General features: G+C 50.4%; 3 protein-coding genes across 5 annotated transcripts; 2 read left to right on the top strand and 1 right to left on the bottom strand.

The window, feature by feature from the left end:
- Positions 1–4499: 4499 nt before the first annotated feature.
- On the bottom strand, positions 4500–11405 carry RPL3 (ribosomal protein L3). The gene is made up of 10 exons (XM_082280851.1): positions 11381–11405; positions 10213–10405; positions 9561–9729; positions 8548–8683; positions 7172–7358; positions 6627–6787; positions 6247–6348; positions 5689–5784; positions 5252–5371; positions 4500–4610 (listed from the first exon to the last, which is right to left on the bottom strand). The coding sequence occupies exons 1-10, from the start codon at positions 11381–11383 to the stop codon at positions 4566–4568; spliced, it is 1212 nt and encodes a 403-aa protein (XP_082136977.1). The 5' UTR covers positions 11384–11405; the 3' UTR covers positions 4500–4565.
- Positions 11406–14223: 2818 nt separating this feature from the next.
- On the top strand, positions 14224–33229 carry SYNGR1 (synaptogyrin 1). 3 transcript variants are annotated; one of them, XM_082280717.1, is made up of 4 exons: positions 14224–14442; positions 25080–25317; positions 26164–26309; positions 28948–33229. In XM_082280717.1, exons 1-4 carry the CDS (start codon positions 14344–14346, stop codon positions 29098–29100), a joined length of 636 nt encoding a protein of 211 aa, XP_082136843.1. In that variant the 5' UTR covers positions 14224–14343; the 3' UTR covers positions 29101–33229. The 3 variants fall into 3 exon arrangements, with proteins under 3 accessions (XP_082136843.1, XP_082136844.1, XP_082136842.1); XM_082280718.1 differs by having other exon boundaries at positions 27643–29025; XM_082280716.1 differs by having other exon boundaries at positions 14225–14442; positions 28882–33229.
- Positions 33230–38539: 5310 nt separating this feature from the next.
- Positions 38540–47370, top strand: TAB1 (TGF-beta activated kinase 1 (MAP3K7) binding protein 1). Its single transcript, XM_082279570.1, has 11 exons — positions 38540–38602; positions 39383–39519; positions 39712–39865; positions 40482–40568; positions 41125–41263; positions 41743–41856; positions 44278–44389; positions 44496–44640; positions 45019–45241; positions 45529–45685; positions 46701–47370. The coding sequence occupies exons 1-11, from the start codon at positions 38570–38572 to the stop codon at positions 46906–46908; spliced, it is 1509 nt and encodes a 502-aa protein (XP_082135696.1). The 5' UTR covers positions 38540–38569; the 3' UTR covers positions 46909–47370.
- Positions 47371–69023: the final 21653 nt, after the last annotated feature.

The raw sequence follows: 69023 nt of genomic DNA on the forward strand, positions 1-69023 counted from the left end.
CAAGGATGTACATCCTGCCTCCACATCACCCGTGATGCAGACAACCTGCCCAGCACAGGTGTACTGCCTTCTTAGGACCTCACCCTCTCCTTATCCCTGCTTGGCACCAGGGCCAGCCACCGAAGAAGAGCATGGATGTGTGGGACAGATGTGTACTCCTGCCAGGCACCTTGCCCTTGCCATGGGCAAGCATACTCCTGCTTTCTTGCCTCAGGTGCAGTGATATCCATGGGCAAAGCCCACACGTGACCCATCAAACACAGCTGAGGTCCTTCAGAAGTGGGAGAGGGAATGAAGCTGAGGTGGGGAAGGTGCTACAGTCCTAGTCCTGTACCCCTTGCCCATAAGCTCTGAAAATGGAGGGGAGTGAGGCAGGAAAAATGAGCAAGTCCCCAGTTTTGGGGCAGAAGAAACAGCAGCAGCAGCCCTCCAGGTCTTCGAGCGAAGGAAGAGGCTACAGCCCCAGGCAGGGCGGAGCAGGTCGGCAGATGCAAGAATTTCATCTGCAAGGAGCAAGGAAATGTCCCAGAGCTGTTTGATCTTATTGTATGGAGGGAAGCGGGAGTGGGCGTCCAGCCTTGCTGGAACCAAACAAAGATTATAAATACCTCCATCATCAACAGCTCCTCGCCGACCCGGCCTCCCAGAGCCCCGGTTGCTGGCTGATTCCCAAGGGGAATAATAAGCTTTGGTTTCCATCCCCCTCGAATACAGCGGCAGATAGGAGGAGAGCACACAACAGACAGCTCCAGCCACAAAGCTGAGGGGGAATTATCCCTGTGGAATGATACATGTGGGGGTAGCTTCTCTCACTGACTGCCTGCATGGCTGTGCCCAGCGGGAATGGCCCTTCTTGGTTTAATTCAGTCTCTACTGCCACTGGTGTCAATAAAGAAGTTTAAAAATACATATTTTAAAAGCCTTGTGATGTGGCAGTTGGGTGTGAAGTGATACCTGAGCCCAGTGGACAGCCTCAGAGAGCTGTCCCTGTGTCCCTTAGGTCTCCAAGCCAGATCTGGGTGTACGTCTTTCCCTGATTCAGTCCTTGGGTTTGAATTTGATGCCACACATGCTACCGAGCGTGCTGCCTGACATCGGAGTGCTTTGGGGCTTGTGGGGAGCTGGGTGGCACCTGGGCATCCAGGGGACCCTGGCACAGGGGCTGTCCCTACCAGGAAGGGAGGACAGCCCCAGTGTGTTGGGGAAGTTGGGAGACTGTAGAAGATAAATTTAGTCTTCCCCAGTCTGCCCATTGGTCGCCACAGAAACACATGATTCTCCCGCACCATGCTGGGGGAAGGAACGAAAAGACTTCCCCAAACTCACGTGGGCTCCTGTAAGTCCCATGCCCAGCCAGGGAGCAGTGCTGCACCACATCTCCAAGGCAAGAAGGCCCTGGGAATGGGAGATCTTCAGCTTTGGCTTTGCCTTGGTACCAGGAGCTGCAGTCCTGGAGCAGGGCTGCCTGCCACCCCTTTGCCCCATGCTGGGAGTTCCTCTGTGGGGAACCACTCCCCATCACATCCATGCCCCCAGGTCCCACAGGCACTTCTAAGAGTTGGTGAGAAGCCAGCACGCTGTCAGGTACAAAAGAAGTCCTCAGGCTGGGGGGGCTGCAAATCAAACACACGCCGCCCTCGGAACAGCCCGGCGGAGCTGCTCTGGCAGAAAAGCTGCGGCAGTGCGTGAACCCGGCCACGGCTCCCCCGGGGCATCTTCGTCAGCCCTTCTCCCCCATCGAGCATACTTGAAGCTGCCTGCTTGTCACTGGGATCAAAGGCAGGGGCCGGGGTGGGAAGGCAGGGTGTCAGCTGGGCCACTTGTGAAGCTGACTGCGGGAGCCAAGACCTCCAACTTGAACTCAATTTTTTTCCCCCCCAGGCATCCTTACACACTTCTAAGGTCTCTGCTCCAGCATCACAGCTGCATCTCGTTTCATCTTCGGCAAGGAAAAGAGGCGGCAGCGCTGGGGCCAGATGCTCCTGGAAAAGTGGCCCCCACCCGGGAGCGCCGGGTCCCAGCCCCTGCACCGCCAGCAGCTGGGGAGCACCGGGTGCTGGGGGTGAAACCCAGTCCCGCTTCCCAGCCGCAGCCCTCCCACCACCAGCTGGGACAGGGCACATTCCCACGGCATCTGATGTTTTTTCAGCAGGGTCAGGGCTGTCCCTGTCCTCCTGTGGCTCTCGGGTTGGTCTGAGCATCACTGGAGTGTGGGATCTTTTCTGCCTGGACTGGGATGTTGTTGGACATTTTGGAGCAGAGAAGATGCACTCAAGCAGCACCACCACAGCATTCATGGAGCTGCAGGATATGAGATGACAGTGCCAAAAAGAAAAAGCTCAAAGTCATTTGAAAAAAAGCCTAAGTCACCCTTAAACATTTCTTGGCTCTCAGGAGCTGCTGGACCAATGTGTAACCTGCAACAATTGCTGCCTTTTGCACTGGGGATTGTCCCCAAAACAGAGGACACATACTTTGCAGGAGCAGGAAGGCTGGGAGATGAGGGTTGCAGGGTGGACCCAGGTTTCAGGAGCAGGAGGCATTGCCAAAGCCAGCTTGGTATCCCATGGCTCCACTCCCCACCCACATGGCTTGGCAGGGACCTCCCAAAACAGGTTCCCAGGAGCTCCCCAGCAAAGCAGCCGGGTGGTGCCGTGGGGCTCCCCAGGAAGCCCTCAGAGGGGTCGAGAGGATTCACACAGCCCGGATGTCCCGGCTAAGCAGGGCTTTTCTCCAGGCCAGTCCCACCAGCCAGCCCTCGGCGACAAGTGTCTACAGAGGAAGGAGCGCCATCTCCTGACATTGGATGTTCCCGGGATTCCAGGAAACTGCTTTTGTGGGTTTTTTTTCCCCCACCATCCGCTGTTTTATCAGTCAGCCACCATTGCTCCAAAAATAAACAAACCCAAGTCTGGCACTGGGTTCCAAGACAAAGTAACTCCTTCTGCCAGACACAGGCCGAGCATCTTCAACAATGATATTCCTTAACGACTGCTTCCATCTACTTAGGTGCCAATGTGACTAAAAATTCCCTCTGCTGCCAATGTCACTTCAAAATAAAATCAGCAGCATTCCAGAGCTCCCATAAGGGATGGTAAAATCAGGTGCTTTTAGAGATTTTCATCAAGGTAGTCCATAGTTTGTCATGGATGCTCACCCCCAACACATCCATTTATCCTGATAATCCCAAATCCCTTGGATGCGTCTTACTGGTGAGATGGAAGCAGCAGCAGGCAGGGCTGGCTCAGAGCCACACCCTTCCTAGCCAGCTTTAAAAAGTGAAAAGCCCACCCAAGGCTAACAGGTGGGGGAAAAAACCTCACTCCTCAGAGCTGCCCATAAACCTGCAGGCTCGGGACGGACGAAGGTTGGGAATTCCACTTTTCTGCATCAGAGGAATACTAATTTAAGGTTCTTCTCCACCTACCTGCCAATTTGAGACTTGTAAGGAAGGGGGGAAAAAAATTAGCAGGTGAGACCTCTCTTATTTCACTTGGCTGAAATCAGCCAGCAGGTTCCTGTGTTAAATGAAGCTGACAGGGAGCCAGGCAGCTCTTTCAGTCATCCAGTCTGGTTTCTAGGGAAACAAGGTAAATGTTTTTCCTCCTTCTTGCCACCTTTTAACTCTTAGAAGGCTCTCATGTACCACCACAAGAAAAAAATCTCTACATCCCACCTTTCCCCTCTTCGGGTAAGAGCAAATAGGGCCAGCCCAGGTCCATTTCAGGGCAGCGCTACACTTTGGTGTCAAAAGTCTGGAATTACTGCCTCAATCGCTGCCATGTCTCCAATTATGGTCAGTGAAGGACACACCAAGCCATCTCCCCTGGAGCCAGCAGGGTATTTTCAGTCAGGCAGTAACACAACACCAGCGGCACTCACAGCTCTCCCTCCTCCTCCGAGGGTGGGATGCAGATCGTCCTCCCCCCACCCAGGCAGGCTTGCTTCCTGTAGCCTTTCAGCAGGGAAACTATGTGCATTCAGGAATAGCCAGCTCTTGTGAGGCTGGGATTTTTCAGACTACCTGCTGCCTTCTGCTGCTCTCAGGGACAGCAACAAACTGCATTTACAAAGTGTGCAGGTTGTACAGCCCCTGCCACAGAGAAATTGGAAGGTTTCCATGGCAACAACCAGCATCTGCCAGCTACCGAAAATTTAGTGGTTTGAACTGTGTGGGTTATTTCTAAACCCATTTGACTCAAAGCTCTCTGTCCACCCAAGTGAGGATTGACATGTGGACTAATACCTCAGCAACTGCAAACACATTTAGGACTCCTGCTGATTTTCTATTTCACACAACCAGACAAGCCTTGCTCTGACCCACAATCTTTGCTCTCCAAAACCAGCAACAGCAGCTTCGTTCTCTTTAGAGGAACCCCACTATAAGGTGGATGCTCAATGAGCTAGAGCTTTACTTGCTTCTTTGGTTTGATGCACATGTAGAACCTGCAGTCAGAGTACCAGGCTTGACACAGTAATGTATATACCAAGAGGCAAAGTTAATTTCTTTAAAATATTTATTTTTTGGTCTGAGAGCACACAGGGCCACAGGACCATTCCACCCATTAGGCTGTCTCCTCTTTTGCAATGCGATCCTTCTTGAGTGGTCCCTGAAAAAAAACCACAAAAACCAAGCTAGGTAAACAGCAGTCTGCACAAAAGACATCACATCCCAATCACAAAAGCTGTAAAGAAATCAAGGCAAAAATAGCCCTCCATGTTGAAACCCATTGGAAACCCTATGCCCCATCCCCACAGCCAGAGGTTCTGGGGGAAGCCAAACCTGGTGCAGCCGCACTGGGCTGACCCGGTGACTCTGGATGTGCCTGAGCAGCAACGCTGGTGCCACCTGGTGGGGAAGCTCCTGCTTGGCCCCAAGCTCCTGCCAGGGCCTCACCCGCAGAGCTCCCGGCTGCTTTTTCCAGCAAGTGACGAGCTGGGAATGCCACCGTGAGGACCCTCCCCCTGAGCTGCTTTAAGGGGATATGGAGCAGTGCTTGTTCCACGTTTCATCATTGAACAACTTGTGCCCAAACATGGCAACCCTCCTCAGACAACAAGAGTTGCCACAGGGGAAGTGAGACCCCAGGCCCCCTGCAGTTATAACCAAGTTGGCAGGAGGCCTCTCGACTGAAGTTTCCGTTCCACAGAAACTTTGGCTATGTGACAGCCCAAAGGCCAAGCTATCAGCTGCCATGAGCTCAAAGACAACACGGTGGTACACAACAAAGGTACCAGGAAGTGCCCTTACCATGAAAGCCTTCTTCTCCTCAGCTGTCTGGAAGCGGCCATGACCAAATTTGGAGGTTGTGTCAATGAACTTCAAGTCAATCTTCTCCAGGGCCCGGCGCTTGGTCTGCACAAGCAGGGACTAAAAAGAGAGATGTCAGGTGAGTATACAGCAGCAGCACGGCCCTTTCAGCCTCCAGTACACTGGCTACTTCTTGTCACCTCCATGGCTAACGCCCCCTCAGTCACTCTGACCTCAGCTGCTACGATGTGCAAGGAACACTTGACAATAAGCCATCCACCCTGCATCTTTGGCCTCCAAGGCTGAAGACTGGTCAGCTCCCAGCAGCACGAGCCCCACTCTGCCAGTGTCCTTACAGTCACAAGAATTCTGCACCAGAGGCAGCACAGCTCCTTAAAACTGTTCCACCCCATGTGACAGCAGGCTGCACTACTCACCTTGCGCAGGGTTAGGACCCTCTTCTTGGTCCCCACAACACAGCCCTTCACCATGATGAAGTCATTGGTCACCTCACCGTAGTGGACAAAGCCTCCCTGAGCAAGGAGAGAACAGTCAGTGCTCTGTACCAAGCAGGACCAGTGATCACATCTGCCTACAGATCCACACCATTTCTGGGCATTGGCCATTGCCACATCCACTGAAATCCTGTTTCCAGTATTGCCTTTCACTGGTGAAGTTTCTTGATGCAGCAATTTACTTCTTGCTGTAAGGCTTTTATAAAGAACAGCAAAAGCTCTTCTTGCTAAATTATTCCTTGTAACTTTACAAGTACCATTCAAGGTTTGTAACATCTTTGTCCTATTGCCATGTAACAAATGCAATTTTCAAGTTACACAAGTCAATACTGAGACTGATTAAACACCACCACCTCCAATAGCAGCCGACTTATTTCAAGAGCTCTTCATTCAATCATTTTGTGACTTATACCAGACCCATTTGCCTCTTAGGATTGCAGCTCAGAAGCAGACTCTTCGCACAGAGCTGCAGCAACTCACCAGAGGGTTAATGCTCTTGTCAGACAAGTCATAATCTGTTGACGCATTGTTTTTGATCAGCTTTCCATCCTTGATTTGGTAACCTTGGCCAATCTTGTAAATCTAAAAATGTAAAGAAATTCTACTTAGTAAAAAGTAGGAGAAAGAGCCTGTCAAAATGCAAGGAATTCTACACAGGCTCAGAGGAAACAGCCTGTTGCACTTTGAAAACACATGGCCACACAAGAATTTTAGTTATTCAACATAACAGACCACAGCCATGATCCCCAAAACAACATTCTAACAGAGCAAAACACCCCAAGCAAAACTGCCCACTCTGCTGTCACAAAACAAGTGCCATCAGCCAGCTCTCGTTCCTCCCCAGCAGCTGAGACACCAACCTTCTTGTTGATCTCGGTGCGGTGGTGGTAGCCCTTCTGGCCCGCACGGGCCACGGAGAAGGCCACGCGGGCGGGGTGCCAGGCACCGATGCAGGCCACCTTGCGCAGGCCCCGGTGAGTTTTGCGCGGCAGCTTCTTGGTGTGCCAACGGCTAGTGACACCTGCAAGGGACCAAAGCAGCCATGACAAGTGTTGTCAAGCTGAGATGTCACCAAACTCTTCAACCACAGCTTAAGCCACCTTTCAAGCTGCAGTCCGCAGGCAGCAAAAGGCAAGCGCAGACCCAGCATCCCGGGAATCAACACTTCCCGGTGAAGCTCCCTCCCTGGTGTCCCTGGGCTGTGTTCTCAGAAGGAAGGCAGCATGGAATGACTCCTCACGGGTATCAGGCGCTGTGCCCAGCGCTCATTCCATGGTCTCATCATTGAACTGTGACAGCAATATGGATTTACCTCTTCAGCTCTTGGCACATGCACTTGTAAAAACTCAAGGCCAAGATTTCATTAAAAACTGTATCCTATCACAAAGGACTTCCATGTGTTTACCTTTATATCCCTTGCCCTTGGTGACTCCAATGACATCTATCATCTCATCCTGGCCAAACACGGTTGACACAGGCACCTGCTGTTCCAGCTTCTCCCGGGCCCAATCCACTTTCTCAGCAACAGTGCCTCCGTTCACCTGGATCTCCATCAGGTGAGACTTCTTCTGTCTCAGGGGAAGCAAACGCATCTGCAACACAGAGAGAATGACATTCAACTCCTGCTCTTCTGAAATGGACTCAGTATTAATTAATAAGCCCAGTATCCTAGCCCTGGCCTAATCATCTTTTCTAATATAATTTTCTAAGATCTGAAACTTAAAGAAAGCCCTACAATAAGGAGGCAGGTTGTACAGTGGCTTGCAAGTCTTTGCACCTGAAACTTATATGCCACCCACAGGAGCACAGAGTTCTCTAACCCCACAGCCATCAGCCAAATTCCACTGAGGAAGGACAAGAGACAAGGGGCAATAGCTTTCAACTGAAACAGGGTGGATTTATATCAGACTCAAGAAAGATTATTTTTATTATGAGGGTCGTGAGTCACTGGCATGGGTTGCCCAGAAAAGCTCTGGATGCCACACCCCCTACAACTGTTCAGTCAGGCTGCAAAGGGGCCTGAGCAACCTGGTCTAGTGGAAGATGTCCCTGCCCATAGCAGGGGGGTTGGAACTGGATGATCTCTAAGGTCCCTTCCAACCCAAACCATTCTGTTTGATAAAGCCTGCCACACTTAAGGCCACTTTGGGCTGGACTGCATTTGCAGTTACTTCTACTGTATTTAGTACAGAGGGAACTGGTGAGAGAATCAATAGAAGCTGCAACCCTACCTCTACTGTCCACTACAGGAGATTAATTCTAGCAAAATTAGCCATCTTACTGTACTTAAAAGCCAACTTAAAAGATTTAATTCATCTCCCAAGAAAGTCTGTCAGAGCACTGACAGCTGAGGAGACACCACCACATCACGCAGTGGAACACATCCTCCTGCTGAGGAGGACAAGCCACCAGAAGTCTGAGTGCAGAACGCAGCCTAAAATGATGCTGAGCACACAAACCCCTGAGTTCAGTGTTCAGCCTGGTTTTATTTGTAGCTGGAATTAAGAGTCCAGGTCGACATGGCATTAGCAAAGGACTGTGCCCAAAAAGTTCTTACTACAGCTCAGTCTCCTTTAGACACTCCTTCAAACGATTGCCAGTGGTTGCTAAGGCTCCTCAAACATCCTGTGAGCACAGCTCTGTAGAGAATTAATTTGTAATGTGCTGAATAGTCAGCATCGAGCTGTAGGGGAGGGCAGAAATCTCCCTACAGAGATGGATCAAGTTTCAAGCTTGCTGTCTCAGCTATTTCCAGCACACCTGAGTCCCACAGGCACTTACCTGAGTGTGAGCCATGACTCTAATAACCTGGCAGTACTTCTTCATGCTATTGAAATCTTTCTCCAACTGCTTTTTGCCCTCCTCATCTTGCCACTTCTTGCAGTACTTGGTGAAGGCCTTCTTCTTGGACTTGTGCCTTCAGGAGCAGAGCAGAGACAAGGTTTGGCTAAGCCCTTCATCAACCCCCAGAGAAGCGGGGATGAGCGGAAGGAGCTGCCACCTCAGTTGGCTTTGGCTCATTGCCAGCTTCTAATGACACTTTTCCACTGGCAAGCGGAGCCTGGAGCTCATCAGACAGTGGCAAAATTGCCAAAGCTGAGCGGAGCTGCCATGAATTCCAAAGCACATTAACATTCACACTACAGAAAACAAAAGACTGTAGAGAGATGTCAAACAATAAGAGAAAAAAAACAGATCTTTAAAGCAATTGTGAGATGACTGTGATCTGCTTCAAAACACTGTAATTTCCCCCCCTTGTGTGCCCAACAGCAAGGTCGTTACTGAAACACCCTTGAGATCTTTATTGCTCCACTCTGACGTCTTTTCAGCCTGCCAAGTTCATAAACAGGCTGGAAGCTCCAGACACGCTGGAGCCACACTCGGGCAAATGCACATTTTCAATCACAACAGCGGTGCCTGGAATGGCAATCAGAAGTGACACCTGTCTTCCCCTTTCCTGAGAAAACAGGGCTACAGTCAGGACTCGACACTCAACAACAAGCGCCAGAGGCGATTTCCTTATGTCCGCCCGTCGAAGTATCATCATGTGTAGCCTGTTGAGGAGCTCTCAGGCAAACCCAAAGCCACCACACCCACACCAAGAAGGGCACTACCTAATGTTATGCTGTCACCCTCATGGAGCTATTCCTACAGCCTATCCCACAATTAAGCCAGTCCATCAAAGCTAAACCCTAACTACTGAAAAGCCTCCTCAAAAAGGAGGATCACATGCAAGTCAGCAGTAAAAATATGAACCGTAGGGCGTGAGACCAGCCAAGGCCCTGCTCTCTCACCAGTTCTTGTAGAAGCGGCGCTTGCACTCATCGCTGATGTGCTCAGCAAAGATGGTCTTGAAGCTACGGAGACCACGAGGGGTCTGTACGTATCCCACGATGCCCACAATGACCATGGGAGGAGTCTCTATAATAGTGACTGCCTCCACCACCTCCTTCTTGTTCACCTCTGAAAGTAAACAGAAATACAGCACAATTAATTCCAGCAGCAACTCTCTAACACCACCTGCTTTTTCTCGCTCCCAAGTCCTTCACATGAAAGGTTAAATGACTCCAGTTCTTTTCACAGAGATGATACAGGGTAAAGTGACCAGCTTTAAAACCATAATTTAATGCCTTGCCAAACTTCGAGGCTGGCTTCGTAGAAAGGTCAGCAAAGCTGGACAGGCAAAATGGATGGCAGCTGGACAATCTCCAAGAAATCGCTGAAGGCAACTGACTAGTGTCCCCCCATCCAGAAGAGCCACCCCAAGGAGCTTGTTACCATGCAAAACCAAACTAGCAGCTACAGCAGAAATACACCACCTACTAAGGACTCGGAACAGGGTGAAGTCAAGCTAGGACCAAAATCCAGAGCTGCTACTGAACAGGCCACCTGTTACCATTCCTGACCAAACCCACCTCCCCTAGTGAGAGGAGCATGAATACATACTAGATCCAGGTCTGTCGACTTCCCGGACAATGTGGGTCATGCCAGCTTTGTACCCCAGGAAGGCGGTGAGATGCACAGGCTTGCTGGGGTCATCTTTGGGAAAGCTCTTGACCTTGCCCCTGTGCCTGCTGCTGCGCTTGCGGGGCAGGAAGCCCAGGGAGCCGTGCCTCGGGGCCGAGAACTTGCGGTGAGACTGCGGAGAGAAAACCAACACTTAGTGCTTGCTACAGAGACCTGCTTACACCCACTCGAGGGCCAAGGCCAACTCTCTCCTTGCCTTAAAACACGAGTATTACATATATCCAAAATATTTCACATTCTAGAAATTCCCAGTATCAGCTATGGGACTTCTGATTTCCACTATGTTACAGGAATGTAATCCCCACGCCCCAACTATGTGTGTCCAAGACTTCTTCAACGCCCCTTCCCTTCCAAGCTTACTTTAAGATGCCACTCTAGCTAGGGAGCCACAGAAGCTGCAATTTGGCCACACCGTGCCACCAGAATTTCAGTCCACCCCACAGCTTCACATCTTTCAGGGCATCAGTACCGAAAGAAGCATTACAGAAACAACTTCAGTTTGCAAAGCTGCAGTAACCCAGTATCTCAACATCCACCTTTGAGTCAGTCACTCTGGGTGGAAGCGCAGTATTTTTTCCAAAGGTTTTCTCCTCGAGTACCACCCCTGCAGCCTCCGACCCATGTTAAGACCGCGCTCCATCCGGAGACCTCTCAGCCCTAAGAAAGGTTTACCCGTCCAATCCCACATCCGAATTAAACAAAAATACCGTGTAGCTACAGACAAAACTAAAAATAAACATGGCTTTATTTAAAAAAAAAATCCTCGGCACGAGTCACCTTAAGTTTAAAGCCCCAAAAACCCAATAACCACGGGAGCTCTCCAGAGAAAAACCGCCCCCCTCCCTAGAAAAAGGGGCCCCCAATGCCCCCACAGCCGCCCGCGCCACCCACACCCTGCGCCCCGCCGGGCACCGCACAGGCCGGCCCGGCCGCCCCATGCAACGCCTCGCCCACGCCCCGAAATGAGCCCCGCACGGCATCCCGCACGGCATCCCGCAGGCGCCGGGGGCGGCGGGCGCGGGGCCGCGGCCGGGATGGCGGCGATGCCCGCGGGATGCGCGGCAGGGCCCGACGCCGCAGCACCCACCATCTTGTCCACGCGCCGGGCCGGAAGGGCCGCCAGCGCCGCGCGCAGCCTTTATAAGCGCCCCGCCCCCGGTCTCGCGAGAGGGCGGGCGGCGCGCGCGGCGCTACGGGCGGCGAGCGCGGCCGCAAAGGTGCGCGGGCAGCGATGCGCGGAAAAACAACAAGAACGTATGACAACCGCCCGGCGGGGCTTGTGGGGAACTTCGGTGCGCGCGGTCACCGGTCACAACGGATAATGTTCATTGCGTTTCACTCCATCCCATTTCATTCAACGGCATTTCATGAAACCGCAGAATTTCACTCAATTTCATGAAATTTTGAAACGTCATTGCGTGAATTTTCGTTTCATTTCCTTTCATGAAATGGAGTTCCAAAATTTCATTTCATGAAATTTCATCTGTGTTATTATAATGAACATGGGCCTTAATCCACCATTGCCTGTGGTATGGAAGGGGATGCAAACCCAAGGCAATCTTATCAGTGGGACACAGAGCTGGCTGATCTGGAGCCTCCTGCATGTGGGGCACCCAGAGTTTGCCCTCAGGATCTCCTGGGACTTACAGGACACAACACTGTGGGGAGATTCCTGCACCCAGAATGAACTGGAGAGCTAAGGATTCAGCTGTGCTGGCACTGCAGCTCATCTTCCTGAAACAGGGATGCTCCATCCCTAGAAAGATTCAAGGTCAGGTTAGACAGGACTCTGAGCAGGCTGATCTAGTTGAAGATGTCCCTGCTCATTGCAGGGGAATTTGGACTAAACCTTTAAGGTCGCTTCCAACCCAAACCATTCTAGAATTCTGTGGCTGGATGTGATGGAGGAATGCCCATCTTCTATCTCCAACCCACCCCTCAAAAGGAGCTCCACAAAAGGTGAGGGATGGCTGCTCACTTTTTGGGGTGCAATTCCCAATGGGTACCCATGGGTTGGTCTTTAAATGCCCTTCCATCTCCCCCATACATTCGCCTTTAGCTCTTATACATTTTAGGCTTCCACTGCTGAGCTCAGGGAACCATGTCACAACCCAAGGGCTTGTTTTCCATTTCAATTCTGTTAATACAGATTATCGGGGACTCTGCAGCAGACAGCAGACTGCTGGTATGCAGCCACTCTGCACAAAAAGCATGGGCCAAGCAGCTGGAACTGCCCCCAGGGCTGGAAGGCTTCTCCCCACACATCCCTTCGTCCCCAAAATCTGGACTCCCCACGTTCACAAAGGGCCTTTTCCCACCCCCTCCCAGGGACACAGTGCAGGTAGGGTGGTGGATGTTGGAAATGAGAGCCCAAGGCTTTGCTGCAATGTGTTTTTGAGGCTCACCGGGCTTCTCTGTCCAGGGGGAGGCATCTGGTGAGGGAACCAGCCTCTGGGATATTGGGTTGCACCCAAGGGCCCAGCCTTACCCCTCTATGGGGGCCTCTGTTGGGTAGCATCACAGAATGACAGAATTGCTAGGGCTGGAAGGGACCTCAGGAGATCACCTAGTCCTTTGGCACGGATACCTAGAGCAGGTGACACAGGAAAGGATCCAGGTGGGTTTTGAATGTCTCCAGAGAGGGAGGCTCCATGACCTCCCTGGGCAGCCTGTTCCAGTGCTCTGCCACCTTGAATGTGTGAAAAACGAGGTTCACTCTCCTGTTAGAATTTAAAGAGTTTAATATAAAGACAATAAGAGACACATAAAATAAAGCAAAGGGATAACGGCCGGGTGCCTTGGTGCTCTGCCAAGAGCACACCTGATGCTCGAGGTGAGTCCTTTTTATACCATTTTTACTGTCTGTTCTTTATTCATATTAAAACTTTTCCAGGAATCGATCTGCATGGCCACTCCTTGGTTCCGCCTTTTTAGAGCATGCGTAGTCTTCTGCCTTGTGGTTTTATTTCTTTTGATTCTTGGGGTTGGGCCCGCTAGGTAAGAGTCGATGGTAGGGTGGATCTCTTAATTCTCCAGACAGTCAGGGCTGATTGCAGCTTTGGGCCTCTTTGTCCCCCGGGCAGAGCGGTGATAGCGGCTCTCGGACCCTCCCGGCCGCCCGTTCTCCGGGCAGAGCAGCCTTTGGGCCCTTTTGTTCTCTGGACAAAGTGTTGATCAGCAGCTCCTTGGGCCTCATCCTCTGCTCCCTTGGAGGTTATCTTACTTGCTCACACTTGCTAACATTCTTGCTAAAACGAGAGAAAACTACATCCACACAGCAAAAAGCATTTCTAACATTATATAATATCTACTTTAATACTTTGCGAGAAGCCAATATTATAATATATGTTTATAACAAATGTAAAGTTCTTCCTCATGTTGAAGTGAAACTTCTTGTGTTTTAAAAGCTTATGGCCATTGCTCTGCTGGGCACCACTGAAAAGCGTCTGGCACCATCCACCCACCTTTGAGGTATTTGTATGCAATAATGAGATCCCCTCTCAGTCTTGTCTTCTCTAGACTAAGCAGGCCCAGCTCCCGCAGTCTCTCCCTCCAATACATGCTCCAGACCCCAAATCATCTTTGAGGTCTCTGCGGGACCCTCTCCGGTAGCTCCTTGTGTACAGGGGAGCCCAGGACTGGACACAGCCCCAGATGCGGCCTCACTAGGGCCGACCAGGGCGTGTGGGCAGGCGGGGGGCTGGCCCTGCTGGGCCCTACAGAAGCCAGGAGCGGCATGGCCCCCATCCCTCTCCCAGCATGGGCTGCCCTCTGGGGCGGGCTGCCTTTGTACGGGGAGGTGTTCCCAGCCCCGCAGTGCCCGCACCCTCCAGCCCCACGGCCCCTGCCCGCTCGGCCCCGCATTTGTCCTCGCCAGGTGCCGCGGCGGGGCGGGGGGGAGGGGTGGGTGCGCGCTCCCGGCGCGGCGCGTCCCCGTGGGCGGGCGCGCGCGGCTCGTCGCCGCCGGGCTGCCAGGCACGGCTCGGCTCGGCGCGGCTCGGCGCAGCCCGGCGAGCCCCCCGCCTGCCTCCCGCCCACCCCCGCGCCGCCATGGACGGGGGCGCCTTCGGAGCGGGGAAAGCCGGCGGCGCCTTCGACCCGCAGGCCTTCATCCGGCAACCGCAGACCATCCTGCGGTTCGTCTCCTGGGTAAGGCCCCGCCGCCCCCGGGGGCGGCACCGACACCGGCACCGGCACCGGGGCGGGGGGCGACCCGCCGGGCTGCGGGGGGCGCGGGGCTCCCTCCGGGGCGGGCGGCCGGCACCGGTCCCGACCCTGACCTTCCTGCACACCTGCACACACACACACACACACACACATATATATAAACTCATTACGCTGTATGTTACATACCGTATGTTATTATATGTTGTTATCATCATATGCTGTTATGTATTACATATTTAGTATTATATGCTTTATATATGCATGTGTATGCGCATGTATCGACATATATAATATGCATGTGTCCGTCAATATGCCCTCCACACAGCCTAGATCTGTACACACACAGATATGTACGTATATGCTTCCATAGCATTTATGGCTGTATCTCTGTTATGTACGTATGCAGGTATGTTTGGAAATAGGGATCTGTCTCTGGGTTTATATATCTCTGTATGTATAAATCTCCGTGTATATCCACATGTATGTGTGCACACAGATGTACAGCTGTATGTACATATATCTGCGTGTGTGGATATAGGCCCATATGGGGTGAGAGCAGGCTGGTTTGGGGTTTCTTCCATGGGGAGGAAAAGGGTGAGTCAGGTTGTACCGTGACCCTGTCTCCATCTCAGGTGTGGGTTGTCTTCTCACTCTTCCACGCCAGTGCGTTTATGGTGGGTGCAGGGAGGCAGCAGGATGTGGGGTCACAGGGGGAACCCGGGAGGGGGGATGCTGCAGTCCTGGAATTGCTTCCCTGTGGGTCAGAGGGAGCTGGGCTCAGGCCATGCTGGGGTGAGTTGAAGCGGCTGTAGGGGCTGGATGTCGGTCTCTGTTTCACCCTTATCCTCTCAGCCCCCCAACCTGCTTTCCCTGTAATGTTTTTGTCTCTGTAATTCGTGGGGAAGGGGGCAGGGGGAAAGAGGCGCCTAACGGGGGTGTCATGGGAAGGTCTCTCCCTCTTCCCGCGACGCTGATCCCATGGCTGCCCATGGGGCTGGCGCGTTTGTGCAAGAAGGTCATTGGGATTAAGGGAGCGAGAGCTGCAGCAGCGAGCTGGCGGGGGAGAGATTGAGGTCTCAGCCGGGAGCGGAGAAGGGAGGGCAGGGAGAGGGAGCAGGGGAGACACATGCGCATGGGAGCTGGGAGGCAAAGCGGCAGGCTGGCTTTGGGAAAGTAAAATAAAAGCAGTGCCAGGTGGAAACAAGGAGGGAAAGGGAAGGTGGCCTGGCTTGCCGGTGGTGGTGGGGAGGCAGCCCTTGTCTTCCCAGCCGGGTGGGTGCGTGACGTCCCCTCTGGGTGATTCGGAGGGTGGCTGGAGAGCCCCAGGACAGCTGAGGACTTGATTAATGCAGGCATTCTGTCTGTCTGTCCATCTGCCTGAGCTTGTTTACAGTACAGCACATCACGCTGGGAGCGGGTTAGCTGTGCCGGGGCTGCTGCTGGGCGCCATGCGAGGGGGTACGCGTGCCCCTCACCCCTGGGAGGCTGGAGTGGAGCCAGCCTGTGTGCCCAGGGATGATGGACGTGATGTGACCTACAAAAGCTCTCCCGTTGCTAATCTCTGTGGCAGAATTTCATCTTTCTCTAGCTGCCTCTCAGTCTGGTGTTTTTTTTCCCCTTCATCCAAGCACTGCAGGATTTTGGCTTCCCAGAGGCACCAGGTGAGGGAGAGAGAACAAGAAATACGTTTGTTTTTTAATTAGGCACCTAATCTGCTCCAGAGTATCTCAGGCAGTGTTGGCTTGCTTGCTGAGCTCATTTGTGCGCCCTGCAAGGTCCCTCCTGGCAAGAAGCACTTGCTGGAGAGTGGCATCTCCTTGGGACCCCACGCTATTTCTCCCTGCCCATCTGACCTTGAAAGAGGACAGGATGGGATTTATCCCAGGCACTTCACTTGGCCCTGGAAATTAAAGTCCTTTTGCCGAAGCTGGAGGTGCTCCAGGTCAGCAGTTCAACACGGGAGGGTAGCATGGATGTTGTGGTGCAAGGCTATGCCTTCTTCTCCTCTTTTTCCACTGGCTTGGTCTTGTCTGTCCTCCTGAGCATCTCTCCTTTAACAAAACTGGGGAATCAAAAGCTCACCCCAAATATTTAGTTGTAGTTTTGGTCATTTCTTTAAACTTGATATCAAGAGGGGTCCTTGTGGGCTGTGAAATCCTCTCTCAGGCTGTCACAAGTACCAGAGTCTTTATGGCCCCTTCCATAAATTGATTGAACTTTGCTGAAAAAAGACTAGTTTGTGGTTTTCTTCCCTTCTCACTTCCTCTGAGAGAGGGTTCCATGGTTCCAGTGGTCAGAGGCTTTCCACTGTAAATCTGTCTGCTATCCGTTTACTTTTGTGATCTTTTGCCCTTCAGTTTAAATGATGCTTTTCCATCCCTGGTGTTTTCCCCGTGGTATTTATAAACTGTGATTGCATCCATACTTAGACTTTCTAGTGCCAGGCTCTGTGAGCCAAGCTCTTCTGGTGGCCAAGGGCTTTCCCTCCTCGTGGTCTCTCAGAGAGTCTTTCCTTTCACACGCTCTTGCACGCACACTGAAAGTATTCTGCCTGCCATATCCTGAGATCTCATTTGCCTTTATCCTGCTCATGGCATGAATGGTCCATTGTCTCCCCAGGGCAAGCTGGAGGCTCCTTTTGGCCTGTTTCATGTGATGAGCTTTCACTGAGAGCAGAAATTCTCATGATCGCTTCCTCAGGCAGTGACTTTGTGCTCGGGTCATGCTGCCTTTTAGCAGACTTCATGATGGCACAGAGGTGCATATGGCTTTCCACCAACAGGCACCAAAACTGGCTCCTGCCCAGGGAGTTTGCAGCCCAACTGAGGTGGCGGCAAATCTCCGAGGAGAACTGCAGGATCAGGAACAGATGGGTGACCGAAGATTATTTATGTTGCTCCTTGCTGAAGAGGAGATAGGATAAATTTGACAAGGAAAATGCTAAACTATGGAAAATGTTTAGCAATTCTGGAACATCTGCCTACCAGGACTGTGCTGCAAGGCAGCTCAGGTTTCGTGGGTGCTTTGGAGGTCAGCAGGTGTAGCAGAGTGAGTGTCTCCCTACAGAAAGGTTGCCTGGTTGCCTGGTGTGTGTGCTGGTGATCAGTGGTGGCCCTGTGGGGTGCCCATGCCAGGTTTGGATGTTTAGATGACCCAGGAGCTGGAGTTATTGGTGCTACAGCTGGAGCTAGTGGAGCTGGGTGACCCACACCGAGCTGGGGCTGCACAACTTCAGGATTGTTCTTGAAATAAAGCAGGCAAGTGTGAGCACATCCCTAGCTATTCCCATTGTGCCCTGACCCACAGGGCAGTGCAGCAGAGCTCTCCACAGCCAGTGCAGGGGAGCTGGGTGGCTCCTCTGCAACCCACAGGCGTTGGACGTAACTCTGGCGCCGTAAATAAGTAAAATGCTAATTGAAACAGGTTGTTCCAGGTGCTCCTGTCTGCTTGGAAACCTGCTTGCTGGAGAAACTGAAGTGCTGCTCGATGTAAAAGCCTAACAAGGCAAAAGTAACACTGTTTTTGGAAGCAGGCCCAGCTTGCTTGGATGTGGGCTTAAGTAAGAGTATTTCCAACCAGAGCTGCACAGACAAAGCAGCCCATTAAAACTTGTCACATAGATTGAGGTGCCAAGTCCCCCTCCGACACCAAGGTCACTGCCTCTCCGAAGGGAGGTTTGGTGAGGAGAGGTGCTTCATCTCCTTTTCCATCACCTGCTACTGTTGCCACCATGTCCTCTGGCTGATGGGAGTATCCAGAACATTTGAGCTGGTACAAGAATCGCTGTCTCCTGCGATTTACATCCCAAGCAGCTCCAGCTGAGCAGACAAGGCAGGTGAAGGACAGGTGAACCACATTCCTGGCTTCCCCATGACAGGCTGGCACCTGAAAGCTGGAGGATGGGAACTAGCTACAGCATGGCAGAGAGCCCCATCTCCTGCCTTGCCAGCAGGTCCCTGGCTTGCCACACTCACGCTTGGCTTACACCACCACTTGTCTCTTCCCAAGGACACACAGTGTGGACTTGTAATGGCAATTAAACTGAGCCTTAGAGCCTGGAGACCTTGTTAGTCTAAAACCAGCTGCAACTGGGCTCCCACCTTCTTTCTATCTCAAGTTAGTTTAGCTGAGACATTCCCCATGTTCCTGGCCCATAGCTCATGCTTTCTGCCTGTGCTCCTGCACCCCGGTTTTGCTGCAGCCACCACGCTCGCTGGCTGCGTGCTTGCGAGGTACCTTGGTGCAGATGAGAGAAATGCAGCTGTTCAAAGCACGTGCTGTCAGTCAAGCCCAAGGGACAGTTCTTCGTGGGATGCCCTTGCCTCGGTCAGCTTCAAAAGGGTTTTTGGGGGTTTGCTGTCGCAGGGATTGGGAAAGGCTGTGTCAGAAGATGAACAACAGATATGCACAGTTGCACAGTGATTCAGGTTGGATACAGCAGGTTGTGTTGTTTCCAGCATAGCATTTCCAGGAAGGATCTTGGAGCAGAAACAAATCTCTCATTAATGACATTTCCAGATTAAAATCTGAGAAGTAGCACAAAGACCAAAGACAGTCAGAAACACGAGCAAGAAGTAAGACAACCATACCTAATCTGCTGTTTCAAAACATGAGAGGCATACAGGGGAGAAGCAGAGACTGGCCCCTTGCAGCACCTGCATGGTGATGGGACATGGCTAATGCAAATATTTGTGGCAAAACAAGGCAGCAGAGAGGACTCACGTGGCTGCAAGATGAACAGTCACTGCATGTGGTAAGGGGTGCAGTTCTCGTCCTATGCCGCCACAGCCAAGCCAAGGAAGGGGAGATATGTTGCTAGAAAGAAAACTGAACTCTTCCTCTTGGAAAAAGATGCAACTTTTGGGTGATCACTTTGCTGACCAGTGCCATAGCAATGTAGGGACCATCTAAAAGGCACAGAAGAACCTGGATACCACCATGGATGTGTGACTGTGGAGGGTTGCCACCAGTAGTGGTGGGACAGAAGATGCTGTTTAACCACAGGAAGTGTGTGAAATCTGAGCACAGGTCTGGTGGGAGGCAGAAGGGTTAATGGCCAGGCAGTCAGCTGCCAAACCATGTGTGAAAAAGAAGCTGGCTGGCCAGCAAAAGCATGTCCCAGATCCCATGGTAGGAATTAGGGATTTGGAGCCTTTCTCCCTTCAGTCACCTGCTCCGGCTCAGCCCTGGCTGAGGAGCTGGTGCCATGTGGCTGATGGCCAGGGAGGGTGAGCTGGGAGGGAGATGCTGGCATACCCGTGCTCTTCCCCTGTCCCATGTTCAGGGAAATGGGGTCCAGAGAGACTGGCCCCCTCCAGCACCTGCACAAGGCTCAGACACTGTCGAGACTGTGGGCAGGAGCTGTTTGCTGTCTGCGTGGTGCTGGCTGGGGGGAATAAATAGAGCCCGCCTGTTTCCAAGCTGCCAGTCCCATGCATCTCAAAAGCTGCATATGTTTTCTTCAAAATGAACTAAATACAAGTAGATTTAATGACAATAATAATAATATTCCATGTCTGTGCAACACACTCCAAAGCTTTTCAGAGACTCCATTTGCAAGTGGCTGAATGAAAATGAAAGCCAGATCATCTCTGCCAGTTTATCATTTGCACCATCTCCTGCTCTTGCTTTTTTTTAAACAGATTTATTCTTGGTCATTACCAGATCAGACTCAAAAGAGGTTATGGCTTTGTTCTGCCTGAGGGGGATTTGATTTGAAGTCCCATGAGGAAAATTATGTCATCAAACTATTTCCTCTCTATAACGGAATAAAAAAGGGGGTGTGTGAGAGGGAGAGGCAGCACGCAGTGCGACAGAGGCTGTGACTGGAGGGCATTGCAGCGAGCCCAAGCAGGCAGCTCGGCAGAAACCCTCTTCAGCCTCGTCCCCACCACAGCCATCATGGGGATCTTGGGGGTGAGGTCAGGAAGGCAGCGTGACAAAGTCCTGGGATGAGGTGCAGGAAAATCCTAGTGCACTGCCAGAGGCTGGCTGTGCTTTGTGTCCATCACATGATGCTCAGGAGCATCTGATGCATAGCTGGGGATGGGCAGCATGGTGGAAAGTGCCTCACATGATGCTCAGGAGGTTTTGCCTGGCTTTCTGCAGGGCTGAGCCTACGGTGGGGAGGGACTGGAGAACCTCTCTTCTCATGTCTCACCTTTGCCTTTAGCAAAATCAGATCACCCAGTTTACCAAGAGGAAAAGAAAAAGGTATATAATTCTGCAGGATGCAGAATTTTGCCTGTTTTGCACTTCTCTCACTGTGATGAGCCCTTATATGCTTGTAATGGCCAGCATGAGCCCCTTGAGAAACGAGGAGAGGAAGACTCTAGGATTCTCTCTCTCCTCCCCGCAGTGCTAAGCATTAAGTTCATTTTGCTGCGTCTTTTGGCACATTGCTCTGCCTGTGTCAGCTTTGCAATGCACCTGGCTCTGGGCTGCACTTGGTGTCTTTGAAGCTCTTGGATGAAAACAGGAATCGAGGAAAATGATTGCAACAACCAATGTGGATGGACATGGTGTTTAGGAGCAGTGAAGTGGAGCAAAGCCGGGTCCCAGCAGCAGGGCTGAGTTGCTCACATCTTTTCCAAGTGCTCTTTTCGTCCCTTTTTTGAGTGTAGCCAAATATATCACTGCTTATTAAATGTGTACCTCCAGACAGGCTGCACACCTGCCCAACTGATGTTGCTCTTGGAGGCTTAAAGAAACCTCTCAACCTAAAAATCTATTTACTTCAGGTCTGTTAACTGCCTGAAGCAGCCTTGCTGAAGAAATGAGGCAGCTCAAGTGCACAAAGCTGGGGATGGCTGCCTGGTTTTTGTTAACCAAGCATCAGAAAGTGGCCAGTGATCTCCCTCTGCAGAGTGGAAGGATGGGCTGCATTTGGGAGCCTCGGGAGGCCTCCTGTTAGCCTGTGGACAAGTCCCTTGCCTGCATCTCACTGCTCAGTCAGGAGAAGACTTCTGCCATCTTCTCCTTGCCTCCTCTTTGCAGCTGGATGTGTATTTTGGGCCACTTTACCAGTGGCCGTAGGCAAGGCTTTGTGCAGCGAGTGCCAAATGGGGGGAGAAGACACAAGCAGCAGTAGCACAGAGCAGTAAGAGGCCTGTGCCAGTGCTGCTGGTCACTGGCATTTCTTTAGAAGTGCTGCAGATGTGATGGGAACAGGAACATAAACACTTCATCCTTGAAAACTTGGTGCTTTGTTTATAATCTAGGCAGTCATTCATACTGCACCTGCTGCTTGGATCATCTTTGCAGGGCATGGATTGTGAAATCAAGGAAATAAAATATATTTGCTCTTTCTAAGATGACTTGCCACGTCAGTGAGCTTCCACCCAGCTGCTCCCTTACCAACAAGGAATAGCTGCCATGGACAAAGTGTGCAACAGTTTCTATTAAAGGCTGCAAGACCTAAGCTCTCGTAACTATGATTTTTTTTTTTATAAAATTGTTTGTCACAACAGTTTCTGGGTACGGACATCATGGGAATAAAACAGGCGATGTTGCCTGTCAGCAACAGCAGCAGCAATTACCTCTTTTGCTGTCCAGCTCTGCCTGGAATCTCTGGTTTGAGCCTGCCCATTCTTGCCCAGTCAGTGTAATCCAGCCCAGCTCAAGGCTTCTGTGCACAGTGGGTCCTCACAGCGTTTTGCTGTGCCATCAGGGTGGTGACAAGCTGGCAAAGGGAGCACACCCTCTCTCTGCCCTCTCTGCAGTGCCAGGGAGTGGAGCATGGATCAGAACTGATGCCAATGGTGAGGAAAACACAGAGAGCAGGAGACATCTTAAGCTACTATGCTTTGGTCCATAGAAAGCTTTCCTAAGGACAAAGAGTACTTTGGGATGGCTGTTTCAGGAGAGAGAAGATAAGCATCCACAGTGTCTTATTCTGCTCACAAGTGAGAACACGCTTAGTGGAATCTCCCCAAAAAACTCCTAAGATCATCTGAATTCAGATGCTTGCCTTGGGCACCTCCAGGCTGTGAAACAGGTTTCTCTTTGTAGGAGAGAAGTCTGGCATCTTGGCTGACTGCAGATGGAGAAAGGAAGTTAGGAATGCCTCCTCTGCTTGAAAATAAGGGAGAGGGAGATGTCTAGTCTTGTGACTCTGAGCTGTGCCTTTATGATGAGCCAGCATTAAAAGGTATGGAAGAGCAAATGCAAAAAGAAATTACTCTGTCCAGCCCAGCAGCAAACCCAAAGCTAAGAGCAGAGAGAAGATGTGTATCAGGATATATCTCCACAGCTATGTCTCTGGGGATAGACCATTACAGAAGTTCATTCATCCCGAATGAGTAAGCAGAGACTCACAATACAGCTCGTTGCAAGGCTTTATCTGACTCAGGGAATCAACATTTCACCAGTTTTGAGTCCTAAACCAAAACTGAACACTAGACTATGCCACTGCGGAGGCTGTTCCTCATCTTCCAAAGAGAAGATAAGCTTTCTGTCTAATGCTGCAGAAAACAGTGCACCCACTTTGAAAGCTCAATATATGGAGGTTGGTACTTCAGGTGTCAGCATCAGTGCTGGTCACAGCCTCACATTGGGATGTCACTTCAGGAGTCTGTCCGCTCTTCCTCAGGTCAGAGGAACAGGGTGTTATTGCCAATGACCCTAGGCAGACCTGTCAGCCCAGCCTGTTGTGAAGGTGTGTGAGACATCCCACTGAAAGAACCTGGCTGTAATTGTCTGCAATTTTGCTGCTTTCCAAACCATTCAGGCTGAAATTTTGAGGACTAAATCTTTGTTTCTAGCAGACAAGATTCTTACTTAATTTTCATGGGCAATTTCTGCAAAATACGATCAACCTTGATTTGCAAGAAGAAGGAGGACAAATAGGTTATTTTACTTCTAAACTTAAAACTCTCTTGTGATTTTCAGAGAACCCATGCAGTTCCTACGCTTAGGAACACCAGCTTCCAGCTTTTTTTACTTTGTTCTGGTGTGATACACCCAATTTCAGCAATCCAAGTGTGACCCAATTATGAGTCTTGAGGTGCAAAAATAATACTGGTGTCAGTGGATATTTGTTAGAGTTTGGCAGGTGAAATGTAGTTGGTGTTGAGTATCTGCCCAATGGCTTTTGGGGGGGCTGTGAGTAAGGTTTTTTCTCTGGTTCTTGATGCCACAGGCCAAGCAGCAGAGGTCTGTGCTGTGCATCTTGGGTATCCAACCCCACTGACGATACGGGTGGTGTATTGGGTTGGCATTAATCAATAATTTTCCTGCACTCATAAAGCTGCTTCTCTGCTTTCTGGTTTGTCTTCTGGTGCTTGGTTGGGTTAAGTGGTACTGGGGTCCTGACCAGGCAAACATTCAGACCTAGCTCCACTTCCGGCAGGAGACTTGGCCTCCTCGTCTTCTTGTGTGCCTGCTTCTCTTTGGGGATAGGGTGGTGGTTCCAAGGGTGCCAGGTCTTGTTGTGCAGACATCTTCCAGGCTGGCAGAGTACCCTGGTGATGTCCTAGTGCACTTCATATGTAATTTCATCCCATACTTGAGGTCCCATTCCCATTTCCCTGAGGATCTTGCAGGCAGCATCCAGTCAGCTGTTCCTACTGAAGGTCTTCAGATGCCCTGCAAAGAAAAATCTGTACATGCTGCCTTACTATTCCCTTCTTTCTTCTGTGGGGAAGGGGAAGCTGTTTATTTGAGAGGCAAGGTGCAGGACTAGGGCTGCTGTAAATAGCTCTCTGCTTTGGTGAACCTGCTGTGTCAAAGAGGGACAGCCTTGTGGCAGGCGACAAAGGCTAAGCTCATGAGCAAAGATTAGACCAGCAACTGCGGATTAAGGCATTTCTACCTGGACTCATCCTTGACTCTGCCTGATTTAAAATAACATGCAGCGGCAGTGGTGGTGACAGGTAGGGAAGACTCACAGTGGCCCTGACAAGTGGACCTGGAGTAGGGATGTTTGGCCCCTAAAATCTGTTGGGAAAGTTGGAGGGTGTTGGCATGGACAGAGTGTTGGTGAGTGGACAGAAGGATGGGTGGTGTCATGGAGTGGGCTGATGGAGAACCGGTGGACAGAGGTGTGTGATGTGGGGAAATGGGGAGGATGGAAGCCCAGCAGAATGGAGCTGCAGAGCAAGCAGGGCTGTGGATTGTGGGAGGGTGGATGGGGAAAAGAGCGTAGTAGCTTGCTAGATAAAATCAGTGATGCATAGTAGGAACAATTAATCTCTTGGAGGGGAAGGAGTGAGTAGGAGAATAAGTGCAGACTACGAGGATTTCCACTACTTGAAGCCATTGTATACAGGCACCTGCACCAAAACCATATCCCAATTTACACTCCATGTCACCTCCCTGTGTGTTTGTGGGAAGCCACCCTTACTCCAGACTGCAACTGCTTTGCATCGCTTTAGGTCAGATGGATAAAAAGGTTCAATCTAAAAATGTCCTATTTTAAATTAATCCTCAGAAATAAAATGAGACCACGTTCCCAGTAAATTCTCTGTGGCTACAACCCAGGCAAGGCAGCAGGGCAGGAGCTCAGCAGAGCAGAGAGGTGCTGGCAGAGGGTGTCTGTCCCCTGCAGAGCTCTGCTCCTTTGTGCTGGTCCAGGGAGATAGGGCTTGCCCTGACGTGTCTCCGGCCTTGCTCCCCACCAGGTGTTCTCCATCGTGGTGTTCGGCTCCATTGTCAATGAAGGGTATGTGAACCGCGTGGATGAGGTAGAAGAGCACTGCATTTTCAACCGCAATCACAATGCCTGCAACTATGGCATTACCGTGGGTGTCCTCGCCTTCCTCAGCTGCCTTCTTTACCTGGCTCTGGATGCCTACTTCCCGCAGATCAGCAGCGTCAAGGACCGCAAGAAGGCAGTGCTCTCGGACATCGGCGTCTCGGGTGAGCTTCCTGGCTCTTTGGCCCTCGTGGCTTGTTCCAGCCGTTTGGGCAAACTGCTCAATGTCAGGTGCTCCCCGAAGTATGTCAAAGGGGCCAGGAGTGGAGTGAGGGCAGGATCAGGTGAAGCACCTGAATTTGCTAAGGACTTTGGGCTTGCAAGTTCTCTCACAGTTAGCCCCTTTCCTAGCAGTCCTATGTACAGCTGACAGGAGAAGGGGAAGGATTGTGCCCTGTTTTGCTGCTGCTTTGGAATGCCCATTTCCCTCACTACCAGGTGTCTGCCTGTGCCTGGCAGAGAGGGTGAGTACCTCCTACCTTCACCTATTTCCTGGGGGCACAGCATGTTAGTGATCCTTTCCTTGATGTGAGTCCCTGAGCTGTTCTGTCCTGAGCACAAGGTGGTCTCTGTGTAACTGCAAACCAGCTGCTTCCCACTCTTTTGCAGCTCCCGTGGAAGGAATTGCTCTTTGCTTGTCCTTGCAGGACAGGATTGTGAAGCAATGGCTGTTTCATAGAGCCCAGATGATTGCTTTAGTACTGGAAGCCCTTCAGGCTCCCTCCCAAGGCCAAATGCAAGTCCTGTGATCAATCCAAACACAAGCAAATGAACTCTCCTGAGGTTCTTTCTGCAGACACCTCTTGGTCACCTTGACAATTTGCTGTCAGGGAGCCTGCCAGCACACTTGGGCTCAGATGGCTGACCGGTCAGTTTTGCCCAGTCTGCAACATAGTGCTGGGTCTCAGAGGGTTGAAATTTCCAGAGGAATGTAATATGTATATGTTATGCTCACACATAATCTTGTTCTTTGTCCTTCCCTTTGGCATGACGGCGGTGGTCCATCCCAGCCTTTTGGGCATTCCTCTGGTTCGTTGGCTTCTGCTTTCTGACCAACCAGTGGCAAGCTTCAAAACCAGAAGACAACCCACTGAATGAGGGAGGGGATGCAGCCCGAGCAGCCATCACGTTCTCATTTTTCTCCATCTTTACCTGGGTGAGTACAGTAGCCATGACGTTGGATCAAATGTCCTCTGTATTGTATTATCGTGTGGGGAATGAAAGGTGACTGGCTAAGAGTGATTCCCTCTGGGATCTCAGGTCACATGGCTTCTGAGAAGCAAAAGCAGGAGAGGAGGTGGCTGGGAAGTAAACTTGGGAAACGGAACTCAAAAACTTACGTGGAAGAAGGTTTTGGAGCACTAATAAGCACAATGGGAGAGTCCCATATCCCAGTAAGGAGTGTTTTCAACAGACCTTTAATATGGCCTTGCACAAGCCAGCTCCCCAACCATCACTGTCTTAGAATCATACAATAATTTGAGTTGGAAGGGTCTTTTACAGGCCATCTAGTCCAACCCTCCTGCAAAGAGCAGGGACATCTCCAACTAGATCAGGTGGCTCAGAGCTCAGTTCAATCTGACTTTGAATGTTTCCAGGGATGGGGCATCCACCACCTCTCTGGACAACCTGTTACTGTTTTCTCTGTGTGTCAGAGGACTTCAACAGCACTTTCACCTTACAGACACTAAGCCGAGAAGGGAGCTGCAGGCCAGGGGTTGCACCCGTCTCCCTCCCACCTTTGCTCCCATCATTCAAGATGCCATCATTGTTCTTCTGGACTCTGTCTGCACCCACCACTGGAGTGCCACCTCACTGCCTTTTAGGAAGGTGATGGTGCTGTCTTAAGACTGCCCTTTCTCCAGCAGTTCCTTATTGCTAGTTTCCTGGAAAAGCTGTTGTGTGCAATATAAATATCCCTGATGACTTCCTCCTGCCTCTGAAAGCACCAAGCACAAGTGATTTTTTTCTGAAGTGACAGGACAGTGCCAAGCAGGAAAGCATTTTAACCCTGTCTCTATGCATAAGCCCTTGTGGCTTTATCTTCTCCTCTTCCTGCAGGCCCTGATGTTGGGCAGGGGCCAGATAGGAAAGGTGTTGTAAGACCATGGAGCTGTCAGAGAGGAGGGGGTCTGCAAAGGGTTGTGCTCTCAGCACCCTCGCCATGGTGACACCGGGCAGGATCAAAGGACAGCAATGTGTGTGTTCCCTTCGTCAGCTGTGTCCTGCACTCGAGTGCTGCCGACAGCCCCTTGCAAGCTCCAGCCGAAAGTCTGACAATCCGGAGCAAGGCTTTTGCAAGGGGTCCCTCAGGACACTTTTGGAGGTGCCATCACCTGCAGTGATCCTCTCCCATGCACAGGCTTGCAAGTGGCTAAACAGGAATTCTCTTCACCTGGTTCCTTGGGGTTTGTTTTTATTTCAGTCAAACACTCTGGTTTGCTCTACCTTACTGATTCTCCTTCCCACTCCCCTCTCTCTTCTCACAGGGCTTCCTCGTATTTCTGGCTTTCCGGAGACTCAGAGACATTAATTTTCAGGAGGAATACAATACTCTGTTCCCTAACTCCCCATCCTTGCTGCCTTAGTGACCCTTGCTGATGGGAGAATTTGGGGGAAGGAGTGGAGGGATGCAGCTGGAGGAGGTCACTGAGCAGAGCTGGTTCCAATGCCCTGACTATGAGTGTGTGGTCACTGCAGGGCATGGGATGGGAAGATATGGGCCAATGAATTGGAGTGGGGTTGTCCACTGAATGAGGAATCTCTCTCTGGAGAGTTGGAACTGGCAGTTTCTTCTCCTCTTCTGCTCCCTTCTCTCCCTCACCCATACCCTAACTAATGATGTGTAACACCACTGTGCCTTTTTTTGATGACTGCTCAGACCTAATACTTCAGCCAGGAGATGCCCTCTGCCCCCACCATTTTATCTCTTCCATTTCTTCCCAGACCTCATTCCCCAAAAACCTCTCCCCCATCACCTGCTAGACTGCTCACCTCTCTCAGGGATGCTCTGGGACAACAAGCCATGCCTGCTGAACCCTGTGCCCAGGCTCTCCCAGTCCACCAAAAGGTGCCCTGCCTGCAGTGCTTGAGGCAGGAGACAGCAGTTTGCTTGCTAACTGTCCCCTGGTCTGGGAAGCAGCTGCCTTGCTTCCTGCTGCTCCTTCCTAAGGTCTGTGCTGCACCTTGCGGATGTTGACTGGTGAAGGGGTTTCAGGGGGTGACCTCTACCTCAGTACTTGTTAAATCCTGCTCTCCTTACTGGCCTTTACAAGCCAGATCAGCAGCCCAGCAGCCAAGCCCTCTGGTGTTGCCGAGGCAGATTGCCTTCCCACAGCTGGGAGGGGCTGACTGGGATAACCATGTGCCAGCTGAGCCTCCGTGACCCGTGTGATGTTGGTGAAACCCCACCGGCAGACAGGAGGTGCCCTGAACATCCCAGAGAGAGCAGGGAGCCTTGGTAGGCTGCACACAGCCAGCTGGACTTGCAGCCTTCCCTGCCCAGTCCTCCTCTGTCCTTGTGGGCTCATGCTTTCTGTGGGACCGTGTGGACTTCCGTGCTTGTGGGGCGTTTCACCGGCGATCTGCCAGGCGGGCCTCACACACTAATCCGTAACCACTACTAATCCCACTTTTGTTTGTTTCTCTTTTTCGGTACGTTCCCCCTCTTTTTCCTCTTCCCTCCCCTCTCTGCTTCCCATGTCTTCCCTTCACCTCCTCCCTTAAAGGTGGGCCAGGCATTCCTGGCGTATCAGCGTTTCCAGCTGGGTGCCGATTCGGCCCTCTTCTCCCAGGACTACATGGACCCAAGCCAGGACTCCGGCATGCCTTATGCTCCCTACACGAACGAGGAGGATGCTACAGATGCGGTGGGGACGTACCAGCAGCCCCCTCCAGCAGACGCTTTCGACACCGAGACACAGGGGTACCAAACGCAAAACTACTGAGCCACTGATGCCCCTTTCCCTTCCCCTTTCCCTTCTGCCCCCGTTCCCACTGCCGGCAGAAAGCCGAGGCACAAACAAGACACGTGCATAGTGGTACAAGAGGTGGCTCTCAGCTATGCTCCAGCCTTCTGGGTCATCTGTTTTTATTTATTGTTTTTAAAAAAGGAAAAAAAAAAAAAAGGAAAAAAGGTTTCCCCATCACCTCTTCCTTCTCCTCTCCCACCTGCCAGAACCAAATTTTTCCAAAATCTGCATTTTGATAGAAAGGTCCCCCCTTTCCTCCTCTCCCTCCTGCCTTGCTGCAGAGGGCAGAGTCTGTCTTGTGGACAGGAGAGGAGCTATGGCACCAGCAGGGCAGGGGAAAGGGTGTTGGAGGCAGATGGAAGAAATGAGAGGGACCGGGGCCCTTCCTGGAAGAGGTTGTATCGCTGAAGGTTGGAGTAGATGTGGGAGCATCCAAATAGTTCTGGAGCACCTGGTGGCTCAGGGAGGGGAATGGTGTTGGAGTCAGCATACAAGAGTGTGAGGAGGGGCCTGGAGGACAAAAGGAATGGCATCCTCCATGTAAAGACAGGGGGGCTTTTCCCTGCCACATGCTAGCGAGGGAGGGATGCTTTATTTTTAGAGGGTTTGGGAGAAGTGGTATGGGGAGGGGGGGAGCACAAGGAGAGAAAATGGGAAGGGAAAAAGAAAGATTTGCAGGTACAATCAGAAATCACAGGCACACCTGTAGGTTACAGCAAGAGACTGAGCAGAGCAGAGGGGTAGTGCCCTGAGATTCACTCCTTCCTCAGCCCCCTTGGATTGAGGTGGAGGTGATTTCCCTTGCCTGTACGTCCTGCTAGTCACTGCTCTTCTCAGACCAGTGGTTGATGAGGCAGGAGGGGAGCCATGCCCAGTCTCTGGGCCCAGATAGACTGCCTGTGGGAGGAAGGATGGAGGAGGTGGGCTTCTAGAGAGCCCTGAGGGCCTTCAACCCCAGGTGGGCTGGTTTGAGGGGGAGAGGAGAGCTTTGTCATTTCACCCGGGGGGGGAGGAGAAGAAAGACAGTTTTGCTCCTCAGGTCCTGCTGAACCTTCCTCTGTTCCTCTGTTCCTTTTACAATAGTGCAAAGCCTCTTGCTGACACCATCTTTGTAGCATAGAGGAATGGAGCAGGACCCCACTTAGAAAGAAATGCTGCTGGGGTGGTCAGCATGTGTCTGGCTCTTGCACAGGGGTGCAGCCAAGCTGGGAAGGGTCCCTGCATGGCTGAGCTTTGCCTCCCACTCAGATAGGGAGCAGGTCTTGGTGTGCAACGAATTGGTTGGGGCCAGACTGAGTTGTCTGAAAACTGGTCTTTCTGTACTTGGCATAGGCCATACCTTAGTGCTCTTCTGCAGCATCTCAGATCCTGGCTGACTTTAAAGCCTCGCCTAGGTGGCAGCACTGACTCTTAGATAGAGCTCGTATGGGTATCATTCCACACTCCTCATGATTTTGCTCCAAGTAAAGACACAGCTGTGGAAGCTCACTCTCTGTTCCAGGTTAGAAGTTAGGTCTGTGCGTGAAGACAGATTCCCAGATTTCCCTTGAATGGAAATAATTCAGCAATAGCTACCTAGACAATTATCCTGGGCACAGACATCTCTAAGAGCACAAGAAGCAGGGTTTATCTTGCAGCAGTGAGGAGCTCCATCCCCCAGGCAGCCACCCTGTTTGATGCAACTGTCCCAGTAGCAGAGATGAGGAGCACATCCAAAACCTGTAGGTGCCCACACTGCACATGCAGCCTATTCCTCATAGCACCCTTAGGAGTGGGGAGAATGGGACACAGATCTGGCCTGTGGCTGTGTGAACATCTCATCTGGAGGGCACCAAGGTTACCAGTCCTTCCCTCCTCCCAGTGGCCCACAAAGATAGGGAAGGGGTAGAAACTATAGAGCAGCAGGCTCCCAGAGGGAAGTGGAGCAGTGTTCTCCACTGTATACAGGCACTGTTTCTCCCCGTTCCTACCAGCACATTTGTGCTCCTGGTGTCTGTCCCATGGCTTGTCCTCCCCAGGCTTGCCTCGCCTTGCTGGTGGTTACCCACTGGTGAGGATGGGAGCGAGGGATCAGGTAGCCCTAGGGGCACAGCAGGAACAACTGGGCACAGGCACACATCCCTTGCTCTGTGGCTATGAGTGAATGCAATACTGTAAATAGGAGGGGTGCTTTTTGGAAGGAAGCCCCTCAACCTTCATTTTCTGTGGGTTCAGCCTAATATTTAGGCTTGGGACGGGTTTAGTTTATTGAGAGAGGTTTGTTGTGACTGGATGTGGGGGGAGCACCCTCCTGTCTGTCTCCCACTAGGGGAGAAGGACGAATGAATGATGAGGTGGAGGAGGAGAGAAATTAGTTGTACTCACCCAGACTCATCTGTGTCATCCTTCATGCTTTCATTTGGGGTGTGGGGAGGGAACTGAGAGGAGGAGGAGGCTATAAATAACCGCCCCTTAGCACAAAAATGTGTTGTACCTTTTGGGAGGTCCCTCCTCTGTGAGTGACCAGGCACATAAGGAGAGGTACAGACAGTATGTGGGGGACGTACCTGGGCTCTGTTTTGGGGTGTGGTGCAGGAGCATCTTGCATGCCCCTTCTCCCATCAGAGTTACATAGGTGGCTAAACACTATTTGGGGCTGACTAAATGAGCAGGCTTTCCTTTATCCTCTTCAGCTTGCTTCCCTCGTGACCAGCTGATGGGCTCAGGTAGGCTTGAGGCAGGAATGAACCTCCCCCTCAGAACCAGCACTTCAGTGAGACGTGAGCCAGGTGGCTTCATCTTGGGTTACTTCTTGGTTGTTCTCCTTACTTTGTGTCATAAGAAAAGCATTGATGTGACAGGGGACACTACAACAGTAGATACTTGGACAACTTCTTGCTTTTGCTCATGGGAGAAGACTTGCTCTGCTTGGGTTCACGTGCTTTCAGCCTTTGCAGTGGAGGGTTGGTGGTGACAGACCTGGGAGTGGGACTCTGCTTGTTTGCAGGTAGCCATTTAAAATGCAAAATGCAATTTCCAGTGGCATTTGGCTGGTTCTGCAGCTGATGAGACATACAGACCTACCCAAAGGGCTTGTTATCTTATCTTAGGTGCTTCTGATAAGGTGCTGCCTATTTCTGGTGATCATAGGCATGACCTGAGCAGCTGACTGGAACATGTCCCTTTTGCATTCTAAGTGTGGGTGAGATCAGCCCCACTCTAGAGATTAGGAGATCAGAGGGAAGGCTGTATAAGTGAAATGATAAGGCGGCTTTCTTCCCCCTCTGCCATTTGTTCAGATTACAGAGGATTATGCATCCCCTGTTGGGAGCAATGGCCCCTTGATGTCTTCTTATCTTACAAAGCCCCCAAATAAAGGACTGTTCTGTGGAAGCAGAGGCTGTGAAGGGCAAAGAGATGATGAAACCTTGCCCCAGTTCTGTCTGTGGATTCAGCCTCCTGGTGTGTCCCCATCCCTGGCTCACCCATATCCCCACCACCCTGTTCATCACCTCATCACACACCCTTCCTCTCTGCATTATTCCTGGCAGTTCCCTCAGGGGAGGAGGTGTCTTTGTCCCTGTACCCTTGCAAGCACTTGGGAGGACCCAGGAAGGCAGCATTGCAGGGTGGTTCCCACAGGAGTCTCAGCTCCCATCCCCAGAGCAGGTACAAGGTAAGGAGCCCAGTGAGGCCACCTCACGCAGCAAGTTCAAACCATCCATCCAGACAACTCCCTGCTGCCTGTGTGGCATTTGTAACACCACCTGGGCTGCCCTGCCCCTTGCCCTGCCACATTACTGCCTGTGTATAGTATATATATTATATATATATATTTAAAAAGATGTATAATATAAAGCTATACATATATACGTATATACGATGACTCATGGATGGCCTGCCGCATACAGGATCCTCTGAGTGGTCTTGTCTAAGCCCGAGTGTCCCTTCACCCCTCCTCCCCCTGCCCCTGTCCGTTCCGAAATTCAACTACAGCGAACCCCGCCACCTCGGCACCTGTGTTTACAATGTCCTATATATTTGTGGTTAACAAAGTGAAGGTGGTAACTACTGGTGTCTCAATAAAGTTATGACATTCAAAATAACCATACTATATGGAAAAAAAAAAATGGTCTGGCTTTTCTTCTTTGGGGAGGGATGGTTTTTTTAGTTTGGTTTGCTACAAGAGCATTGGCTCCTGTGCTTCTGCATGGCCGAGCTGGCAAGTTTAGTGACAATCAGTGGCTTGAATGGAGGAAAGAAACCTAAGGAACTGCCCTTACTGAGATGTTTCAGTGGAAGCTAATGGTTACTTGTTTCACTTGGCCTAAGTTTCAAATCACACACCATCAAGTGTCTCTCACCTAATCAGTGGGAAAACCTGAGGAACCTGACATGCCATGTTAGAAGTGGACTCTCACTGTGAAAAGGATGTGGCAATAGGAGGTGTGGATGGGGGACTTATAAGAATATAGGATACAAACCTACATGAAAATTAACACCTGTATTTCCACACCCAGGGAAGCAGATCTGTTTAGTCTTTTGATGTGTCTTTATTCATCTATGCGTGATCATTGCTCGGGTGTCTGGTGTACTGCAGGTTTTCAAAACATAATCAGACCCTGGGAAATGAGCTCTCAGGGCACTGCCCACAGTGGGTGTCAGTGATTGGTAGCCCACCACTAAAAAGGATCTTGTTTCAACAGGCTTTGCAATAAAAATTAAATTCAAAATCCCATCCTGTGCTGATGCTTAGCTAAAGCTTCCTTCTCGTTCCCTTTTAATGAGTTGGTCACCCAAATACCTGAGTATCACATTTCCCAACCCTTGTGAGGTTTGAGGACAGTAAGCAGAAGCACATGATGGTGAACAGGCTCTAGCCATTCCTCCAAACTGTCTCCGCTCTTGGGGACACTACCGAGCACACACTGCAGCTGCGCATCAGATTATATGCAAAAGTGTTGGTGGACCAACCCATCTGTTTCATGATTAATCTTTGTTTGGACAAAGACCCTTCCTACAGTCACAGCTTTTGGGGTGGATGTGTTGTGGAGATACTGAGCCCACGGAAAGGCAAATGTCTGTGTTGGCAACAAGTAGAGTTAAAAACTGGTGAGACAAAATGTTGCCAAAAGCAAGCATTTCAGATGAATAGGACTCCAACATTACTAGTTTGTTTGTGTTTTCTAATAATTTGAAATCTCTTTAATTTTGCTTTCTGGTATTTCACATGCTTATGAGTCATGTTTTGAAGCTTCTCCCTGCAGCCATGACATCTAGAAACAATTCTGTTACAAAGTTGTTTTCTTTTTTTATTTTAAAGTTCACATAATCCCAGGACTCAGATGAAAATTTGTTTAGTGTATCAAGGAATTCAATAAAATTATACGAAACAACCCATTTCCCTCCCTCAAAAATCCATATGGCCTCAAATTGTACAAACTCTGTTTTGCAGCCGTATTTGACTTTCTCTTGGGGGGATCAGCACACCTTCATCATTCTCCCTTTCTCTGGCAGTAGGTCTGCACATTGGCTCTCCAGCTCTCAGAGGGTGCTGGGGGAAAGAATCTGTTGTTTCCAGCTTTCCTTCCTTAATACTTGTTCTTTCTATTGCCCCATCTTATTTCTCTGCCCTTCCAGCATGCCTCAAAACAGTGGCCTGCGAAGAGGAGCATTAGGGCACCTGTACCTGTGGGAAGCATCAGGCTGAGGTTGGTAAAGGTAGATGAGGTGACCTCGGGGTGGAGCTGTGTGAGGCCTCACAACGCCACCCCCCACCACCCCTTTCTGCTTGCCGTAGGAGGAGAGCAAGTGTGGAAAGCTGGCTCTGTCAGAGAGACCCTTCCTTTTTTCCATGTCACCTCCTGCAAGCTTTGCCAAAAATCACTGCTTTCCTTTCCAGCCCCAGCCTCCTTTATCATCAAAACAGAAAAAAAATCCCCCTAAACATATCTCACACGTGATCAGTAGAAACGAAATGATGTGATGGCTTCTGCCAGCAATCCGGTAAATGCTTCCCGGTTTCTGAGCACCTGCAAGAGCACTGTGCCGGGGCTGCCCCAAGCTCCCTGCTCTCCATGGCACGTTGCTCAGTCATGCTGTTCATCTTTCATCCAGCAGCCAAGTAGTGACCATGCTTCTTCCTTTCCTGCAGAGAAAGCTTTGATAAAAACAGGAAGGCAGCAGTACAGCTTGGCACCAGGAATACTGTGTGCACAATCCCTAGCACTGGGGACAGAGAAAATGGGAGAATAATTAAAAAAACAGAGAGAGGGAGGAACCAGAAATATGGGAGTTTAACATGAGAGGGGGAGCTGTATATCTGGTAACCAGTGAATCATATAATTCATTTACTTGTGCATGGATGGTGAGGTTCAGTGACCAATATCCTTCATTTCTGGGGAGATCTTGGCTGCATGGAAATACACATGGCATTTTCTGACAGGATTTGCAAAAAGTAAGAAGCATAAATGAAGATTAAAATAAGCTTGATCAATACAGCCAACAGAAACTTGGTGCTGTATTTAATCTTCCAAGTGCTGCATAAAGCTTTTGGTGAGCAGACGTTCATGGAGCAGCTCACCAGCTCCTGTAACACTTTTGTTTGGAGGACTGTGAATTGCTGGACAAACATGCATTTAATGCTGCAAATGGCCTCGTTTGCTAAATCCGACTATTCACTTTTTTTCCAGATGAAGTAATTAATTGACTCACTCAAGGTTAGGGCAGAAGCTCAGTGACAGAACCACAGGAGTATCCAGGCAGAATCTGGCACAAGAATTTTCACCAAGAAAAAAATGCTTTGCACCAGGTCTGTGTTCCAGCATAACCTGGCAGAAAAAAAAATAAACCCAAATGACAAAGATTAGTGACTACAAGCTGAAGCCAGATATTTAAATTAGGAACAGGGCACATTTTTAACTGCAAGAGGTGACAAGCCATTGTACAAACAAGGAAAGTGGCAGATTTTCTATCTTGTATCTTTAGGAAAGTTGTTTTGCTCTCTCACTGACTTCACATTCTGCCTTATCGCACTCTCACACAGACTCTACTCTTGTTAGTCTCAAAAGGACTCACTTATGGATAGAAAAAGACAGAAATGACTCCTGAATTCCCAGTCCTGCAATGCAATGCATGCTGACAGTCTCTGGGCACACCCAAAGCCTTGCTGATTTCAGTGTTGCTCTGAGCAAGGACAGAGTCTGACTGTGCTCATCAAGGTGCGTGACTGCAGCCTTCAATGGCATTAAATAACCATAAGCTGCTGCTGCAATGCTGAAGAAGTGTCATCCTGTTTTAAAGCAAAGACACTTGCCTGTAGCTTTTTCATGACACGGACAATGCTGTGCTATGCGTTTTTCTGCAGCACCAGGAATTCTTCTTTTGATACTGGCAAGAAAACAAACCTTTGTCAGTACTAAATCTGTCCATCCTACTTCTAATACAGACTTCATACCTGTTCCTATAATTATTTGTACCTATTTACAGCTTTACCCACAGGAATACTCTGAATGACATCACTGAGACCAAGCTTATACAGAAGCCTAAACCTGAGGAAACTTGTTTGTAGACCCAGGTTCTAAATTTAGCATTTTCTTCTATCTTTGCACAATATAAGCTTTAAAAAATGAAATTCTGCCTGTGTACCTAACACTGCTTGAATGTCTGTATATTTGTGAGCCTCGCATGAAGGGGAAGGATCTGTAATCTTTGTATATTTTGGAGATGTAACAAAACAATAGACAAAGGATTTACAGGAAAGGAAGCTGGAATCATCTGGCAGAAACCCCTGCAGCAAAAGGCATCATTCCACAGAATGAGGTTAATTAACTGGCAATTATTTCTGAAGTGCATCTGAATCAAATATATCTGCCACAAAGATGTCATTATAAGCGTATCAAGCCACAGCTGGAAGTCAAGACTATTTGACACTCCCACCCTCACCATGACTGCACTGCTACCCATGACTGAAACTGCACGTCTCTCATGTTGGAGCTCCTGCAGCCACAATACACACAAGGGAAGCACACAGGGCTCTTCCCCAAGCTGCCGCTGCCACAGCCTGACTGCTGGCCATCACTCACATTAAGATACGCCATTCAGGCTCCTGGAGGGCTCTTCTGCTGACTTATAATATTGAGAAAGCAATGAGATTGAATCTTTTGTCTTCCCTCCTCCCCCAGCTGAGCTGATACAGTGGAAACAGCCTATGTCTGCCGAGAAAAGATCTTAAACAAGAGCAAAATCAGTGATCTCCTGATTTTGCTCAGGCAGGCACACAAGTGATTTTACTGTTGTGCCTGACTCGAGACTACCAAAAACTGCTCCAAACTGCAGTGAGTATTGAGAACCACTTGTCAGTTGTTCTAGACACCTTCCCACTGCTTCCCTGGAGGGCATGGTCCAACTACATCCTTGTTACGGCCTGCAAAAGAGAGAGGGAAAGGGCAGGAGACAAGACTCCAAGCTGAGACACGTGGATGCCAGGGGTGTGGTGTCTATGGAACAGGATGCAGCTGAGAGCTGGTACCTGGGCTGAGTCTTCCCTAGAGGTTGCTTGGAACATGATGCACTGCTAAGAAAACCTTTTCAACCAGGGCTCTCTGGCACTCAGGGTGACCCCATTTCATGGGATCCAGGATTCACAGTACCAATTGCACCTCAAGTACTGTGTTCCGTTTTGGGCCCCTCACTTTAAAAAGGACAGTGAGATGCTGGAGCAGGTTCAGTGAAGGGCAACAAGGCTTGTGAAAGATCTAGAAAACACGTCCAATGTGGAACAGCTGAGGGAGCTGGGTTTGTTTAGTCTAAAGAGGAGGATCAGGGGGGACCTCATCGCTCTCTACAGCACATGAAAAGAGGTTGTAGTGAGGTCGGGGCCAGTCTCTTCTACTGTGCCTGCAGTGAGAGAGCTAGAGGAAATGGCCTTAAGATGAGACAGGGGAGATTCAGATTAGATACTAGAATTTTTTTCCCACTGTTACGTTTGTTGGTCAGGCATTGGAATAGGTTGCCCATGGAGGTGGTGGAGTCACCATCCCTGGGGGTGTTTAAGAGGCATCTGGATCTGGCGCTGGGTGATGTGGCTTAGGGCTTACAGTGTCAGTGCTGGGTGGACGGTTGGACTGGACGATCTCAAACGGCTCTTCCAACCTTGATGATCCCATCATTCTCTGATCCTCACAATCCTGCCCCTCTTTCCTCCTCCTCCACACACACACGCTGGCAGTGGCAGCCAACAGGTGCTTCTTTCTCACAACTTGAAGGCCACAGGTAAGGAATGGAGAAGCCTGCACTCCGCCCAGACCAGGAGGAAGGTGTAACGACAGGTAAATTCCCAACCATTCCAGTTCCGTGGGCTTTCCCTCGGACCTTGCCCGGCGCCGCCTCACGCGGGGGCGGGGCCTGAGCGGGCCCGAGCTGTGGCGGCGGAGGGCGGGCGGGAGGCGGCCGCTCCCGCTCCAAGATGGCGGCGCAGAGGAGGAGTCTGCTGCAGAGTGTGAGTGGCACCTTCCCCCCCTCCGTGCACACGCACCCCCCAGGTGGGTGCGAGGGAGTCCCCGGGCCTCCTCCTCACCCGCCCCCCGCGCTGCCGTGTGGGAAAGGGGAGGTCCCCCCGCAGCGGGGCGGTGGGTTGCTGCGCCCTCGCCCCCTGTGCCGCCTCAGGGCAGGGGGTCTCGGCCCGCGGGGGTCCCTGCGTGGTCAGCGATCCGCACCCTGGGCTGGCCGGCCGCTCTGCAGCGCACGGTGAGCGACAGGTGGCTGCGGGGGCCGTGCCAGTGCTGCGGGGTGCCCCGCTGTGTGAGGGGGCAGCTGGCGTCTGCAGGCCGAGAGGGAGATGGCCGCCCCAGGGATGTCTCTCTAATTGCTGGCTGCAGCAGCCGGCCCCAGCCCCTTGTCCTGGGTGAGTAGTCCTGGGAGAATCCAGAGCTTTCCCTGTACTCCCGTGCCACGGGTGCGCGAGGATCTGATATACCATAGGAATAGCTAAGCTAGTGCTGTGCTGTATGGAGTGTAAAACTTGCATGCAGATTTCGGTTCTGGTTTCTTGTTAGCAAGAGCCAAAGTGCAGCCAGAGCTCAGCGTCAGAGGGAAGGGATGTGGTAAGCGATCCTGTTCTGCAGCAGGGAAATACGGAGTTATTGGCTGTGCTCCTAGTTAGCAGAGGGAGAAGGGTTGAGAAGAGGGTGGGGGTGGACTGGTAACCTGTTCTGGACTACGATCCTCACTTCACATTGCTTGGGGTTTACATGGTCTCTTCCCTCTTCTTGTCTGCCAGGAACAACAGCCCAGTTGGACAGATGACTTACCATCCTGCCATCTCTCTGGAGTGGGCTCAGCTCCAAACCGTTCCTACAGTGCAGATGGCAAGGGGACAGAGGGTCACCCCTTGGAAGATAACTGGTTAAAATTCAGGTAAGTGGGTTGCACCCGGGACACCGACTCCTGCTAGCACAAGACCAGGTAAAAGAGGTATTGTCCCACAGGACTTGGAAGAAGAGGATGGCACCTGAGCATGCAAGAGGTGTCTCTGGGAACTTGCTACTTGTATCTGTGTCTTACAGACATTTGTGACCTTTTTGCTTCTCACTCCTCCCATTTTGGCAGGAGTGAGAACAACTGCTACCTCTATGGTGTCTTCAATGGTTATGATGGCAACCGAGTCACCAACTTCGTGGGTCAGAGACTCTCTGCAGAATTGCTGCTGGGCCAGCTCCATGCAGATCACAGCGATGCTGACGTGCGTCGAGTTCTGCTGCAGGTAAAGAAGCTTTGAGTGGGAGCAGCTCCTGCCTCTCGCACTACCCACCTCCACTTTGCCATCGGGGGAGCAGCATCTGGTTTCTGTGGGGGTTGGAAACATCTGGTGGTTGCAGTTGCACTCATCCTGAGCATCTGTAGTGCTTTGTTTCACTCCCGCCTCATACCCATCTGTCCCCTGGCTCCATCAGCACAGTGCTGAGAGCTCTCCAGGAAGCTGCAGCCAGTCTTCACTGGACATGTAGGAACAAGTCAGCCTGTGGAGGAGATGACAGTGAGTGAAGGGGAAAAGTTAATGTGTGGGGAGATGGATTTGTGAGTGCACTTTCTTGAGTGACAGGATTAACACACAAGATCAGATAGGTCTCTGACACTGCTGTGAATGTAATTTTTATGGTGTTGTCTGCTGTTTTGAGTTGTTGCGGATTGTTTTTACAAGTTGTTAACTAGTTGTGCTGAAACAATTGTGTTTCGATATGCTGTAGTGATCCTTGAATGTCTGTATGTACAGTGATCATGCAGTCTTATGAGCTGATCTTAGAGAGGTGAGGATGGGTAGCCCCAAAGGTCTGTAGGCATTGGGTGAGAGTTTAGTTTCTCTTTATGGTCTTTTTTAGGCTTTTGATGTGGTGGAAAGAAGTTTCCTGGAGTCCATTGATGATGCCTTGGCAGAGAAGGCCAGTCTGCAGTCTCAGCTGCCAGAGGTAATGGAACTTTAAGAGCAGAGCTTGCTGGAGGTCCCACCTTCCAGATTGCTGGATGAGGTTTGGGCATATTAGTCAGTTTGATCCAAGGAAGGCTGTAAGTGAAAGTTACTTCTCTGTGGTTCTCTTCTGGACGCTTGCATGAAGTGAGGCAAGTGCCTTGGTCCATATCGCAGAGTTCCCACTGTTCATACTGGCACTGCTTAGACCTATCATTGGTTATCTGAATAAGGAACTGAGTGTATCACAGAGAGGAGTTCAGCCTGTACATGTGGCTCTTCTAGGACAAAGCCATGCAGATGAGAGGCAGGGCCTCAAATTTACATGGCATCTGGGCACATATGGGCTCTGTTCTTCAGGTGTACTGGACTGTCCTCTCCAGAACCATATCAAAGCTGTGTCATTCACTGGGATTGAACAAAAAAATTATATGTCTTCTACAGGCGTGACACAAAGCATGTCAGGATGAGTCCCCTCCCTACAGAATTTTTATTCCAGCTGTGATTTCTGTGTTGTGGACTGTGTGTTTAAGCTTCTCCCTCATTTTGGCTTCCAGGGTGTTCCTCACCACCAGCTCCCTCCTCAGTACCAGAAGATTGTGGAGAGATTGAAGGTTGTAGAGCAGGAGATCTCTGGAGGAGCCATGGCTATTGTGGCTGTCGTTCTCAACAACAAGCTCTACATTGCCAATGTGGGTGAGTTGGTTTTTGTCAGTGGCTCTGTCTCAGCATTCCTGTGGATGGCAGGGGCTCTAGGAAGTAAAAGAAATTTGAATGTGGGGGACAGTTTCTTTGGTCTGTGGCCAAGCAGTGATATGCTTGCTACTTATACAAGCACTTGAAATCAGCCTGGCTCTTCATCCCTGCAGATGTTGGGTGATGTGGTGTGTATGGCCAAAGAACAGAGGGAAAACGGGTTGAGAGGAGTAGTGCAGGCTCTCTGAGAAATACAGAGCTTTCTTGGGAGGTACCAGCTCAGGTCTGGATGGAGAGCTGCCTAGCAGACCCACTATGCTGCTAGCAAGGTTACATTTTGGAGATTGTGATGAGACAGTACATGAGCCTTTCTCTTCTTTTCTGTCTTTATTCCCCACTCTGTTCCTTTTCCCTTTGGATATGTTCTCCCTGTTAACGGCAGAGCTATCTGGTGCCTCATCTCGCTGCTCCCACTGCAGGTACCAACCGGGCACTGCTATGCAAGTCCACGGTGGATGGGCTGCAGGTGACTCAGCTCAACGTGGACCATACAACAGAGAATGAGGATGAACTTTTTCGCTTCTCTCAGCTGGGTGAGTATTTGGATTTTGTGTTCTTAGCTGAGAACATCGCATGGCTGTTTATCTGGGGCACCAAGAATGACTCAAGCCACAGGAACAATAAATAACCACAAAAAGAAGCTTACTGTGTTTTCAGATGACACGTTCAGTGCCTTCTTTTTGTGCCTTTCTAGCCATTCTGGGGCTACAGAGTGAGTAAGCTCTCTCACTGACCCAGCAGAAAACTATGCCTTTGTTTCAAGTTTGGAGTGTTAGTTTTGTGTCCAGCTGCCAAACTGGCATTGATTTGTGCTCCAGCTGTTGCTGTAGTCGATAGGAAGGCAGGAGTGGAAGCACAGAGCCAGAGGGTAGAAGTGAAGCGGACAATGTATGACGGCTCCTGTGGAGGCAGACCACAGTTATGCTGCTTTAAGTTCTGTGTGATGCCTCACCCTCAGGATGGTACATTTCAATATGCCTTTGTACAAGCTGCTGCTGAAAAAAAGCAGCTTCACTTCAGACAGAGCCAGGCCAAGCACTGGCATTTACTGCTCTCACATCAGTAACTGTTGAAGTCTTAATGCTGACATTTTGCCTTAGGCAATTTCTCTTTTCCTTTACAGTGTTTGACATGTTTTCTTTCTTGGTCTAGAGCTAACCCAGACCACTTGTGTGATTGCTAGTACCAAATTCTTCTTATTGAGATACTTGGGTGCTGTACTTTTATTTAGGTAGATCTAAGGTGGCATTCTTCATTAGATTCACCTGGCAGATACATTCTTACCACATGAGGCTGTTGATGCGGTAATTTCTGCTGCTAGGTCTTGTTTTATTCTATTTCTCTTTCATTTCCACTTTTACTCCTACTCCTGCACTAGGGATATGTGCCGTGAAACAGAAGACTGAATACAAGAATCCAGGGAAAGGGACTTCTTGACTGTGTTTTTACTGCTAAAAATGCAGAATTTAGCTGCAGTCCATAGGAGAACAGGGATCTGTTAGATGTACCAGCCTTAACTTGGTGCAGCACTGGTGCTCCTGCCTACAGCCCCAGCAGAAGGAAGATCCTGTGGAACAAGACAGTGCACACAGGCTGTTTTGGGGGCCCAAGGGAGGTTGTTGTTGGGCTAGGTTGAAGCACAGAGATGAGGTAGTGGGGATAGCATTTGCCTGTGCCACCCCTGTCTTGAGGGAAGAGTGGGAGAGGTCTTGTGCTTTTGTGGTCCTTCAGCCAGCATATCACAGCTTGTTCGGTGCCCTGGGAGAGTTGCTGTGGTTTAGACATGACCCCTCTGGCGTCCTGTGAGCCTCCCTCTGTTTGTGTCTGTCGATGGCGTGTACCCCCCTGCCAGGAGCTGGCAAATGAGCCAGGCCGTGTCGATGAGTCAGCTGTGGTCTGCAGCAGATGGAGGACTTGTGTCTTACTGCTGGGGTAGGTGCAGAGCCATCTGTGCAACAAGGCTTGGTTTGACTCAAAGGGAGAATTTCAGCTGGACCCCTACCTTCACCTTGTACTGAGGACAGTCATCCCTAGATAAAATCTCAATGTGTTCTGGCTGATAGCTCTAGGTATAATGAGGAAAGGGGGGTTGCCACAACAGATCAGGTAAGTGGCTCATCTGCTCCAAGTCCTGCCTCAAATAGTAGCAGCAAGATGGGATTACTTCCTAGCCTCTGCCAGAGCTATTTCCCCATAAGTTTATTTAAATAAATACTTGACTGATCATTGTTCTTATTTTAGGAGAAGCCCATATGAATTTGAGCACTTAAGCAAATTCAGTGCCTCTTGTAGGTAGGTCTTTTCTCAGAATCACAGCATGGGTAAGGTTGAACTGGCTCATCTGGTGCAAGCTTCTGCTCGAGGAGGGTCATCCCTGAGCATGTTGTACAGATTCATGAATATCTCCAGTGAGGGAGACTCCACAACCTCTCTCTGCAGTCTAATGTATTACTGAAATTGTCATGTGGAGCTTAGGAGCAGGGGCCAATTACAGGTGGAAGAAAAAGCAGAATCCTTCACATATGTTTTCCTCGTTCCTGCCTTCTCCTCCCATCACACAGCCCAGAGCTGACAGATGCAGATGTTCCCCTGCCTTTTTGCCAAATGCCTGCGCACCCAGGCCAGCTGCTGCTGGTGGCTTAGGAGCAGGATGTGCGCTTTGTCTCAGGGCCAGCTGTTGCATTTAGAGTATGCCTGTTGGGCTGCGTGTGTCTCCCTCCTTCCCTCTCCTTCCCAGCTTGGAACTAATGAAAAGGTGTCCCTTGAAACACAGCAAACTGCTACTCCTTTTCTCCCTTTTTAGATGGTTCTGATGATGTTTATATGTTCCTGATGATTCTTTGGTGTCTCGTTTTGTCTTACAGTCCTATGTAGCTGTGGATATTTCTTTTCTCAGAGGAAGTTCTGCAAGTTTCACAAAGTTAATGAAACATTTTTGGTTTTCAATCTGGCAGGCTTGGATGCAGGGAAAATAAAACAAGTGGGAACTATTCGTGGGCAGGAAAGCACTCGGCGCATTGGAGATTACAAAGTCAAATACGGCTATACTGATATTGAACTGCTCAGGTCAGAAAAAGTCAACTTTGGGGTTTCAAGCCCTCCTTTTCTTCATGATCACTCCACTCTCACCTACTATGTCACCATTAAATGTTAAATTACTGTCTCTTTCCAGTGCTGCTAAATCTAAGCCCATCATAGCAGAGCCTGAAATCCACGGAGGGCACTCACTGGATGGGGTGACAGGATTCTTGGTGCTCATGTCTGAAGGGCTCTACAAAGCACTGGAGGCAGCTCATGGGCCTGGGCAGGCCAACCAGGTGAGCCTGCTCACAAGGGAAACATTCCCGTGGCTATTGATTCACTCCAGTGGTGTCAGCTGCTCTCATACAGGCTGAACTCCTCATCTGTCCTGTCAGTGCTGGCCAGGCTGAATGCCTGTGCCACCCCATTCCAGTTTAATAATATGGGAGCTGCTTTGCCAAACCAGTTCTTCTAGGCAGCTGCCTGTCCCTTAGGAGTAGCCCATTAAAGGGAGTGGGATGACTCAAGGCACAAAGGCACATTTTCAGCAGGTAAGCATCACAGTCAGATTAGTTGCCATAAAAACTCTTAGATCAGATGGCAGGAAAAGGTTTCCTCCAAAATCTCCTAGAAATCTTTCTTCTGGTGATTTTTTTTTTTCCTTCTCTGCTCAGGAAATTGCAGCCATGATAGCCACAGAGTTTGCCAAGCAGACGTCACTGGATGCTGTGGCACAAGCAGTAGTGGACCGGGTAAAGCGCATTCACTGTGACACTTTTGCCAGTGGTGGGGAGCGGTCCAAGTTCTGTCCCCGTCACGAAGACATGACGCTGCTTGTGAGGAATTTTGGGTACCCCCTGGGTGAGATGAGCCAGCCCACGCTGACACCAACACAAGGTGTGTTGGGGAGAGCATGAAACAAAATGGGGGGGAGGAAGATAAGATCTCTGGATTGATCCAGTGCTCACCTCACATTGGGAGAGGAGGTAGTTGGTGTAGAAGGAATTTTTATATTAAACAGATGATGGGCTTTTGAGATATGGAATCTGTGACAATTTGACAGGATACAGTACAGCATCAAAGGCATTTGGATATAAATTCTTGGGGTTTTTTGCTGCTGTGCTGCACCCCCAGTTGCTCATGTCTGAACTGCATTTTATAACTTCTGTTTTCTCCCTTCTCAGGAGGCCGTGTCTACCCAGTCTCTGTGCCATATTCCAGCTCCCAAAGCACAAGCAAGACAAGTGTCACGCTGTCTCTTGTCATGCCTTCTCAAGGCCAGATGGTCAATGGTGCCCACAGCAGCTCAACTCTGGATGAAGCCACCCCCACCCTCACTAAGTAAAGTCCTGCTCTCTTGCTACCCACAGTTTTCCCTGCACCTCACACTGTATAAAGTGGTTGAAAAGCAGAGACAGCTGTCAGTTACCTGTCAGTCATTCCCTTATCTGGAATGTGCTCCCCCCCACTAACAGTATTGACAGCCAGCATAACGTGTTAGCTGGAAAGCAATTGTGTGAGGAGTGGGAATGAGTGAGGCAACAGCTCTGAAGCCAGCTCTGGCGACATGCCTTGGGAGCAGCATCTGCTGCTGTTCGTGGAAGGCATTCTGGCAGTGAGCAGCCCTTCTCTTTGGATCTCATGTGCCAAGTGTGTTGGGTGCTGTGCACAGAGGGACTGTGGATGCCCTTCATTTTAGTAAGAAAGAGGGACTCTGTGGGTCACCTGTAAAGCTCCTGGGGAGGCTATGCTGCTGAAGTTGATTTGCTTATAGGCAGAGCCCAGGGGAAAAAAAAAAGTGGATAAATCTTAGAACTGGGTCCTCTTTGGATCCACTCTGCAGTGTCATACTAGTTAGTGGCTGTGGTTTATGTTGAGCCCTTGGCACAGGGTGGTGTGTGCACACTGCCCAGTGAAGAAGCACTGTGGGTATTGTGCTCTGTAGCTCCAGAAACAATGAGGCTGACGCACTAGAGCTGCCTTGGCTGCAGCACAGGGCATGCAAGAATAGCTTTCCTTGCTGCCAGACTCTTCCCGTAAAGCTCGTACTGTTCTGGGTATGGGGAGGCCAGCAGAGTGCATGCCTGTTTTTTTCTGCTTCCTCTGTTGCTCATATGCCTGGTTGTACTTAAGGCCTTACAGTTAATGTGAATTAGATACCTTTGGTGTTTGTCAATTCCAATCAGTTCTCAACACTTGTAGTGCTCTCATAGAGCAAGTGACTGCAACTTTTTAGCTGTCTGCTAGGATAGCTTGATCTGTGAAGAAACTGGTGCTTGTTCTGGTGCTTTTCTTGTCCAATGCATCAGATGGAGTAGAATAAAGATGCTTATGTTCTCTCTTTTTCCCTCCTTAGCCAAAGCCCAACTGTGACGCTGCAGTCAACCAATACTCACACGCAGAGCAGCAGCTCGAGTTCAGATGGAGGTCTCTTCCGCTCCCGCCCCACCCACTCGCTCCAGCCAGATGAGGATGGGCGTGTGGAGCCCTATGTGGATTTCGCAGAGTTTTACCGGCTTTGGAACATGGACCATGGCGAGCAGGGAGCACTGACTGTGTCCTAACATGTGTCTGCCTCCTGCAGACACCTTGTGCTCAGCTGCGTGGGCAAAGACTGCGGCAAGAGTGAGAGTGTTCCACTGAGGGCTGCATTCTGCCCAGAGCTAACTCCTCTCCAGGATGTGCTGGACACTGGGCAGGGGGTCTTGTGCACTACACACGTGTTGCCTGTGCCATGTTCCCAATCCTGACCCGCCCTGGGAAGCCCTGTGAATAGGGGAAGGGGTCTTGAATGCAACCCTCACCGCAGGTTTTTGCAAATAAAGGTGCAGAGAGGGCTCCATGTGGAGCGTGCAGGAGTGGGGCCCGTACGAAGGCTGCGTGTGTGCGCGTGTGTAGGTGTACACGTGTGTGCCTGCGTGTGTGTGTGTGCTGTCATAATGTTTCCACAACTCAGTTCATAATGCTGTGATTCCAGTGTTCAACTCCATAGAAGATACCTCTATTTTGCAGAATAAATAACTTATAGCTACAGTCATTGGCACCTGTGTGGCTTGCTCTCTTCCTTACAATGTCGTGTGTGGGTGTGACAGCTTCTCCTGGTGAAACCTTCTATTCCTCCAGAACAGAGGCTTGCACCTTGCAGCAGGAAAGCTTCTGCTAAAAGAGTGGCCTGAAGCATTGCAGGTGATTTAAAAGCATAAGCTCTTTCTTTACTTATTTGCTGAGCTTTGGCACTGAATTATGGCTTAGAGTCAAACCATAAATACAGGTTATTGTTTATCATAAGTAACATGCACCTTGTTTCCCTTAATGTAGGCCATCTGGAAAGTTGTAGAGGGCAGGTGGAGTTTGTAATGAAGTTTCCCTGTGCAGGCGCTTGGTGGTGCACAGCTGGAAGTCACAACTCTGTCGTGGTGCCTTGAAGATGCAGTTGGGCTCCCTCGTGTCAGAGAGGGGAGGTGTGCAGCGACGGGACGAGGGGTCTTGCTGGCTGCACACTGGCGTGAGCCCAGGCCTGCACTTGCTGGCCGAGGTGTCGGGATCACGGCGATCTTCAGTTCAGATTTCCGACGGCAGGCGGCAAGCGAGGCTCTTCCCTCCCTGCTCGGGCCGTCCCCTGAGCCTTCCTCGCTCCCTGAGAGCCTTTCCCCAGCAAACACGGGAGGCCTCGGGGGTGACCCGCAGCACCTGGGACCTCTGGGGGGTTGTGATGAGGCACCAGGCAAAGCCTGGAGAGGGCTAGCGGGGATTAGAGGAGAAGGGGCAAGAGGAAGAACTCGCCGGGGTTCCTTCCCGCGTTTAGTTTTGCATCCAGACTTGTCATTTTAGTAAGAAGGGGAATGGGAGGGGATTAGGATGATGTAGCAGGGGCTGTTGTAGTTATGGCCAGTGTGTAGCCAAGCCCTGATGTGTGCAGGTTTGAGGCGGTTGTGGCATGCCAGCCTGGAAAGTAGGAGAGGGGGATTTATCCCTTTGGATAAATTAAATAGCAGTGAGTGCCCAGAGGCAAGACCTGAGTTCACTGAGAAATATGTGGGCAGGATCAGAGCGGTGAGAAATGCCCATTTCCTCGGAAGGCACAGCAGGGATCCCTCCTGTGTTGGTGGGTGGCTCTCTGCCTGTGCCCCCTCCAGGTCCCCCTGGCACGGCTTTGCCCTGCGAGATTCCGTGTGCTGTAGGACTGCCTGCAGAAGCTTGTGTTTCCCTGTCCCCCTGTAGTTCCCAGGCAGGCTGGGTGTGATGGTCATGCCAGCACAGGCACCTCCTGTCGAGACCCTTCCAGCCCTGCCAGGGAGGTGACGTTCTGTGGTGTGGAGGCAAAGCAGCAGAGTTGCGGGAGGTTTGGTACCCTGTCCCCAAGGCTGAACCAGGCAGGGGCTGGCAGTCCCTCAACCCTGTCCTCTGCCCTGCAAGGAGCAGAGAGTTCAGGTATCCGAGTCCAGCCTGGCCTTGCTGTCCAGGGCTGCTCCAAAATGTCATTTGACCTAGGGGTCCTATCCTCCAGATTGTTGTGTGGCTATTTAACAGGATAATGTGATGCTGGTAAGGACTAAAATGGAATTGAAAAGGTTTTGTCCTATTCTACATTCCCTAACCTGGCACAGATTTCAATAGCTGTATAAACAAGTTTTTCTTGCTTATTCCCCTATCCCATTTATCTCTGGTATTTGTGAACTTATACCGAGAACCGTTCCAATGGGAAATATTCCAGCAAGTGGATGCTCCAGATAAAAGTTTAAGAATTGCCAACACACTTATATAAAGCAGATCACGCAAAACAAACTGATCCTTAGGCATCATTACCAGTTTAGGAAGTACAAAAAAATAAAGTGGGTAGGAGAGGGTGGATCACACTAAGCTGTGCCTGTACAGCCACTGGGAAAAGGGGGAGGGAAGTAGGTTTTTCTGTGCATGCTCTGTAAGCCATGGCTTAGGAGTTCAGGTCAAAGGAACAGACTGAACATTGTGTACAGGGGCAGGAGGCTCATGAGCCAATATCAGTATTTAATATTGTCCTCAGGGAGCGAGGGGAAGATGCAGGTTGTAACAACAGTGGAAAAACCTCCTCTCCCCTGCCCCTTTAAAATGAAGGAGTGGCTGGAAGAGGACAGAACCAGAGAGATCTCTAGAAACAAGAGCAGAGGCCTTTTTGCAGTGCAGTGAAATTCAAAACCACTAGAAATGTAAAGACCCAGGCAGAGAAAAACAGTGCAGCTAGCTATGCTTCACAGGACTGCTGGAGAGAAGCTGGCAACTTAAGATCTGAATATGCAGGATAAGTTTGTCTTAAAGACAGCTAATACTATTATTCAAGAGTTATTCCCCTGTAAGACAAGGGTAGAAATGAGAAGTCCTATCCCTGGAATGGGAGTAGCAGGAATGCTTTGCATGTCCCTGAGCTCTGGGCACTGGCTGAGGGTCATTGGAGGTGCTCAGGCCAGTGAGACAGGCTGGGAGGTTATCACCTCACCAGGTGGAAATGCCTGTATGGGAGACAAGAGGTGCCCCCTTGTCCATCCCATCCCTAATTTTCTGTCCCTCCTTGCTTCTCCTCTGCTGAGAAATCTTTCCAGCAGCTCAGTAGGGAACACCCAGTGGAGGGAGCTTGGTGGATGTTGGTGAGACATCTGTGCTGGCAGCTGCCTGCCCCTCCTGCCCCCCCATACATCTTATGATCCCAGGACAAACATGGGGGGCTCTGCAGCACTGGGAAAGGGTGGTTGTGTCCACCCTGGCATGGGGTGGAATAAGCCATCAGAGGGAGACATGAAAAGTCTCAAGCTTGTGGTCTGGGAGTCAGGAAATGGGGGACACTATGGATGTCACCTTAAACTGAGGTTCTCAGCATCTCTGTTGCTGAAGGATCACCAGGGACTTTTTTATTTTAAGCTCTCCATTAACTGAACAGAACACCCATTTATAACAAAATCTTTAAATAGCAGAGGATAGCCAGGAAGGGTCATGGCCAGCAGTTAATGCTTGGCTCCAGTACATGGCCTGTGGGTAAGTCACACAGGGCTTGGGCTTTCTTCAGCAGCCAAGGCATCAGCTGAAGCTGAGACAGGCTGGTTTGTTCCCATTCACTTTGTTGCTTTTGTCACACCTGAACTTTCCAATAGGGAAGAGGCACATGGTGAACAAGTGCCACTTGATGCCACCAGTGCTCCCTGGATCACACAAGGGTAATGCAGCGTCCTCAACCAGAGTCTCTGCTCCCACAGCCATCATGCTCTGAAGAGGAAGGAATGTGTTCCCCTCCCCTCTCCTCTCTTTTTTTCTCCACCACATTAAAGCTTTTAGTGTTAGCAGATCAAAGAGTTTGTGGCACCACTGAAAAAATGCCACAATCGGCCTGGTGTCTTCTCAGGGTGGAGATAGCCATAGCTGAAGGGTGAATCTGTCTAAAAGATAAAAATATCATTTAATTTGATAGCTAATAGATAGGTGTTTATACAAAATAATCTGATTTTTCCTTCCTCAGAATGTTTGAGGAAGGGCTTTAGAGTAATCCTGTACAGTTCATTACTCAAGTGACTTGCCTTTCTCCAGTGAAGAGCATCACTGGCATCCCAAAACGTGCATGCCATTTATGTGAGTTGTAAATAAACCCCCAGGGATGGGTTAGGTATTTTAAATCCTATAGCTCTTTCTGTAAGCATAGGAATGCTATTCAGAGCATTCTGGCAAAAATTCAGCATGAGTACTTATATTCTGCCAACTCCAATCCCCTCCTGGAGTTTCAAATGGATACGATATTTATCTTTACTTCCCGTCTTAGCTATTGTGTGTTGTCACTGTAGGTTGCTAAACAACTGCTGTCTCATCGAAGGCTGTATTTTGCTGGCAAATAAAGTGAGCCCCATGTGCCTATGAACCATAAAGCTATTTGGAGCCCTTGCATAAGAACCCCAAGATACGTGTAAGCTGTTAATATTTATTATGTGGAGCTGAGAACATCACTGAAGATGGAGGGATTAGAGTAACTGAGTTCAGGCTGGTGAACAGCCAGACAGAATGAAAGAGAAAACAGATGCCCTGAAGGAATAAGAGCAAAATGCATGAGGAATTTTCTGCATGCAGGATTAGACTCCAGTGGAGCATGGAAAGAAAAAGGCTGGGAATGCTCCAGAGAGCCAGGGCAGATAGGAAGGATGCAGCACTACGGCTTCCTGCTTGGAGGTGAATCTTCCCCTCTATGCTTCCCCCAAACAAGCATCAGTTCACCCATGGGCTCACTGGGCTGCAAGCAGCAGGAGCCCTGTGAGAAGGGACGAGGTGTTTCCAAGGCATGTGAAAGAGGATTCAGTCTTTTGGGATATGCAATGCTTAGCCATTGGCCCTCTCACTGCTCAGTGTTTCAAGAGTCTTCTAAGCTCTTTTCTCTTTTTAACTCATCTCTCAAAACCAGCATGACCTAGAAACTCTGCATTTCTTCTGCTAGTTTTGCCTGAGCTGCGCAAAGAGCTTTTCTCTTCCTTACAAAAAACAATTGATTGTGGAGAGCAACACCAGGTCCTTTCTGCAGAACAAGGTCCTCAGTGAACCAGCTGCTTTGATGTCCAAAGGACTGGTAGCAAGGAAAGTCAAGACTCCGAGAGCAAGAGGTTCTGGAAGGGCAGACAACCCCACATTTCCCACTTCAGAAGTTACAGAAACGCTTCTGCACAAAACCCTTGTGGTTACCATGGCACTAAAGCCGCCATCAGTCACCAAAATACCTTGGGAAGCCACTGTGGTTTGTTTCCAAAAGCAGCCACAGGCCCAGTCGTACAAAACTGAGGTTCCTTGAGGTAGTTGGGCATTTCCAGACGCACAGCTCAGAGCATTCCCAACCAAAGTGAAAATGGGCAAAGGTGGCAGCCTCCAACCTCTGATGAGAGTTGGTTGCTTTGGAAAATTCAGGACTCCTTTCAAACTAGTGGGATCAAAGCTGAGCTATTAGTGGTTTCATGCCTCAGAGATTCGGAAAGTCCCTCACTCCAGCGGCTCCAACAGCAGCTGGCATTGAAGCACAACAGGTAAATGCTCTTGTTTGCCTGTGCACTCTGGGCTCCTCCTGCCCTTGTTGGTGCCAGAGCCCCCTGATGCCTGTCCTGACTGCAAACCTACTCAGAAAAATGGCCAAAGCCCTGGTGCATCCATGACCTCTGAGGCAGCCAGGCAGGGTCCTGCTCATACAGCCAGGGAGAGGGTAGTCCCATGCACACAGGTAGTGCACAAGGGGAGGGGAGAGCCCCAGGGCCTTGTCTCGATCAAACCTCCAGTCCCACTGTGCAACCCCTGTGCAAGGACCACCAGCCACCCGCGCCAGGAAAGGGATACTTCTGTGCCTAGTTTTGGTCAAAATGGAGCAAACTGGCTGGGTCACCCAGTCTAGCCGTGGCTAAAGGTTTGCTGTGAGTGCTGCTGCAGGGTGAGTGTGAGGGCAGAAACAGAAACTCATCTCTGAATGGACTTGCTGGGCCCTGCTCGTTGGTTCAGCGTGGAGGATGGCCCCAGTCCTGCAGGCACTTGCAGTGTAAGGAGGGAAGTGGCTCATCCCTCTCTTTGCAGCAAGAAACATACAGAGAAGCAGCTTCAGAGTTCATCCCTAAAACACAACTCTTAAATGCAAATGAGTGTCAGGCACTAAGGCAAAATAGGTTATGATATGAATTCTTCATCCAGGTAGTTCAATAATTTACTGAACTCCCCACCCCTTAATCCAAATGCATTCCGGAGCCAAGTCTCCTTTCCCTTATTGTTCCTGTCATTAGCTCTTCCTGGATTTCTCAGCTGCTGCACTGAGGAATAACCAAAATAGCTCCATGAGGGACTTCTTGGAGATCTGAAGGCTTGAAACAACAACAGCAAAATAACAACCAAAAAAAGGCTAGATGGGAAATGGAAAAGGTAAGGAGACAAAACCAACATGCAGTCAATAAAAGCTTTCAGAGAAGAGATAAGAGCAACAAAACACAGAATGGCTTACTGCTTGCTAAAGGTGTGATGGGAATATGAAAAGAGCTTTTGCAAATGTCTGGAGGGGGAAAGAAATTAGAGGAGAAGTGTACCCATTAACAAATGAGTGTGTGAGTATATTATTCATGGCTGCAAGTATCTGAACTGCAAAAGTGCGACATTTTTGTTTCCATCTGCCTTTAGTGGCAAATTTAAGAATTTTGGATAGCAAGGATGTAATTAAGACCTAATAAAGCAGCTTGTGCCTGCTGCAGCAAGCAAGGAACATGGCAGCCTCCCTCCCAAACTCCGCAGGCCTGTTCACCTGGATGAAGTGACTCTGTGTTTGCAGAACTGCAGATCGATTTATCATGAAAAAAAACCAAAGAGACACAGCACTTTGGCAGAAATAAGGTACAATATTCAATGATTTAGCTGAGGCACATACTAGCTGGTGCTCTTCACAAGGGGACTTCATTTTTGGTATGTCACCGAGGTCCTGCAGCTGTTTGGCACCAAGGGACCCTTGCTGTGATCTCCTTGACCCCCGGCAGTGCCTCTTGGAGGGGTGCAAGAGGACCATGCCATGCCTGGAAGCAAGGTGGGCGGCCGAACATGCCTGCTGTTTGCAGCTGCCATTGCCAACCCCACCACGAAGCCACTGTTAATTGTTATGCTTGGCACCTCCAGACAGCCTGGCTACATCTGGTCGGCCGCCTGCCAAGCGTGCGAGCGGATGCGTCGTTCTGGGGAGACACGTTGTTGTGCTAATGGTCTTATGTGGAGCTTTAAGTAGGCTGGGGACCTGAGGCTCTCCAAGCAGGAGAAGCATTTCACTCTTCTCTAATTAGACCAATTTCTTGAACCGGAGCATTGGAGCAGGGCTGCGATTCCTGGAGAAATGGATGGCCCCGTGGGCTGTTTGCCAAACCAGCTGCGAACTTCACAGGACCCCCCATGCAGGGAAGCTGGGAGTCACGCTGCTGCACCGAGCTTTTTGCCACAGCCTCTCCCACACTTCACTGCCAGATGGACATGTGTTGGTTTTGTTGTCCTCAAGGCAGTCAGACCCCATGACACAAACCGAAACATGGTGAACATGGCAGTGCTGGGTTGATGGTTGGACTTGATCTTAGAGGTATTTTCCAGTCTAAACAATTCTATGATTCTGTGACAGGGGAGAGATGTAGGTCCAAGGGTTAGTAAGGTTCTGCATCCACTGGAAAAGCCAACCTGGTGCCCAGTAGAACAGAAATAAAGGTAGTTTCCAGAAGAAGAGCAGCCACAGCTAGTGGAGATCAAGGCATGAGAGAAGATTTTGTTGTGACAAACTTTGCTTGAGAGGTGGCTGGTGTTTATTGAACCACGGGTGGGTGGCAGCTTCGACAGGAAGCTTCAGCAGAGAATATCAGTATTTTTGTTTCTGAAAAAGAGAATGAAAATTGACAAGGCTATAAATACAGCTATGCGAAAGCATGCTGCCTGGAGGACCTGGGCTGCAATGATAAATGACTGCTGAGTGCTATTTAGGGCACAGAGGCCTAAAGAAGTGCCAGCAAACTAAATATCCAGTCAAGCCTTGGCATCTTCACTAATGAGTTCAAAGGAGGATGGCAAAGGGAGCTGCTCCAGGCTCCCAACTTATCCGGTGCTGATGAAGTCCCTGTGGTGGAAAATAGCTCTGAGAGGCATGAACTGCAGCAGTGTTGCTGCAGAAACACTCCCAGGCAGCAGTGCTGGGGCTGTGGAGGCCTCATTGGAAGGCATGTTCACCAAACTGTGTTAAGCAGATCATCTGGGGTGGGGACATGGCAGGGAGGTAGCACAAAAGAGGGCTCTGGCATGTGGGCTTGGTGGGGACAACCCACTGACACATTAAGGAAATATAATGGGTACTGAAACCAAAAGGGTTTGGTGTGATGCTCCATGTTGGACAATCCCCACAGGGAAAGCCCTGTGGAGCTGGGATGTCCAAGCATCCTGATCTGCTGATTTCTCCATAATGAGTATTTTGGACCAAACCACTACACTGCTTTAGTGCCTGCATTTATTTTTGCTGGCACGATCAGAAAAACCAAGTCACACAAGGGTTTTCAAATCGGAATGATTCCCTGGCCGAACACCAATGAAATTCTGACTTTTTATTCCCACCTGGTATGTAAACACATTTCAAAGGGCTTCAGCAGCAGAGGAGAAGGAATCTCTGCTCTGAGCCAGCTCCTGTGAGCTGGGAGCAATGGTCATGCTCCCTGGGCACCGGCTATTCTGTGGGAAGGTGTCACTCCTGGTCTGTGGGGAAGAAAGGAAGGAAGTGGCTCCAGAGCCTTGGACTGCTGACATTCCAGCTCTATTGCTGTTGGGCTAAACTCTGCAGTGTCCCCATCCTCCAGCCTACCCCCAGGCTGCCTGCTGTTGGGCTAAACTCTGCAGTGTCCCCATCCTCCAGCCTACCCCTAGGATGCCCTTTGGCTCTTTTGGCAGAGCCAGAGGAAACCAGGCCAAGGAGCTGGATTAAAAAATAACCCAGGGTAAAAAAGAAATTTAAAAAAAAAAGGATTTTTTCAGCCAGATCAGTTCTCCAGCTGGGCTTGGTGAATGGACTCACGTGCAGCCGAGCTGCTTGTGGCACTCGGTTTCAGGGTCATTCCCACTGCGGGGGTTGTGCTGTGGACAGCAACTGCAGAAGTGCATGGGGCCTGGGAAACATCAGCAAGATGCAGCAAACTCTGCACGGCCTCGCTGAGCTGGTACCTCACAGGGACCACTCACATGAGGGGGCAGAGCAAGATACACATCTCTGAGGACTGGGGAAACTGGAGAGGAGCCAGCACAGGTGATGGCAGTGTGATGATGTGGCGAAACTGGCTTTTGCTGCCCTGAGGGTAGGAAAGGGCTGAAGAGAGTAGAGAGGAATAGTGATGGCATAGAAAGCTGAGGAGGGACTGAGTGACTGCACTGTGCTGCTTGTCCTGGTCCTGGCCACTTGTAGTGTTGGCCAAGGTGCCCTGAGCTTCCTCCCATCAAACAGCTCCCAGAGCTGGCTCTTGCCCAGCAGACAGGGGGGACTGCAATGTGCTAGCACAGACATGGGAGGTTGAGGACTATAAAATGGATTTAGTTCCCTTCTAATGGCTGAGATTTGAGAAAAGGTTTGCAGAGCACCCCACCATTGGCAGAAACCTCTGTTTCTGCAGAGCTAAGGATGAGGGTCCCCAGTCTTCTGAACTCGGCTGCCATGTGCACAGATGTACAGCAATGTCTTGCTCATCCCCAGCTCCCTCGCTCTCCTCTCGAATCCCCAAATACCTCTAGTTTATCACTCCAGCAGCAGTGGCATTTCCACAAGGGAGCAGGCGCCATCGCTAGCTAACCGAGGCATGTCAGAGAGACACTCTCGCTCCCCCCTGTTCCGGCTACACTGAGCACACAGGCTGGTTGGAAATGAGAGAGACGAGGGGAGATCAGCCCCCTGGGGAGTGTATCCTCCCCATAGCTCCCAGGGAGGATCCACAACAGGGATAGAGTCAATTCTCCATTATCTGCAGCACAGGGAAGGCAGCCGGGGCTCATGAGGAGCTGGCAGGAAGATGGAGGAGCTGAAGGGATACAGCAGAGTTTGCGCTGTGTTTACCGAACACATCTAAAACACGAGGCCAAACCATTTCTTTATGGCCTGGCTGATGTGCAGCATTTTGACCACAGTGACTGCTGCTAGAGGGAGACCAGACACCCACGGAAAGGTGGCAGGACAAACCCCCTGCAATTCCTCCTATACTGGTGCAAAAGGCCACCACAGCCTTGCAGGAGCAGCACTGCTGCACACAAAAGCGTGGTGCAAAAGCACGAGGATGTGAGTGTCAGCAAAAGGAAACTGCGCCGTGCATGTCGTGCCCCAAAACTCCACAGCTTATTCCCAAATACCTGTGATGTGCCATGCCTGGCCACTGTACTGAGCAGATTACCTGAAGGCAGGAGAGGGTGATCAGTGTAAGGGGGTATGTGGATGGAATGAAGTAGTCAAAATCACTGCCATAACCAACAACAGTAACACAGAGCTTGCTAATTTAACTAAGCCCCTATATTAATTCACTGATCCATCATGCCTTGATTAGAGATTGGCTGGAAGATGTTTGTTTTAGATTATACACAGGGAAACTCCTGTGCTTCTGAGGAGGCGCCCTCTATCACGCCCAGGTGTTCAAACACATGAATTAGATTGTTTAATATTCTTGTGGTCAGTAAAAATAATACCAGCTTCTTTCCATTGGTGCTCTGCTCTTCCAGCCTCTGAGGTGCCTCAGGTAGCTTATTCAGGTGGTTCTTTGCAACCCCCAAGGCTCAGGGGCTCCCAGAAAAGCGAAAGGGGCTCAGCAGAGGGGATGCAGCCAACAGACATCATCATCTCACCCTGCTCCCCACCTCATCAATTTCCCCCATCCCACTGATGCTAAAAGCAACTTCACCAGGCCTGAGCTTGTTCTGTCCTTAAGGCATCTGTGGTATTTTGGACATATACATGTTCCTCCCACCCTCCAGCTCCCAAAACCCACCTAAGGGGCTGAGGAGGGGGCTGCAGCCACCACCAGCAGTAGCTCCCACAGCTGCTACTTGGCCCCGGGTGGGCAAGAGCTTCCCCTCAGCACCAGCACAACTACTCAGCCTTGGCTGTGAGCAATTCCCACGAGCAATCTGGCAGCCCTGGGGAACCCAAACTAAAACTGGACCACAGAACATCCCCCTGCATCCCCACCAGCTGCAAGGGCTGGGGAAGACCTTTTTAAATAGAGTCCGCTGATCCCTCTTCATTCTGGAGGAAAGCTCCACCAACATCTAAAAGCTGCCTGCTTTCATGTGCAAGGATTGTTCACTACAGGAAAAACAGGTTTAAATAAATAAAAAGAAAAATAAAAGAGCACTTGAAAGGGAAATAGTTCTGCAAATTGAGACCCAAAGAATCCCGGAGGTATTTGATGCTTGAGCGGCTGAATGAGATGCCATTCTGCAAGGCGAAGCATTCAGACTCATTTATTTATTTAAATTGGCATGGAGATGCTGCTCAAATTTGCTGCCTGCAGCCATCCATCAGCCAGGATCCAGCAGGCTGACAAAAGCACCTCAGGCACGGGGGGATGCAGAGCCCCCCTCACTCACTGCCTTCCTCAGGAGGAATTTCTTCCATGAGGTGGACATGGCAGCGAGGGTAGGTGAAGCAGGGGGCAGCTTACACTCCAGACCCCAGAAATGCACTGCCCTCCACTCCAGCCATGGTTTCCCAAGTCAGATGCCATTGCATGGGTGGTTCTTGGGAGACCCATGGGGATGGGGTGATCCTTCGCTCCCCCCAGGCTGTGACACTTCTGATATCCCGTCAGATGCTGTTGAAACAGCCCAGCAGCAAGGAGAGCAATAATTCTGGGAATGGTTTGGCCCTCGGCCAACAGTGTGTAAGCACAGCAGGGAAACCCAGCTCTGGGGCACTTGTGAGATGGAGCAGCCTGTGGCAAGTTGCCCCAAATTAATTTGGGAGTGGGAGTTAGCAAAAGGCAGGAGCAGCCTGTCAAACCAGTCCTTAGAGCTATTCCAGTGCCGGTAACACCTGTACCTGCCTGGACAAGCCAGCAGGCTCCGGGGTGGGATGCAGACCCCATGCAGTGATGTGAAACTCTGGCTGATGGTCCAAACATGCTGCAGTCTGCTTAGAGGGAGTGCACACAACTTGTATTACTGCTTTTTCCACCCTGTGGTAAGCAGGGACAGAGAAGTTTTGGCTCTGGCATGGGAGAAGAGCCGAGGGAAGAAGTCAATAACTCTCCCAATTCTCGTCTCCCAAGCACAAGGCCCCTCGCAAGGCAGGAGGGCTCCTGACACCAACCCACAGATGGAAAAGGTGTTGGCTTTGAGGGGCGGGTCCTCCAAACACAGGACCCACTTTGGAGGTACCTTCTAGCCCTTCTCCTGCTCCGTGGCCCAAACAGAACTGCTGCAGTTGGTGGGGACAAATGGCTGTTGGGGCAGGAAGCAGCAGGAAATGGGAATTCATTGCATGAGGTTTGACAAGTCCACATAGGACCAGACCACCTCATTTTTGGCCACCAGCCTCTTCCTGGCCCCTTATGGCTCAGGATGTATAAAACAACCCAAGGGTTACTGCAGCCTGTCAGGAATGACCCTAAAAAAATCGGGCAGCTAGGAAAAAAAGGGGAATTTTGTTTCCTATTACCATCAGGACCTGAGCTCAGCTGCAGTCAGAGGAGAGGTTTGTTGGTTGAAGCTGGAAATAAAGGTGAGCTAAACCTAAACCAGGCTTTGTTTAACTGTGTTACACTCCTCTCTTTAGGGCTCTGTTGACATCAAATGTTGTTTTCCAGACTAGCGCCACACATTTTCTGTGGACATGTTCCCAATGGTTTTCCAGATGAAGAGCTGTGATAAAAACCTGACCTATTATGTTGTAGGGCACATCCTCTTCACCCTCACATATTCCAGGAATTAGATTTATTTAGGGTATTTGCAGCTGTGAAGGAATGGCACCTGGGTAAAACACCTCACGAATCAAAAAAGGAAACCCCAACAATTAAAATGCAGCTAAAGAAAACATGTGAAACCCGAGATATGGAACAAATCCCAGCTTGAATCATCTGGTTCCAAGACCTGCGTGAAGCCCATTGAGCTTGAGCTAATATCTATTCACAACATGCAAGAAGCAAAGACAAATAGGGATGGCCCAGAGCTAAAGTTACACAGCACTGCATCCGGAGACGACAGCAGCCCCCTCTTCTCCTCTGACACCTGGTCAGGGCACTGACCCTGCTCCCCCTGTATGTGCCTCTCTGGTGCTGGCACCATGTTCTCCTCACACCTCAAAGCCCTTCTCCAGGCAGGGCAGGAACACAATAAAGGGGAGAACACAGCCCTCTGCAAACTCAGGAGCCTTTTGGTGACAAGACCTCGGGCGTGGAAAATGCCCCGGTGTACTCCAGGCCCTGTGGCAGCCTGGCAGTGCTGGTGTGTGATGCACCTGGAGGGCAGGAGGTTGGGTGAGGTACTTTCCGTTGTCCTGACCCCCAGCTCATCCCCAGCAGGGAGCTGTCTGACAACATGGCAGCTCCTGCCCAGGTATTTCTCCCACAGGACCTGGTCTGAGGGGTAACATGCAGCAGCCCCTTTCGTGTTCCTCCCATGGAGGTGCCCCAAGCATGAGAGTTAATTGTGACACCACATGCAGGAGGCGAGACAAAGCGAGCCCTGTGTAGCACTTTGGAGCATGCAGACCTACCGAAGCCTCCTTTGCAGCCCTAACTGACCAACAGGGACACATCAGCTGGCAGCTGCACCCTGACATAAAGCCACTGCTTCCTCCCTCTCCCCTGGCCACGACAGCGCTGATCCTGGCCAACCACCCCACGTGAAGCTCTGCTTGCACTGGCATGGGCAGCACGAACCGGGCAAGCAAGGGCTGGCCACAAAATGGTTGTGGTTAACCTGAGCCACTTTGGCAAAACGGGTCACTGGCTGACCCAGTAATTTTGGAAGTGCCCGGGAGGAGGCCAAGCCTGCTCGCGAGGAGGCTGGCGGTGACAGCAAGTCAGGCTCAGCTACCTTTTAACCCTGCTCAGCTGCAGGCAGCTCAGATGCAATCAGATCTTTCAGTGTCATTTCCTTCCCAGGTCTCATTCTGCTTTCTGAATTTTGTGTTTCTGGGCAGTTGGCAATCTGTCCTGGCTTGGAAGATGAGCAAGTCTCCACTGAGGGCTCTGTGGGGCCGCAAGCCCCCAGGCAGGCAGGGACTGTGGGTCTCTGTGAGAGCGTGCCAGGCCAGGCTGAGTGTGCAGCTGGTGGCAGCACAGCCACATTAGCCCTGCAATAAACCATCACCCCGGGCAGGGTTTAATGGTTCAGCCAGATTAATGAGCCCGGGACAGCCGATCCAGTTCACACCTCACATGTGTGGTTCGCTCAGTGCAGCCTGGGAGAGCACCATGATTAAGCCAATGCAGCCAAAATTTGCCAGCTAAGAGGCTGGAGGGTCAGAGTAGTCCTGCTGACGGTGGCTCCATTGGCTTTCCTGCCTGTGCCTGCCACCCCGCCCAAGACAGTTTAAATAGTTCTCTCTGGGATGCTTTGATAAGCCCCTGTATCTCACAAGTACTTCAGGAAAGAGCAATAAAATGAGATGTAGACAGGACAGGCACACAAAGGCAGAGCAAATGGCCCACGTGTTGTAGTTGCCAGACATAGACAACGGCCCCCTCCTTGGGGGTCCCCTTTGAAGGGATAGGCAGCTATTGGATTTCCAGGACGTCATTCTGCTCTATGTCCCCATCTTCACCAAGGGTGGAGGAGCTGTGAGTCAATATGACCGAGGCGCAAGCAGGGGTGAGGCAAGCAGCCTGCCAGCACAGTGTGGGGCAGGCTGAGGTCTCCCTCATGTTCTGGTTGTTGCCCCACACTGGGCTGCCCTGGCTGCTCACTACTTGTAAAGGATGTTTTTTGGGTGCTGTAAGCACCTTCTGGTACTTGTGTCTATCTCCTGTCTGCCAGTGGTGAAGACAGCCCCACCCAACATTGATAACTCCTCTCCACAATGTTATCAAAGGCCTTATCAACCCATGCAGCTGGCACTGGTTGCAATGAAATTGGTTTCAGGCCTGTCTTCTTTACAGTTCCCTGGCTGGACATGCTTGTATCAGTCACAGGGACCAGGAAAATCAGTCTGGCCCCAGTCAAAGCGCATTTGGTCAGCAGCAGTTTAACTCATTTGGCTGCAAATCCCATTGTGCCTTTGCCTGTGTCGGGGGTGGGATGGGGGAAGGTGAGGGGAACAGCAGCTGTTGCGCTCCCAGGGGAGGTCAGCCGCAACGTGAGCCAGTGTCACCCGGCATAGGGTTGAGCTTATCAGGGGCTGCAGGACTTCTGGCCCTACACTCACCCCCTTTCCAAATCCACTTGCCATCTCTCTGCATGGCTGAGCGGCTTAAAGTCCAGCCGGTGGCTTTTCGATACATGTGTTCTCAACAAGACAAGAAAAGATGCTGAAAAGGATGCCAAATCAAGGAAGCCTCAGATCAACATCAAGGCCTAAGAGGGGAGGGCAGGGGAAAGCAAAAGGGGAGGCTGGACTGGGACCTCATCTGAGACCTTCAAGGCAAAGATGTGCTTTCAGGGAGGCTGTGGTGGAAACCACACCATGTTGGTTCATTCATTTACATGAATGTTTCAAAGCTAACTCCAGAAAACATTGTCCCGGGAGCAATTCTGCAAGTGTATGGGGATGGCTATGGTTTAATGTGTTTCTCCTGTCTCTGATTTATGGGAGGAAAAGTCACAATTCAAAGGCGTTGGGGCCATCCCCAAGCAACAGGCAGCCAGAGAAAATCCACAGGTTGAGGTGAGCCTGCCTGGTCCTGGCCAACAGCTCCAGCTCACACAGAAAAGGCCCAGCATCCCTTCCTGGGGGCCCCAAGGTAAATCTCTCCTGCTGTTGGTGAACACTTTAGGCCCCCACAGGACACACAGAACAGTTAACTGCTGCTTCACTGTAGCCACAGGGAGCTTCCTGTGGTTTCTCGCACTGTTTTCTATCTATCTCTTCACCACATATCTCACTCTCGTGCTGCCCAAGCCTCTCTTGGCATCCCTCTGGCTGCAAGCTGAGCACAACCACTCAGCCAGCAGCTTTGCAGCCAAACAGTCGAGCTGCAGGCACAGGTGAGAGTTCTGCTGTGGCTTGGGCTTCACATCATGGGGAGCATGGGGGCTCTGGGATTTGGCCATGTCCAGCCTGACAGCACCTTCCCTCATTCCTCCAAGTTTCTTCCCAGAAGGTACTGACTGCATTAAACACTGAGATCAGCACCAGGCTCTGGGTCAGAGGCACATGCCACTATGGTGCTGTGGCACCAGGGCTTTTCCTCCTCTGTGGGTGCTGGATATGGGCAGCATCAGACACTACAGGGGGTACCCCAGAAGCTTATGGAGGTAAAGATTCATCTGGAGTGAATACAAACAGCAAAGTAAAGCCCCTCCAGATTACAGCCACCAGACAGAAAACACCCCAGCATGCCATTTTCCTTCCTGCCCATGCTGGTAAAGTGACTCTGACACACATCTCAGTCCACCCAAGCACACGCCTGCTGCTGCACTGGATGGGCCTTTGAAAGAAGGTGTTTCTCAACATATCCCTGTCTTGACTGTGGTTACCGCCTGGGAAAATGCTGGGAGGGAATATGCCCAAAGATACCATGACCGGTGAGTAATTTGACATGTAGGTGCTGGAATTCAGGTCTGGAAGAGGCCCTGCAGTGAGGATTAAGGATGGCAAGGCTGGAGAGAGCATGTGATGGTCTTGTCTTCCCCCTCAGCACCTCCATGGGACCAAGATTTCCTTTTCTAATGGCACAGCTCCATTTTAGGGGATTTGGAAACTATACCCAAGTGGCAAATGAGAAAACCCCCTTTGCTCCTGCTTTCCCCATGGCACTTTTCAGCTCTCCCTTGGGAGCTCCCAGCAGGCCAGAACTGCAGCAAGGGGGGATAAGAGGAGCATGTGAGATGGGGAGGCAGCAGGCCCAGAGAAGCATGGAGGTGGGTCAGTTTAACCTGAGCCTGGTGTAGTGAGGAGAAACACAGAGTAAGTGTCTGCAAAATTGTGAACTGGGCACTGGAGAGGGGTGACAGGTGATAGCTGGGGGTGCTGTGTGTGCAGAGAGAAATGCAGCTCACTTTTCTCCAGGCTTTTTTCCCCCTCATGTTGTGATAATTATATTTGCAAAAGCAAATTAACACTCTGAAGTGTGAAGAGCAAAATTCAGCCTTGCGAAGGAGGGAAGGAGCAAGAAGAGGTCATCTGCCTCTCCTTGACCGCAGCAACAGCTCCGTGTATCCCCAAAGCACCCGGCCATTCCTTTGGGGTACACGCTGCTTCCAGCATGTTCCCAGAATCCTTCCACCCCTGTTGTTGCATCATTCACAGAAATGTGTTCCTTTTGACTTCACCTTCACCTTTGTTTTGTCCAGTTCTGCACACTGGAAAGAAAAAAAAATCCTCTGGCTTATCTGGTTTCCAAGGCCAAACGGTGATTACCTGTTGGCTCATGTGTCCATTGCTGGGAGAGCTGGCAGTTACTGACCCCCTGCACTCCAGAGGGTGCAGGCTAACCCGAGCTCAAACAGTGAAAAGAGCTAGAGAAATGAAGGCAGACAACATTCTCCTTTTCTGTTTGCTGTTGCTCCTGAGGGGAAGACATCAGAAAACACCCAGCCAGGCAGCATTTCTTCCACAAAGAAGGGTTTGCTGTCATACTCAGAGCAGGTGATCCAGAACAGAAGCATGCAGTGACATCAGGATTCTCAGTGCCCTGAGCTGCTTACATGTGATTACTGTTAAAAACCTCCTCTGCCTTGTTGCAGAGTTGCCTCTGAAACCACTTCTTCTTCTGTTTTTTACTGACTGCATGGTGGAGCTTTTTATGAAACTTATGTTGAAACATACTCAGTTGCCACCAAACCAAATTTTTGCTTCACCTTTCTGACAAGCCACCGCTGACTTGGTATTACTTATATTTCTGTTGTTCTTAGAGGCAGTGGTGGAAGCTCTGATACAACAAGTGGTCTAAAACTCTACCACAAAATATAACTCCATGCTAAGGAGTTTGCAGGCTGGAGAGGCATCAGATGCAGGTACATGTGGTATGAACTGGGCCTGTCAGGAGGCTGGTGGCAGCAGACACCCTTTGCCTCCATTTGTCTTCCCAGCTGCAGAAAGACTGGATTTTTCATGCTGCCCAGAATTGTTCCATAGTAGGAGATGAAGATGAAACTCAATCTCTTTGCCTTTAAGATCGCAAACTGAAAAATAGCCAGATGCTACTTGCATTTCAGCAAATAATCCAAGGAGCAGGGCTGCCAGAAACCCCTAAATGAGAGCAAACAGTCCTTATCTGGCAAAGTTTTATGTTACTTAACACCAGTGCAAGTTTAAAGGCATTTGTTTGTTTCTGTTGCACACAAGGCATCTTTTCTGGGCGGATCCTGCTGTGAGGGTTAGTCCCTGAGTATTTGTACCAGCACTTGTTCATCTTCCCACTTGCTCAACTACAGCCTGATTGCTGGAAACGGTGATTGCCAGTGACTGTAATTTTCTTCAGATACAAGGCCTCAGAGCACTCAAGGAGGAAATAAATATCATTGTCTTATGCCGTTTGCCTTGTGACCGACAGAAATGTCACTTTGTTGTTTCCCTCCCTGCCACCAGCAGTGCAAAGTGAACAAGGGCATCGGATTTCAAGACTGGTTGGCTCAAAGGAGGACTTTGCAGAGTCTAGCTCCAAAGGGCATTAAAAGGATGTTAATTCCAAAGGGGGTGGAAAGACATGACCTTTTGGTGATCTTCTGGAGAAAGGGCGACAGTGAAAGTTTGGCTCTGCCACCATTACCTCTGCTCTGTAACTCAGTGCAAAGGAGTTAACCACAGGTCAATGACTTGCACACAGAGAGACCAAGAATCGCTTATCAGCATTAACAACAGGGTGAAGACAGCTTACCCAATAGCAGCTGACCACAGCCCCTTGGGTGCAAACCAGGTTCACCCAGAATTGATGGAGAAGGGCCTTTCCATCCCCTGCCTTTGGCTGGCAGGTTGGAGCTACGAGCTCTGCTGGGTTTGTAAAGCCCTATGTGTGCCTGACACCCTGCCTGGAGGATCTTGCCCACACCCACTTTTGGCACTGCCTAAGAGGAAGAAAATAGGGCGTGTCACAGATCGTGGCCACCAAAATATAAGAAAAAACCCATATAGAGCAATATTTTGTTTCAAAGCCTGGCACCTGGCAAGGCAGAAGCATGGAGTGGGGAGGTGCAAATCCTCACAGGACTGAGAGCACCACCTTGGCTTCAGCTGCAAACACGAAAGTGTCTCAGTTAGTAAACAGGCTCAGCTGTGGCTGGCTGGTGTTTTATCTTGCTGCTTCCATCAGAATTCATTTGCATGCAGACGTTTGGATTTTTAGACCATTTAAGGTTAACTCATTGCAATATGTTAATCGGCTGTTTTTCCCGGAGGAGCAGCCGGCAGGGGTTAGGGAGAGTGGAGAGCAGAAGTTGCTCTTGCCAGCGGCAGGATGAACATCTCTGCTACATTCATGCCTGGGGTTGCTGTATGCCCAGGACATCCTTGCAGTGTGCTCAGCTACTTCCTGGCCTCACCAGCCCCACACATCAACCTGACCTCAATCCCTCTCTCTTGCCCGGGAGAGGGGCTGGAAGCATCCCATGCCATGCCAGAAGTGGTGTTTGGACGCTATGCAGCCCACAGGCACACATAAGCATTCTCTTCCTTCCTCTCTTCCCTCCCCTCTTGAGCCTCATCATGGAGCTCATCTGAATTGTTTTGCTGTAAAATCCCTTCCTTGCTGCTGGGTTGGGTTGAAATTGGCCAGTGGATTCAAACTGTATCGTGGGCGGCTGATAGACAGGCAGATAGACAACATGATTGTGAGAGATCCATTTCTGTAAGAAAACGGGCTAAAAACGACTCCTTATCCCAAGGGAGCTTGTCCAGCATGCTTCAAACCGAAGTATGCAAAGCAGAGAGAAAACGCGCCACAGCAGCAATGGTTAGGGTGCTAATTCAAGATCCATGCTCGATTTTCTACCCTAGCATAACCTCTCTGTTGGTCCTCCAGCAAATCACATAACTTTTCTAATCCTCTATTTCTTTTATGTAAAACAGTGCCAGAGGTTTGGGGGTTTTGCCTTTAGGAGAGGGAATGATGACTGGGTAAATTAGAAATCATGCGGTGCTTGGATACTACATCTAAGACTACAGACTCACTCTGGTGCCATCAAAGCACGTAATACCATTAGTAAAAACATATAAAACCTCCAACTTCTGTGCCTGGACCCACAAACCCAGAACCACATGGCTCTGGAAACCAGGTCCCGCTTGAGAGGAGGTACAGATGCAGCTGCACTGGTGTGAAGGAGACACCAGCATGCTGTTGCATCTGGCAGCGTACTAGCACATGCTGAAACAACAGCCTTCTGCATCATTCTGCTCTGGGGTTAGCTCAGGAAAGAAGAGCAAAATCTTGTCTTTCCTCACTCAAAGATTCAGAGGCAAAGCTAAAATCCCACATTCCCCTTCACATTGTTGCATAGTGTGGCAGAGGGGCAGACACCTCAGGGAGGCTGCAGGAGCCTGTCTCTCTGGTTAGGAGTACCGAGCGTGGCAAACACTGCCACAAGACTGAGGAGCTGTGGTATTGCAGATGCCTCTCTGTGCACAGGATGTTATCCTACCTCTAGGTTTGTGGTCTGATGCTCTTGAACATTAGCAATCTCTGAGTGAGCCCGTAGCCTTCAGTTCTATCACATTAACATGGAAAAGTGTTAGCTGTCCTCACATCACCCCAGGGGTAATATTTGAAGCAAAGGGATAATGTTTTATGAGCAAAGGAGGTCTGAAATAGTGATGTTTTCTTCCTGCTAGTGCCAACCATCCCTTCTGTGATGGGTGTTTGCTGGCTGGGGGAAATGAATTGGTGTTGGCTGCCCATCCCTAATAGGATTTATACTCTCAGAGCTGAAATCACCCACACATGCAAGGCTAATGCCATCATTTGCCAGCCACCTCAAAAAAAAAAAAAAAAAGAAAAAGGCAGTCATGGACTCAATGCAAGTTGAATCATGGCTGTCAAATTCTCACTAGGGATGTAGGAGCTGAGGACTCCCTTCAAGCCCAGTTCTCTGCTAGGGACCCATGACTGTCTTGAAGAGCATAGTCTTGTCAGAGAGCGACTTCATCCTGAATTGACAGAGATGGGGATGTTTTCTTCCCAGTGTGTTCCCACCAGTATGATACTGCTGTCATCGAGGTGGAGCCTGTTAGTGTCCTCAAGGATTTATGCTGATGCAGTATCGTGTCTGCCACAAAACGACCTCCCTCATGTCGTGAGAACTTCCTTTGCTGTATCGTTGTCTTCCTCCTCTGTCCTCATTCCTTTCCCTGAATACTTCTACAATACTCTAGAGGCACTTCTGAATCCAGCTGACCTCTGTCTTTACTCATCCTTCTAGCTGAGTTTGCAACGGGGAAAATTCCCCTTCAATTATGCTGTCTCTTCGCCTGAGCTCTGACACATTCTCTATCTTGGTCTTAAAACTCAGAATTAAGGCGACCCTTCCCCATGGAAACCCTCTCTGGTGCTGGCCGGGCAGGAGTTCAGAGCATAGGGCAGACTCTTGTGCATCCCCATTGGGATGCCACAAATGCTGCTCAGAAGAGGCAGTGGCAACTTGACAGAGCCATTTCTCACCTTCTCCCCAGCTCGCTGCCCAGCTCGCCCATATGACAAATGGCAAGTTGGGGACATGTTGGCGCCGAGGCTTTGTTTTTAATGTGCTGTTTTTCCAAATTCTCATGAAATGTCGAGGAAGGGTGTACTCTGATTCTGCTTCCTTTTGACCTTTCGCTCGCTCTTGGCCGCAAGGGGTGAGGTCCCACGGTTGTGTTTCGGCATGTTTGGAGCGGTGCCGTTCAGCCAGGGGAGAGGAGGTGGTGGTGTTATGGTTGGGCTTGGCTTTGTTTTCCTTTCCAAAGATGCGTCCAATGTGGAAAAAGGCAGGGAAAAGTTGAATTGAGAAAAGGCAGCTTCTGCGGTTAGGGTGCACGACCGGGAGTCAGCAGACGCAGGTTCTATTTCTGGCACCGCAGCAAAACTTCCTGATGTCGCTGGGC

This window comes from Coloeus monedula (assembly GCF_965178545.1).
Source record: "Coloeus monedula genome assembly, chromosome: 4".
Taxonomy (NCBI): domain Eukaryota; kingdom Metazoa; phylum Chordata; class Aves; order Passeriformes; family Corvidae; genus Coloeus; species Coloeus monedula.

Bases quoted from the DNA above. Each gene is read 5' to 3' on its own strand.
- RPL3 (XM_082280851.1), bottom strand. The intron at 9,730-10,212 runs GTATGTATTCAT...GTTTACTTTCAG, and splicing joins AGTCGACAGACCTGGATCTA to AGGTGAACAAGAAGGAGGTG. The intron at 7,359-8,547 runs GTAAGTGCCTGT...TCTGTGTTGCAG, and splicing joins GAGTCATGGCTCACACTCAG to ATGCGTTTGCTTCCCCTGAG.
- SYNGR1 (XM_082280716.1), top strand. From the start codon at position 14,344: ATGGACGGGGGCGCCTTCGGAGCGGGGAAAGCCGGCGGCGCCTTCGAC. The intron at 14,443-25,079 runs GTAAGGCCCCGC...GCTCCCCACCAG, and splicing joins TCCTGCGGTTCGTCTCCTGG to GTGTTCTCCATCGTGGTGTT. The intron at 25,318-26,163 runs GTGAGCTTCCTG...GGTCCATCCCAG, and splicing joins CTCGGACATCGGCGTCTCGG to CCTTTTGGGCATTCCTCTGG.
- TAB1 (XM_082279570.1), top strand. From the start codon at position 38,570: ATGGCGGCGCAGAGGAGGAGTCTGCTGCAGAGT. The intron at 39,520-39,711 runs GTAAGTGGGTTG...CCATTTTGGCAG, and splicing joins GATAACTGGTTAAAATTCAG to GAGTGAGAACAACTGCTACC. The intron at 39,866-40,481 runs GTAAAGAAGCTT...GGTCTTTTTTAG, and splicing joins TGCGTCGAGTTCTGCTGCAG to GCTTTTGATGTGGTGGAAAG.